Below are 72,089 nucleotides of genomic sequence, written 5' to 3' on the forward strand. Positions count from 1 at the left end.
GGGGGCTTCGGGGTGCAGAGGCACAGCAGGCTTTCACCCACAAGTCTCGCGCCACTCCCAGAAACGTTTTTTTTTTCTTTTCTTTTCTGTTGGTGAGCCCTTTTAAGCTACACGCATGTGCAGTGGGCCCGCCACTGACTCCAAGTTACTCCCGGGCAAGTGGGGCTCTGCCTGGTATTTGTGGGGGGGGGGGGATGATGACCTACTTCTTGTAGGTGGGAACTTTCATTGCACCATTGATGCCTTTGTCAACTGCATGGGACCTGAGCCTCACCTGCCCTTAGCCCACAAGCTGCAGTCTGCCCTGGAGACTGCAGGCCTCATTGACATCTGGTGAGCCCTGCATCCTGACATGTGCTAGTACACCTGGGCCAGGATGGGTACTGGTGGTCTCACCATGGCCCGCTTTGACCACCTTTATGTCACCAGGCACCATCTGCCACTCCTGCACAATGGATGCATCGTTCCCTTGGGCCTGTCAGATCATGGCCTGGCCTGCTGTGAACTGAGCCTGCCAGGGAGAACCTGCATGTGGGAACCCAATTGGTGCTTCAATGTCATCCTGCTGCATTACTCCTACTTCTGGGACTGCTTTCCCCACTTTTGGTGGGGCTGGGAGGCCGCAAGACTGAGCTACTCCTCCTGGAAATTATGCAGGGATGTGGGAAAAGTACAAATCCAGGCTTTTTTGCCAGCAGTACACTCAAGTACACTCAGCTGGCCACAAATGAACTGCACCACCATATCTGAAAGCTGGAGGAAGATGTGGAAGAGCTGGAGGCCACCCTGCTGGCTGCTGGCAGTAATGCAGTGCTGCGCGAGAACCTCCGGTTCCACAGGGAATGCTTTCTGACTTGGCAGAGGGTGTAGCCCATGGAGTGAGGATCTGCACCCGCTGCCAAAAGCTGGCAGAGAGAGACGCCCCAACCTGATTCTTCGTCAACCTGGAGTGATGGTGGGCAGTGAGCAAAGTCTTAGATAACCTCAAGACCCCTGAGGGCTGGGTAATCATGGACCCAGGCGAAGTACATGAGCATGCCGTCACCTTCTATTTGCAGCTGAGTCATCCTGCCCCAATGCCACGCGGGAACTCCACAAGGGCCTGCCACATCTCTGTGTCCTGGAGGCCAGTGAGCTTGAGTGGGAATTATCTCTAGAGGAGCTGGCAGCTGCTGCAGCTGGCCTTGCCTCCAGCAAAGCCCCAGGCTTCACCAGGTTACCTGCTGAGTTCTACAAGACCATCTGGCCTCTCCTCAGCCCCTCCCTTCTGTGCATTTTCCAGGAAAGACTTGCTGACAAGGTCCTGCTGATCAGCTGTCACCAAGCAGTGCTCACTCTGATGCCCAAGAAGGGAGACCTTGGCTGCATTAAGAACTGGCTGCTAGTCTCCCTACTGTGCATGGACTGCAAGATTCTGGCCAAAGTGCTGGTGATCCACCTCTGCACTGTCATGGTCTCCATCACTGGGCCTGAGCAGAGCTACTGCCTGTCGGGCAGGACCATCCAAGACAACCTGTTCCTGCTGCACAACCTACTCACAGCCAGAGAACTCTTTGGCCTAGACATCAGCCTCATCTCTCTGGATCAGGAGAAGGCCTTCAGCTGGGTGGGCCATGCCTACCTGTTCCAGGCCCTGGAGGCCTTTGGCTTTGGGCCCCTCTTCACCAGGGCCCTCGGGGTCTTGTATCAAGACATCTTCAGCCTGCTCAAGGTGAACGGTGTGCTCTGCACCCCATTCCCCATGCGCAGAGGCATCCATAAGGGCTGCCCCCTGTCAGGCATGCTCTATGCCCTGTTCATTGTGCTGCTGCTGCAGATGCTGAAGCACTGCCTGAGTGGTACGCCCTTGCCATCAGCCATGGACCCATGCATTGGCCCTCTGCTCTGGCTGTTGGTGTATGCGGATGACCTGACCATCTTCCTTAACACCCAAGATGTGTGGGCCCTGACAAACTGCCAGCAAGTGTGTGAACGCTTCTCCTTGGCCCATATCAACTGGGCCAAGAGCGATACCCTGCTGCTTGGCACATGGATTAGCACAACCCTCCTGGATTTGCCGGGGGCCTCACCTGGTGCTGAGAGGGACTCAAGGTCCTGGGTGTGTTCCTAGGGCCACTGACCTTCATGGTGTGCAACTGGGATGGTCTTGAGGAAGGGGTAGAGGCCTGCCTACAATGTTGGCCCTGGCGCCTACCCAGCATCTCCTATCATGGATGTGACCTCATCATGAACAAGCTGGTGGCAGTGACCTTGTGGCACAAGTGGGCCATACTTGACCCACCACAGTACCTACTCAAGAGGCTCCAGTGCCTCCTGGTAGATTTTTTTCTGGGATGGGTGCCACTGGCTCCCATGAGCTGTGCTTTACCTACCTGTTGATGGTGGGGGGCCAGAGCTTGGTCGATCTCACGAGCAAGGTGGCTGCCTTCCACCCGCAAGCCCTTCAGTGACTCTTCTATGGTGAGGGGTGCCTATCCTGGCAACAACTGGTGTGCCAGTTCCTACAGAGGGTGGTGGTGCTCATCTTCACTTGGGAGCTCTTCCTGTTGGACCTCATGTTCCTGAATTGGGCTGTGCTTCTGGCTTTTTGCCATGGTATGGTATGAGCCTGGCAGGCCACCTTCTGCTTCCAGCCTCGGGCCCAGCACCTGCAGTTCCTGCAGCTGCTGAGGGAGCCCCTGGTGCACAACCCAGCCCTGAGGTGCCCCGTGCCTAGCCTGGCCTCTGCCAGTCTCATGGCCACCCTCATCCAGGTGCATGTCTTCTGCCTGAGCCATCTCCTTGACCCCACTCAGTCAGCCTGGCTCTTGCCCAAGGCCCTGATCACCCAGCTAGGCATGTGCTTTATCTGTGGTGTGGGTCATCTCCTGTGTGACATCCAGGGTGCCCTCCCACTGGAGGCAGCAGCCATCCTGGATGACCGTCTCCGGACATGCCAGGTCCCCTGTGCCAAGGATGCCCCAAGTGAAGCTTTTCCCATGCTGCCGGTCACCTGGGCTGTGGTTAGTGAGCTGTCTGGTGGGCCTAGCACTCTGCTGATGCTCCCTGTGCCTCCTGACAGTTGCATGGGTTGCCCCTTTGCTTTTCTATCACGTAGAAGCCTATATACCTGGGTGGTTCACATCTGCCATGGCCAGGTGCTGGCGGGCCACCCCGATATACCATGGTGACAGAGCCTGGGGCCACCAGATTCTCCAGTGGCCAACCCAGCTTGGTGGACATTGTATAAGCCGCCAACCACCAAGAAGACTAGTGACCTGCAGTGGCAGTTGCTGCATGGCATCCTAACAACTGAAGTACTGCATGCAAATTGGAGTACTGCGTGCAATTCTGGGCACCGCAATTCAAGAGGGATGTGGATAACCTGGAGAGGGTCCAGAGAAGGGCCACTCATATGGTTAAGGGCCTACAGACCAAGCCCTATGAGGAGAGACTAGAGAAACTGGATCTTTTCAGCCTCCGCAAGAGAAGGTTGAGAGGCGACCTTGTGGCTGCTTATAAGTTCATCACGGGGGCACAGAAGGGAATTGGTGAGTATTTATTCACCAAGGCACCCCCAGGGGTTACAAGAAATAATGGCCACAAGGTAGCAGAGAGCAGATTTAGATTGGACATTAGGAAGAACTTCTTCACAGTTAGAGTGGCCAAGGTCTGGAATGGGCTCCCAAGGGAGGTGGTGCTCTCCCTTACCCTGGGGGTCTTCAAGAGAAGGTTTGATAGGCATCTAACTGGGGTCATATAGACCCAGCACTCTTTCCTGCCTATGCAGGGGGTCAGACTCGATGATCTATTGAGGTCCCTTCCGACCCTAACATCTATGAATCTATGAACTGGCACGTTTGTGTCTCTCTTTGACCCAGCCAGATTGACAGCCTGCCCCTTCTGCCCCAGGGGCATTGATGAGAACCTCTTTCACTCCTTCCTCAACTGTCCTCGCCTGCTGCCGCTCCTTATCACCCTTGAACCACTGCTGCAGGCACTGGGCAGAAGCCTCTCGGATACTACCTATGTGTGCTTCTACCCGTACTGGGTGGGTGAGCTGGGCGCCATCTGCCTGGCCAACTTTCTACTGGGTCAGGCCAATATGTCCATTCTCAAGAGCCACTGCAACCAGCTTGCTGGGACTGGCTCAGATGATGCCCTGCAGCTTTTTGGCCTCCCGGTGCAGGCATGCCTCTCACTGGAGTTCTAGCACACTGTGCTTCAACAGGCAGTGCCTGCCTTTGAGGCACACTGGGCTCTTGAGAGAGCACAGTGCCATGTGGAGAATGGCTGTCTTCAGTACGTGCTTTGATGTCATGGCTGGTCTGGGCAACCGGGCAGGGTCAGTGTCGGACTACGAATCCCAGCTCATGCCACGCCATGGGCCCTCACTAAGCTGCTTTTTACTTTTTTCTTTGTGTGGGATGTTGAAGGTATTGTCACGTGTATGATTGGATACAGTAGGGTAGGAATCATTTGTTTATATAGGGCTTTTGTCTAGGTGACCATGTGGCCAGTGTCCCGATTGCATAACGGTATGTGAGGCACATCATGTAATGCACTGAAGGTGTCCATCACAGTGTGATGTTATGAATGTAATGACATGGTGCTCTTGGTTTGATGGTAATTTGTTTGTCTTTGCTTTGTATATTGGACCTGGACCCTGGAGGGACCAAATTTTTGTACCTCGAATCCCTGAATAAAGTAGTTAAAAAGTCAAAATTCATTCCTTCCTTCTTGTATACTACTTAAAGCTTGCAGTTATTATTATTTTTTATTATTGATAGATTCCAGAAAAGCAAAAGCCATGATGAAAGTTTGATAGAACTTTAAGGATGGTATCGGTTCTGGACACTGCTGTGATTTCAGTCAGTGTCAGCCTTGCTTATATTAATGAGAGCATCTGCTCAAAGTCATATGTAGACAAGAATAAACACTGACTTGTTATCCTGTCAAGTATTTGGAATCAATGAGTTGGGATGAATCACTTGAAATTGATCGCAATTCATTTGCCATCAATTTGAATCTCTCAGAGAACAAAGAGTCATGGCTGATGCCAATCATTCCTGGGCCGATGCCTTTCTGAGCTGCTGCTTTTGAGCACCTCTGGGTTGTTCGAGAAAATGATCGCTGTTCTGCTCTTCAGAAGCTACATAGTGTATAAATTCTGACATGAAAGTTCTGATAGCTCATTTTGGTCATCATTTTTGCTTACCAAAATTTACTCATGCTTCTAAAGGAGAAAATTGCTACTTAGCTGTGGGATCATAACGCTTCTTTCATTGCTTTTTATATATTTATCATAGGCTATTCTAAATTAATTTCCATGGTCTTATAGAAATCTATGTTCAGACCATCTGGTCTAAAGGACTGCCTGCTTTGGAGGTTTTTTTAAAAGCTGTGAGTATTTCCACAAATTACATTTGTTTATTACCTGTTCATTTCTCCTGTTATTTCTACCAGGAATTTTGGGTTCATTTGTACATTTTTTAGCATTCTTTAATAGATGTATGACTGTATAATTGATCCTTTTTCAGTGATTTTTGTGTAGTTCCTACAGGCATTCCTTTTACTCTTTTTCTCCTGGTATCTTCTTTCTTTTTATTGTGAAATTTAAAATATAGTAATGAGATTTGTTCAGGCTGCACATTTTGGTTATATAGGCCTAAGCTGTGTAGGTTAGGCTAATGTAAATGCATCTTTACTTAAAATGATATTTTGAAGGACCTGTTCATAATAGAATTTATCTGGCTTTCCCTTACTCCCAGTTTCACACTGATGAAGCTCCATTTATGTCACTGTAAGTCATGAATAAAGAATATGACTCACTGTCACTAGAGTAAAAAAAATGGGTAATTAATACATTTATCCGTACTGCATCCCGATCCACATATTTGCCTCCTTATGTTGAAACTTTCTAAACACTTAAAAGCTGTTATAATATTCTTTAATTTTGTGACAATGGTTTCTGATTTCTTTTTTCTATGATTGAGTTTGATTTTTTTTTTTTTTTTGGTATGTGGAAAAAGAGATGATTAGCTCCCCACAAGGGATTCCAGTGTCCTGGTGCAGAGAGGGCAATATGTCCTCTTTATGAATAACATCTAAATAATGTTTTATTTTGCTTCTGCTCTGTTATATGAATATTCACTCTTTGATTAACTACCTATTCATTTTCACTTGGTCTATTTCTTAGCTTGTATTCTCTACTCACTGTTGCTTAATGGGAGATAATACGTCACCTATGTATGTTTTGCTTGTCTTATTTATAAGGCACCAACAATAATATATAGAATCTATTTTTGAATCTCCTCAGTTATTTGTTGCAAAATTCCAGCATTCAAAATGAGCATGGTCTCCGATTCTTTTTAGTACAAACAAGGTCTTTTAAAACTTTGCTTAGGTTTCTGACTTCTTCATAATGGGTTCCTTTGTGAATGTTATTCTCTTCTTTTCAGGGTATAGGTGGCATTCTCCTCTGCATAAAATTTCCAATTTATTTTGCTGCATTTGTCAGTGCTGTAACATAATAAAGGTTGCATGGCCTTCCATTTTTGATGAACCTCAGAGTTGCTGAATATGCAAATGCAATTTGTGCTTATTTTGCATACAGTGATTGTTTATCATTTTGCAAATCCTGTTAGCGTGCAATTTTTCTAAATTTGTGTTTGGATGAAAAGTTTCATTGGTTAATATTGGACTGTGAGTGCAACCCACTGGTACATCATACTTTTAGACACTATCACACTCTAGGCTAGGAATGAAGTTTTTACTGAAATGAATTAGCTAACATGATTTTTAAAATTGCATTGGCAGGTGTCAGTCCATTCAAAGGGCTCACAAGCAGTTTTTGCACCCTGGGTGCTATGGATGGCCATGTCAGCAGCAGTGGCACTCAATTTTGTGCCCCTTCTAAGTCGGTGACCAGGGCTGAGGCTCTCCCACCCCTAGTTATGCTACTGAATTGATCCTGGGTTCTACCCTCAGGAGAAGAGTATTTTAAGAAGTATTAAGTTATGTCCACGGGAGGTACAAAGGCATTCTTAAAACATGCTGTATAACAAGTTTTCAAACACAACCTAGTTTCCTTGTCCACACAGGGTTTGAGAGAGTGACTGAGATTTAAAATGAAAGAATTAAGCAGTTCTTATTTCTGTAATCTAGGAACAGCTGACATTTTGCTTGGCATGTGTCATCCTGCAGCATGACAAATGCTTACCTGAATGAGTTTATCATAGTTGATGATTCTGACATGATCATCCTTAACCCTCTCTGTTCCTATTGCCTTAGGGTAACACCTAGGAAAACCAAGTATTTACTGAATCAAGTAAACTAAGTTTCATTCAAGCCAAATTGACAGCCTTCTAAAATATTTGGTATGCTGGCCATTGATCCTTCCCTGTCTGCTTTTAGATTTAGCAATTGTTTTTCAGTAGAAGCTGACACTTTTCTTTAAATGTTGCCACTGCTAAATAAAAATATGTGTTTTAACATGAGTTGTTTGAAATGAAGGAATAAACTTAAAAAATGTGTTTCTTAAATACTTAAAACCTTAAAATAACACTAGCAGTAAGTGGTGAAGATATGAACTGACTTGGACTAAAACTGGGTTAAAACACCTTGCAATGCCCTATGTGAGCTTTCTGGATATTAGACACAGGAGAAAGTGAGTTTACATGGCTGCTTATCATTTCCTCAAAGCAAAGGACATGAAAGGTTAAATTTGGGTGGAATTCTGTTTCCTACTGTGAATTTAGTTGGTAGTTTCCTAGCCAGGTGTTTGGGTGTTTTGGTCCTTCCAAAGATGTAACAACCAGGGGCTATTCCCTATGTGATAGTTGCACTAGGTTGGTTGCAACAGCTGTGGCAGCTAGGCCTGTAGCAGCAATGACTGTCATTCTTGTGCCCCCTTTAAGTGCCCATGATTAGTGCCCCAATCACTCTCACTCACCACTAGTTATGCCACTAGCTCATACACCCACATTGTGGATGCATGCACATGCATGTGTCAATAGCTCATGCACAGTAGGAAACCAGCTGAGAAAAGGAGTGACTTCCCATCTTTTAACCCCAATAGCTAAGCGCTTAAGGCACTAGCCCAGGAAGTAAGAGACCTGGATTATAGGTCCCTATTGTCCAGAAGGAGTTTGAAACTGCATCTCTTCAACCTCCCAGGATTATGCTGTAGCCTCCATGACACAGGTTAGATATTATGTAGTCCCTTTCCCACTATCTAGTAGGGGTGTGTGAAGCAGGCCCTATTCAATTTGGATTCAGATTTGACCTGAATCAGGGGCAGTGATTTGATTAATTGATTCGGATCACTGCCCCTAATTTGATTCGGACTAATCTGAAAATTTGATGCTGATTCGGAGAGTCAGTGATTTGGACACAGACACTGCTTTAAATGGTTTTTCTACATACCTTGAGGTACCAGCACAGCTTGTGAAAACTGCGATGCTGGGGTGCATGGAGTGTCCCACAGGAGTGAGGAGGGGGGTCTCCACATGCTTGGCGGTGAACACGAAAGTGGACCGGAAGTACTTCTGGTCCACTTCTGGGTTCACCAGGAAGCACGCTGGGGGACCCTTCCGTGCTCCCCCCTGTCTCAGTGATTGGCTGCAGGGGGAACCTGAGTGCCCCACCCAAACCCAGGAGGTTCCAGTTGCCGAGCCAGTGGGGGCCCCAGCATGGTCCCCAGTGGAGCCAGAAGTGGACTGGAACTGCTTCTGGTCCACTTCCATGTCTGCTGTGGAGCATGCTGGGGAGTCCCCTGTGCTTTTGTGGGACCCTCCATGTGCCCCAGCATCGTAGCACTAATGAGTCACCTGGTACCTATAGAGATATGTAGAAAAAATATTTTAAAGCTGTGTCTATGTCCGAATCGAATTGGAGGGTTCTGATTCGATTCAGAGAAATTATAGGGTCCTCTGATTCAATTTGGATTCAGAGATTCAGGCACTGAATTGGGCCAAATCAAATCAGTGACTGAAGCTTCACACAGCCCTACTATCTAGTCCCCCCACTTACTTTTGAAACTATGGGTAAGGCAGGCTTAGAACCTGGATATCCCATTTCCAGGGCAACTAGCCTAACTGCTCAGCTACTGGGGCTATAATAGAAGAGGCTTCCCTCCTCCCATCCACTAGCCACGGGTTTCTGGCTGGCTATGTTTTCATAAATAATCATCTGTACTATTTTCATGTATATAGCCATATCTTCACGGCCAGCACATAACCTACTGTGCATACTCAGTCTATGTGTGCACATCCACCTTTCAGGGGAAGTTGAATAAATAGCCTCCCTGTGAGAGACCCAAACATCTCTTATGCTTCTAGAAAATTGTCATTTAGATGCACAGAAGGAAAGGTCCTCAGATTTTTGGTACTTTGTTCCTCATTCATTGGCCAGTTCAACTGAATGAAGCAACTGGGCAGTTGGTATATTTACTTCTGATATTGCACACCAATGAAATACTAACCTCTGGAGCAAGGGAGCAGAAGGAGTGATAATCCCCTAACACGCAGAGATATTCCCAGGTTGAGCATCCTGTAAGAGCTTTGCCTATGGGCACAATAGATCTTTAAAACGTCTATGTCAGGCATAGCTCAGTTGCACTGTAAATCCTTATTTTCTGATCTTGCTTAGACAGCATACAAATCAAAGTTAAAATAAAAGTGGTGAAGGACAAGGAGAGAGAAACAAAAAACATGAACATTTCTCCCACTGTTAAATCACTTAAAAAATGCCTCACAGCTGCTAAAGTGCTTTAGCTCCATATCTTTACTATTACTACAAATGTCTAAAGTATCGCCTTTGTGCTCCTAAATCACTTTAGCATCCACCTCTGAGTGGCACTTCTGAAACAGAAACAAGTTTAACTGAGGTGCTATTGACTGAAAATTCCCAGTTTCAAGGCACTGTTCTTCCCCACAGGTTATCAGTAAATTCCATTGCCTTTAATGGGGGTTATTTGTATCATGCTGAGAAGGATTAGATCCAGGGAGACCTAACTGAAGCATTGTCAACTCAGGAAATTATAACAGAGGTCATCCTAATCCAGGCATTTTAAACTCTTTTGACCATTACTGAACCAACTAAAGACCTCTGAGTGAAATTCTCAGGAGAACTTAGATAAATAAGGAAGCATATAGTTCCCCTTAGGCAACCTTAAATATCTCCAGAATACTTAATCACTGAACAGTGAGTTGTCTACAGGCAGTTAATAGGAAATGCTAGGATGAGGATAATAGGTGAGTTCAAGTTTTTACATGCCTCCACAGTCTTTGATCTAAATTACCTGAAGAGGAAGGGGAGGACCTCAGCCTAACATGAGTTAAAGCTGCATCCTATTCCTATTCCTCAGAAATGTGCTGAACCACAAGACTATGGACTACTGAGTGCATAATCCATCCCTCTTGTTGGAGCTAGGCCACTGGGCAGGAAGGAAAGCAAGATTCATACAGCCTGAAGAGTGGAAGCAAGATGAAGCTTTACTCTGTAATCCAGTGGAAAGGGCACTCCACTGCCTTCTATTGCCAATACTGTTTAGGTATTTTGCATTAAATAATGACTGGATAAAATGTATAAACACCTTTGAGAACAGCAGTCAGAATCCAGGGCCCCTTCTCTCTAGCCCTCCTCAGGGGCCTATAGAATTAGGGAGACTTGGGATAAAGCAGGGCCTAAACTTTAGGGGTGCCTGTACATGAGTGCGGAGGCTGCTCTGACATGCTGTAATTACAGCATGTTGGAGCAGACTCATTTAATCGAGTCTGCTAGAGAGTGATAATTACTGTATTCCAGTAGCCTCCTGCGTCTCATGTATCAGCGCCCCTGCAGTTAAAAATGGCAGTGGGGGTGCCTGAAGTAAAGCTCATCAAACAAGCTTTAGTTCAAGCATCCCCACTACCATTTTTAAGTACAAGGATGCTGATACATGAGACACTGCAGTGCTTTAATTAGAGCATCTCTTGGAACCATTCTAATTAAAGTGTTGCCCTCCCCCCCCCCCCCGCCACCACCACACCAAGAGCACATGTAAAAGTGCCCTAGGTTGCTCATTTCTTGGGCAAGTGTCCTAACCATTAGCCAAGTGCACAAAAGGTGGGTTGCCTTTCCTGATTTAAACAGCTAAGGTTATTATGAAGGTATGCTGCAAAAGTAGCCATGTTTATGGTTTCCCAAGGATGGAATGGAATTGTATTTATAGACTTAGGGTTTGTCTGTGTCACAGTGGTGCAATAGCTGGGAACTCAGTAATCTTACCACCCAGGTGAAGTGACACCATCCCCTTGGAATGATTTTGAGGGGCAAGGTGTGTGGTGGAGCATCATTGGAGGGCTTACCACGTTAAGGGCTTCTTCAGGCTGTAGAGGAGCCTGCAAGGGGAGCGGTAGAGAGACCCCCCTCCCCCGGAAGGATTTTAAGGGGGGAGGCATGTGGCAGTGCACCTGTGAGTGCTTGCTACTTTAAGGGCCTGAGCAGGCTGTGAGGCAGCCTGCAGGTGACTGCAGAGCCAATGAGGCAGTCACATGTCAGCCAGCAGGCCACCTGGTTGGAGCTGGCTGAGGAGTCTTGGGATAAGAGCAGTTGCTATTGGGAGGCTGCTGGGATAACACCACAAATTTGAGATCTGCTGCTTCCAGGTACATCTAGAAGTTCAGAGTACGATCTATGGGGAAGAAGGAGGTTCCTAGGGACCCAGGAGGGTTCCAAGCTCTGGGAAGAAGGCATTGGGCCTAGAGAAGAGTGAAGCCAGCCTTGCAAAAGGGGCTTAGAGTTGTGGGCAGACACAAGGGGTTAAGCAAACCCCTGATTAGAACTAGTAGAGGTGAGGCCAGGGGCTCAGTTGAGCTCAGCTGAGGAAAAGACTACCTCATATAAACCATGTGGCACCCACAAGGACAGACCAGCCTGAAGAAAGAGAGCACTGGGAACCTGAAAGCCATGGGGAGACCAGCACTACAGAACAGGTAAGAAACAAGAAGGTAAGAAACAATGGGCCCCTTGGGACTTGGAGCGGGGGGGCAGCAAAGGCACCAGTCGCAGAGCTCAAGTGCCTATATACTAATGCTAGGAGCATGGGGAACAAGCAGGATGAACTAGCGCTCCTGCTTGCGCTAAACACCTATGACTTAGTGGGGCTAACAGAGACCTGGTGGGATTCATCCCACGACTGGGTGGTACATAATGAGGGCTATAGATTGTACAGAAAGGACAGGTCGGGGAAGAAAGGGGTGGGGGGTTGCACTTTATGTCAGTGAGCAATATACATCAACCCTCATCAAGACAGAATCCAAGGTTGAGGAAGTAGAAGGATTGTGGGTTAGGCTACATGGGGGGCAAGGAGAAAGGGATTTGGTGGTAGGGGTCTGCTACAGACCCCCACACCAAGGGGAAGAAATAGATGCAGGGCTCCTGAGGCAACTCTCGGAGACCATAAAAGCTAAAGAGGCGGTAGTCATGGGGGACCTAAACTACCCGGACATCTGCTGGGAGACGCAGACAGCAAGGTCCCATCGCTCATGCAGGTTTCTAACCTGTGTACAGGACCTCCACCTGACACAGGAGGTGCATGGTCCCACTAGGGGGAATGCCATACTGGATCTGGTATTGGCAACAGGGGATGACATGATAGGGGACCTTCAGATCGGTAGCCATTTGGGAGACAGTAATAACCTAATAATAGAATTCAACATAAGACGTCAAGTGGGTAAGGTAACTAGTAGGGTGAAAGTGCTAGACTTTAGGAAAGCTGATCTCAATGCACTCAGGCGATTAGTCAAGGATGCACTGCAGAGTAGGAGTTTTGAAGGGATGGGAGCCCAAGAAGGGTGGCTGTGCCTTAAGGAAACGATCCTTCGGGCACAAAGCAAGACGATCCCCGAGCGAGGCAAAAGAGGGAAAGGGGCCAGGAGGCTTCCATGGCTGACCAGAGAAATCCAGGGCAGCCTAAGGGCCAAAAGGGGAGCACATAAAAAGTGGAAACAAGGTGAGATCACTAAAGATGAATATACCTCCTCTGCTCGTGCTTGTAGGGAGGCAGTTAGACGGGCCAAAGCTACCATGGAGCTGAGGATGGCAACCCAAGTAAAAGACAACAAGAAATTGTTTTTTAGATATATTGGGAGTAAAAGGAAGGCCCAGGGAGGAATAGGACCTCTGCTAAATGGGCAGAAACAATTGGTGACAGACAGGGGGGACAAGGCTGAACTCCTCAATGAGTTCTTTGCCTCAGTGTTCCTAAGTGAGGGGCACGACAAGTCTCTCACTGGGGTTGTAGAGAGGCAGCAGCAAGGCGCCAGACTTCCATACGTAGATCCTGAGGTGGTGCAGAGTCACTTGGAAGAACTGGATGCCTTTAAGTCAGCAGGCCCGGATGAGCTCCATCCGAGGGTGCTGAAGGCACTGGCTGACATCATTGCAGAGCCACTGATGGGAATATTCGAACGCTCGTGGCGCATGGGCCAAGTCCCGGAGGACCGGAAAAGGGCTAACGTGGTCCCCATTTTCAAAAAGGGGAGGAAGGAGGACCCGGGCAACTATAGGCCAGTCAGTCTCACCTCCATCCTTGGTAAAGTCTTTGAAAAAATTATCAAGGCTCACATTTGTGAGAGCCCGGCAGGGCAAATTATGCTGAGGGGAAACCAGCACGGGTTTGTGGCGGGCAGATCGTGCCTGACCAATCTAGTCTCTTTCTATGACCAGGTTACGAAACGCCTGGACACAGGAGGAGGGGGGGGATGTTGTATACTTAGACTTTAGGAAGGCCTTCGATACGGTATCCCACCCCATACTGGTGAACAAGTTAAGAGGCTGTGATGTGGATGACTACACAGTCCGGTGGGTGGCGAATTGGCTAGAAGGTCGCACCCAGAGAGTCGCGGTGGATGGGTCGGTCTCGACCTGGAAGGGTGTGGGCAGTGGGGTCCCGCAGGGCTCGGTCCTTGGACCGATACTCTTTAATGTCTTCATCAGTGACTTGGACGAGGGAGTCAAATGTACTCTGTACAAGTTTGCAGATGACACAAAGCTATGGGGAGAAGTGGACACACCGGAGGGCAGGGAACAGCTGCAGGCAGACCTGGACAGGTTGGACAAGTGGGCAGAAAACAACAGGATGCAGTTCAACAAGGAGAAATGCAAAGTGCTGCACCTAGGGAGGAAAAATGTCCAGCACACCTACAGCCTAGGGAATGACCTGCTGGGTGGCACAGAGGTGGAAAGGGATCTTGGAGTCCTAGTAGACTCCAAGATGAACATGAGCCAGCAGTGTGACAAAGCCATCAGAAAAGCCAATGGCACTTTATTGTGCATCAGCAGATGCATGATGAATAGGTCCAAGGAAGTGATACTTCCCCTCTATAGGGCGCTGGTCAGACTGCAGTTGGAGTACTGCGTGCAATTCTGGGCGCCACACTTCAAGAAGGATGCGGATAACCTGGAGAGGGTCCAGAGAAGGGCAACTCGTATGGTCAAGGGCCTGCAGACCAAGCCCTATGAGGAGAGACTAGAGAAACTGGACCTTTTCAGCCTCCGCAAGAGAAGGTTGAGAGGCGACCTTGTGGCTTCCTTTAAGTTCATCACGGGGGCACAGAAGGGAATTGGTGAGGATTTATTCACCAAGGCGCCCCCGGGGGTTACAAGAAATAATGGCCACAAGGTAGCAGAGAGCAGATTTAGATTGGACATTAGGAAGAACTTCTTTACAGTTCGAGTGGCCAAGGTCTGGAACGGGCTCCCAAGGGAGGTGGTGCTCTCCCCTACCCTGGTTGTCTTCAAGAGGAGGTTAGATGGGTATCTAGCTGGTGTCATCTAGACCCAGCACTCTTTCCTGCTTATGCAGGGGGTCGGACTCAATGATCTATTGAGGTCCCTTCCGACCCTAACATCTATGAATCTATGAATCTCTGGGATATCAGTTTAACCCAGAAAAGAATGTCTTTATGGTAGGGTCCAGAGGGGGACCCCTGCTGTCCAGGGAGATCATCTTATGCTACACAATGCCAGAGAATCTTGACTGGTCAAAGCAAAGGGGCCAGGGCTAAAAGGCCGAAGGGCAATTAAGCCCTCCCTGACTGGCCTGGAGATGGGGCCAGAGACTGAAGGTCCCATTGTTGGGGGTGGGGGAGGGCATCACTGTCTAAGAGAGGACAGGCAGTCAGTGGGCTAGCAAGCTTTAATGACAAAGGTCGAAGCACAGCCTTCTGATGGGAGGCATTGGATGAGGGTGTAAGTGAGTTGGAGCCAGTGAAAGGGAGCCTTGAGATGGATGCTGCAACAGAGGGCCCAGGAGAGAGAGGAGCCCAGGTAGAACATCCAGGAGCCCAGTGAGGGAAGAAAGACATGCATGTAGGCTTGCACTGATCCAGAGGAATGGTGTGGTGTGGTGGAGCTGCCAGTAGCAGAGCAATCTTCAGGAAATGTCACACCAGTGGCTCCCTAGTGAATGGTGAGTATGTGGTGCTGGAAAGCCTCAGCCCCCTCTGCCTTGTGGGTGACCCTGTGGATAGGAAAGGCTAAGGGAGAACACCCTAAACAGAAAAGCAACAGGCTTAGGCAAGGTCATGGAGGCTAGGAGGGCCTGAGGCCCAAGGTCTGAAGGAGAGTGTTGCTTTGAAGGAGGCCTGAAGAAGAGTGAGGTCCAGGTATGTTGATAGATGCTTGATTGGGCTGTAGGCTGAGTGTGGCATCCAGGCACATTGACAGACACCTGAGGTCCAAGAGGCAGAAAGCCCAGAAGCCCTAGTGTGGGGGCATGAGTTGAGGCCCCAGTGGGGGGCATGTGCCCACAATAAGTCTCCAGATGCCTGAGGCCAAGTTTGGGCCAGAGGCCAAGTGCGGCCCAGCAATGGGACCAGGGTAATATTAGTGAATATTTTGGGCCAGTGGCCTAGTTCAGCCTAGCAATGGGGCCGGGGGAGTTAGGAGTAATTTGGATGCCATCTGCAAGGCATGGGACATAGTAAAGGGAAGGTTGGAGCTCTGTATACTGCCTTAGGTATCAGGGCATTAAATAGGCAGCCCCCCACCTCCCACATCCAGTATTAATATATAAAAGTGTGGTGGGCAAATAGGGGCGTACTGCCTTAGAGAAGTGGGTGGGCCAATAAGGTGATTGGCCCTAGGACAGCCCCCTGTCAAAGTCTTCATCACAGTGGCAGCGTATTCTGGCATGGATGGCCCTGAACATACCATGCCAATCTACTTCCACTCACATATGGCAATAAGGTCACTCATGGAGCCTCCAATGTGTCACTGTAAAGTCCTCATTCTAGCATGTTTGAAACCATTTTTTCTGGGAATCCCAAGAATTGTCTCTCAAAAATATTTTATATTTGAAGCATTCAGAAGAAGGGATTGGCTAGCATTAGGGCTGTATGAAACTTCAGTCCCTGATTCAATCTGGTGGAGATTCAACCCGATTCTGTGGCTGAATCTCTGAATCTGAACTGAATCAGAGGAACCTTTAATCTCTCTGAATCGAATCAGAACCCTCCAAATCGATTTGGAGAGATTCAGAACAATTCGGCAATTCAGCCATAGACACATCTTTAAATGATTTTTCTACATACCTCTAGTTAGCAGGTGGCTCATGAACACTGCAATCCTTGGGCACATGGCGTATCCCACAGAAGCACAAAGGGGTACCCAGCACACTTGGGAGCAGACCTGGAAGTGGACCAGAAGCACTTCTGGTTCACTTCCGGGTCCACAAGGGAGCATGCTGGGGGGCCCCCTTGCACTCCCCCAGCTCGGCAACTGGTGCCTCCTGAATCTGGGGGGCAACCAGAGTCCCCCCATGGCTGATTGTTGAGCTGGAGAAGCATGGCGGGGACCCCTGGAGTGCTCCCTGATGGACCCGGAAGTGGACCAGAAGTACTTCCAGGTTTACCACCGAGCACGTGGAGGGCTCCCCTGCATTTCTGTGGGACGCTCCATGTGCCCCAGCATCACAGCATTCACAAGCTGCACTGGTACCTTGAGGTATGTAGAAAAAACATTTAAAGCTGTGTCTGTGTCCAAATCAGTGGTTCTCCGAATCAGGATTGCATCTTCAGATTCGGATTTGGCCAAATTGAATCAGGACAGCGATTTGAATCAACAAATTGAATAACAATCCCTGATTCAGGCCAAATCTGAATCTAATAGGGCCTGCTTCACACACTTCTAGCCAGCATGTCCTCTGGTATATCTATGCTAGGACATACTGCTGCTATAGTGTAGATATGGCCTTCAGGCTAAATCCAATTTCTCTGCTTAAGACTCTTCTGACTCCTGGTTTTTTGTTTGTTTGCCTTTTTTTCTTTTCTTTCTTCACCTCAAGCAATAGATATATTCTACTTTTTCCTGGGTAGACTGGTTATTCTCCTCTATTTGCAATGGTGAGTTAGTGTTTTTGGAGGTGCAGTCTATTTTGCTAGGAAGAATGATATAGCTCTTTCACTCGGTTCAAGAGACAACAAATAGATACCTCCAAGGATTCTTTTCCACCCACCTTAGCTCTTCATTCTCTCAACAGAGATTTTTCACCTTTGCTAATATGTCTCCATCTGTTTACTATTCTATCCTTCTAACTTCATAAGACACAGACACCTTGAGGGGACGTACGGCCCAATCAGCAAGGTGTCAGCTTGGCCAAATGCATCTACATAATAAATAGCATTGATTTCAATATAATGATCCTTCATAGTAGTTAGGGCACTTGCAAGAACATGGGAGGCTAGGTCCTGAGCTCCTCTCAGCCATTAGGTTTATGTTTAAACCCATGTATCATATATCCCAACATAACGCTGTAGCCATAAGTCTGTGGGGCAGGCAGGGCCAAAATGACTTTTCACCTCCCCTATTGAATCTGGCCCATTGCCAGCTATAAAGAGAAAAAGAGCCATGGGGCCAGAAAAAGAGCAAGCAGGAAGGCAACTCTGCACCTAGAGGAAGGTAACATCACCAGGGCTAGCCTGGATTCTGGCCCCTGCTCCTAGTGCTGTTCCTGCATTTTACCCTATATCTTTTCAATCATAAAGACACCATTTACACTAAGGTAAATCTGGAGTAATACTATTACAGTTTAGTGACAGTTGACATGATCTGGCTTAATGGAGTTTTACCATTGCAACTGAAGCAGGGAACCCTGGCCTGCATTAAAAAGGGAGATTTGTAAAAGAATGGATTATTAATCCTTAGTATTCTCACTCCCCACTTCTGTGTAAATTAGAGACCTGCATGCAGGCTTGTAAACTGGCCCAGGGGAGAAAGTGAACTGAGATCCCAAAAGAGGGAGTGGGCTGGTGACAGAAGACTGGAGAATGTGTATATATAATAGCTTATTTTTTCCCCTACAGAAAACTAAGACACTTTGAGGCTTGTGACTAACAAGCCATGAGGGTTTATTTTCCTTTCTCTACTTCCAAGTGTATACTTACTCATGCTGAGTATTCTGGGTAATGTCATCTAACACCATTGCATAAAGAAGTAGTATAATGATGATTGCCATTACAAGACTTTCTAAATAGCACAGTATAGGTATTTTTTTCAGCTCCCTGGGAAGGCATGTCATGTGAAAAAAACAGCTTTCTGCTTCCACTGCTTATTTATATAAACAAATTCTAATTACTCTGTAATGCAAAATGCACATACAACATTGGAAACAAGAGCTCCCTCCTCCCCTGCCAGGGCAGTGTCAACCTTGTTAGACTACTGAATCAGGCTCCCTTTTGCTTGTTCCTTTTCTGGGTCAGTCAATATCCAATTCTTGCTTCAAGAAGAAGGGGCTCTCAGCCCTACGTAGCATGCATTCAGGTGGTTACATGCTACCCTGCAGTGTTGAAGATTAGTATACAAGAGGCCTCCAAAGTTTGTAGGTGTCTAGATTTTCTGTGTCCTGAAAATAATATAGATTTTCTGTGTCCTGAAAAGTCTCTTAACCAGGAAAAAGTTGGGTAGGATTAGTATACCCTGAGCAATATCAGACGTCTGCTATGGTGATTTTGGACTGACTACAAATGAGGATATTTTACAGCATCTGCGTGCTTCCATGGGAAAAATAATTGCAATAAAACATGTGTCATTAAATACCCACAGGAGCCGTACTTCTGAGCATGCATAATATGGCAGACTTAGGTGCATAGGACAAAAATGTACATGGATCAGGCCATTATACAGGGCCTTTTATTTTTAAGAGATGCTTAGAAAAGTCAAAGACATAGGAAGTAAAACACATATATACACATATTTTAAAGTGATCATGCCAAATATGCACCAAGCAAACACATGCAGCTTAGGAATCTGTGCATACATAGTTCTGACTTCCATATGCACAGCCAGTATTTTACAGTTAAACACATGGAGAGTTTAAAATATTTGGACTATATTGTACTGTTTTGATTGATCAAACGCATTAATGCTTGGCAAAATCTACTCACATATTTCACTCACATTACCACTGAATAAAGATGCACATAAAGTTAAATATGCAAGTTTCCTGAAGAAACTATATATAGCAGGTAAAATATATTAAAAGAAAATCAGATAATTCTTATTATTTGATTAGCATTGCTAGTCCCAATGCCATGACCATAGTTTATATTTTCATTCCCATTGGCATGATTTGTAGTTTTAGAGGAGATCACTGATAATGGACTGCCGAGTTATAATAGACAAGGTGGTTGGATGGACTGCTGCTAGTTATAACAGACAAGAAAGTTGGATGTGTGCCTTTAAAGTGCCCTGCACTTACAGAACACACATTGCAGAAATGACATCTGCCATAGGCAACTGGTAGGGGGTGCATGGGGGTGCCTGTGCCTCCCCGATGGGGCTGGTGTTCCCCCCTCCCCCGATGGCCGACATTGATGCTGCCGGTAAGGCTGGTGCTCCCCCTGACATGGCCACTGCCATCAGCGGCTTTTGCGGGTGCCCCCCATAGATTGAGGTGGCACCAGTCACTCATAACACCTTCAGTATTGTTAATGTGATACTTTTGTTGGGAGTGCTGTATCATGTTCTGTCAAATAAATAAGCCCTTGGATTTTTTTCTGACTAATTTTCTTCCATTGCATTGCTGTGGCAATCAATTTATATAAGTATCTCTTCTTTGATTAAGAATTTCTCAATTTATGAGGAGTTTTCTTCATTTGTCAACTCTAGTTTACTTCCACCACAGAGGAAGCCTGATATGGTTCCATTTGCTATTTTTGTTAATTATAATTGTGAAAACTGCTTAATTGTACATTTAGTCTGACAGGGAACATTACACGTGTTAAGGAAAGGAATGGTTATTTAGAATTTCTAATTTTGCTTTGTTGCAGGTTAAGATCCTACTTTGGGGTCTTACCAGGTTGAAAATAGATCATTAGACTATCTAGAATGTGACTGACATTGGGTTTGTGCATTTGTTAATTTTCTTTCATGGCTTTGCTCATTTGGGTGTATGTTGTAAAATGATAAACCACTGCTTTACTGCATGCAGGCCAAGGATGCAAAAAGCTATGATTTATGACCAATACAGCTGTGCCAAAAGCAGCCTCTAATGCAGAGATAGTTACACTGGCAAAACTGCATTTATGCCAGTACAGATTGTTTTGCTTGAAGGAGGGTAAGTGTGTGAAATAAAAAGTGTGTGGAATAAGTCACACTAAAAAGCTTTGCCAGTATAAGTAAGATATACAGACACACTGGAAGTGCTTTTCTGGCATAGTATACTGTGTTGGTAAACAAGTAATACACATACTAAGAAATAGCTTTAATAGTAACAGTATGGGTTATGAAGAACTGCACCAAGAAATCTGGATTTAAGTCTACCTAAGTGTGTTCAGTGTTTAGTTAAAGCCTAATTCTTTTAAGATGACAGATTTTATGGGGGTGGGTTTTGGTGCCCTTTTGAAGACATACTTCATTAGGTATAAAATAAATTACTTTTTAATATTTTTCCATATGGATGACAGTGTCTGTGATAAGTTGAACAGGATTTGGATATATCTATCTCCCCCTGTTTGTGGGTACCTTGTAGGGTGGTTTCTTGGTAGGTTCAAGTTCCTCTACCAGGTTAATTGTCAAGACCTACTTACATCAATTTACTCTAAACAGTATAGCACATAGCCACACAAACTCTCTCTGTCTAGTCTTTATTCTAAAATATAATTTTGTTGTACCATTTAGAGCCCATTTTTTTGGTACTGTTCTAAATTGAATGAGTTTAACAAATATGTCTCGAGCTCTATACCACAGATCTCAGATAGTGGTAGTATGACTTCAATGAGCTAATGGGAAAACTTTTACCAAACCTTTGTTCTACAAGTGTGATAGAGTGAGCTGTCACCTGATGAAAACCTAAGCAGCTGGATCCAATTAATCATTAATCCTCCTAAAGGCTGATGGGAGTAGGAAAGCTCTGAAGATTATAAAGCCAGATCCAGCTGATTTGAGTGAATTGAGATGTTCATGTAGAGAGAAGAGAGAGGCAGGGGATTCCTTGCAGAAAGAAGGGCTGTTTGGAGACGGCTGGTAGAGGTTTGGGTCTGTCTCCTTAGGAGTCTTTGGATGTGCTGGAAAGCTAAAATAACTTACGATTATATGGGCCTAAAAACTTTGGGTGTGCATGGTGATGTCCTAAATATTCTCATTAACCTTTTTAAAGAAATTCTCTATGGGTTCCTTTAATTGTGAGGTTGTGTTGGCTCATTGGGAAATAGCTTGATGACAATCGTTACTAAAATCATCCACATTTGGAGCTGGATTGCCTCAAAAAAGTCAAGATTTGAACAAAATTAAATATATTTGTTCAGTTAGGACTTCTCTAGCTTAGAAAGATGTGTCTAAAGTTAAATTAGTGAACATGAGTTAGTACTAATCTCTACATGTTAAAGGATTTGCCCAGCAGTAGCCGCCATCTTCTGAATTTTGGGGGATCTTTCAATCAAGTTTGTCCCATGAAACTGTAAAAACCCTTTGAAGGGATCAAACCAGTTATGAGATGAGACTGTACTACTTCATTAAGTTAAAACAATTGGTGATAGCTCAATTCTTTTTATGTTGTTGTAAATCAAGAATTTATCAAATGATATCAGTTGAATTACAGCAAAGTACAAAGTAGTGAGTGAGGTTTGTAATATTGTCTTTATTTTGATTCAGACCTCTCTAGAGTCTGTTATTCAGGGTGGTTCTTTGACTGGAGACAGCGTATGCATAACAGGAAAAAAAATTGGCAGGCTCCCAAGTTACCTGATGACTCTCATCATGTCACATTTTGATTACTGCAAAAGCCTGTTTGTCTTCATCTTTGACAAAACAACTTTACCACACTGATATCCATCTAAAATGCTGCTGCAAATTTCATTTTCCTAGCCTCTTTTCCTTAAACACATTGCCAGTCTCTATTCATCCATCCATTGGATCCCCCTTTTCTGCTGCTTCAAGCAGAAGCTACCTGTATTCACTTTCAAAGCCATTTGCAGCCTATGCCTACCTGAAATATCATGTGGTTTCTGCCAGTTATGACAGCCTCCATGGCTGCTGCTTGTTAATTTTCAAACAAGTCCCTTCATGCTTTTTTCTCTCATGCATCCAAGACCTTCTCTGTTAACACTATCTCATTTTCTTCCTCAAAATCTCTCCTTAAAATTTTCCTTTTCCATAATGCCTCCAAATTGTTTGAGAGCAGTTAAGATGCAAATGTGCTGTAACTATTTTGCTGTTACTTCTCATGGGGCATGTCTACATGACATGTTTACCGTGGAGCTGTCTCATTAGCTCTGCAGTAAATGTCACCATCTTCACGTGTGAGGTTGCAGTAGACTAATAAATATAGCCACAGGGTAGTCTGTCGAAACCAGGCTTGTCCAACATGCGGCCCTCCAAGCTGTTTTCTGAGGCCTGAGGTGCTGCGACGGGAAATGAAAATAAACACTGTACTTTCGTTTGGGGGGGGGGGGTTATGTGATATCGCTTCCTGTGAGGTTTTGAATATGGCTCACTGGCCCACTGGGTGATAAAAAGTTCATGATCTGGCCCCACATTCAAAGGTTGGACACCCCTGGTCTAAACAAAAGTACTATCCTGAGGTGGTGTAGTTTCATGTGCCACAACAGGGTAGATGGTGATGATGTAGATGGTATGACAGGGCTGGCTGGGGCATGAGTGTGCTTCAGCATAGGGCTAACCAGCAGGCAGCCCCCATACTGAAATACCCTCATGCCCCAGCCAGCCCCTCCATAGCATGTGAATCTTGGTCAGAACAGTCCAGGCTGGCAGGGGCCCTGGGGGTTAGCCTGCAGGCCCAGGGCTACTCCAACCGGGCTCCATGTGATGCAGAGCGGCTGACTGGGGCCACGATCAGTCCCTGCACTGAAAAAAAAATGTTTTTTTTTTCTAAAATGAATGTTGAAAAGTATCAAAAAAGTTAAATTGGTGAGATCCCAAATTAATTTCTATAGTAAAAGGTAATTTTTTTTTATGTTGTCCTTAGACGGTGGCAGAGAGCAAAATCTTTGTGAGGAACCAACTTGTCTAACTTGCATTTTTTGTATGTGACTATTGCATTCTGGCTGGTTAATCACTAATTTTTTGTTTTACACAGATACTTACTCATAGCTGGTATCAGAACCAAAAACGGGGCAAGGGGGGGTACCCTCCCCCCCCCCCCCAGCACTTTGGATGTGCTGCACATACACAGTGTGCTCTGAGCTTGCTTCTTGGTCAGTGTAGGCTCCTGCTGGAGTTCTGCGTGAGCAAAGGTCTGAACTCTTTAGCTGATCATTCCTTGGATCAAGTAGGAGCCCCTAATTTTTCACAGCTTTAGAGTCCAGGGTGTATTTGCCCTCCTGCTTACACCTTCTGATTTCAGTAGAGAAGAGGAGGAAAGAGGAGATGAGCAGTGGTGGCAGTTCTTACCTTCTGGGCTCTGGAGCCACACAAAAGCAGATGCTGCAGCCAGATCTTGCAATGAGAGTGCACATACAGCACAGCCAAAGCAGGAGTGGAACATGCCACTGCATCTCCTCTGGATCCATCTCTGCTTATAGGTTTCCTTTAGGCCACTCATACTTTGCAAGAATCATGGTTTATTCTTTCATTTTACTATTCAAGGTGTATTTTTCTGACTAAGTATCTACTTGCAATTTTTTTCTCTTGGTTTCGAATCGCTGAAGTGCTTTTCAAGGCTACAAAAAGAAATTAAATAGCAATGTCCATGTTTCTGGAGATGATTCCAATGGGCAGTTTCTGTTCTTATTTGAGCAGAGGAGAAAGGAACGTCAGGATTTCTGACCTATTGAGATTGCTTCAAACTCTGATGTCTGAGGTATTATATACTTGATGCACTGTGTGGTATAATTGCTCAGTTGTTTTGGAAAATCATATTTGGATAGGTTATGGTCTGAAACCTCTTAATTCATGCACAGTACATTTTTAAATGCAATATTTGTAAGAGCACACATTATTGAAAGAAGGAATGCTCTGCTAGGAAGCCCTATTAAAGTGTGTACTAACTAAGAGGTATGGGAAGTAATGTTTTGCAGAGGCCTTTGTGTAAACAACATTCATTTTTGTGCAGAGAACCACTAGTAGGCTTCTGATCAACTCAAGCACAGAAAATAAGACTTAAGTGGTAACTTCCATATAATTTAAGCTAGCTAGTGTGAGCTTCACTTTTTATGTACATCCAATCACATAGTCAATGAAATAACAGTTCCTTGGGAGCTGTACCTCACTCATTATTGCTTTATATAGTCTAATCAATGTAGATGTATTCCTCGGTTGCTGTCCATTCTTGCAAGCTGGGGCAGTGATGTCATTCCTGTGCGTGTTGTAAGGTAAAAGGCTTGGTTATTACAGTGGTGTCTCACTAAGTACTTCCACACAGTGATTCTTTTCTTATGCCTTGAATTAAACAAAACAAAACAAAAAAAAATCTAAGAAACTCCATCAAAATGATACTGATTGAATGCTCAGACTCAAAAAGTGCATGGATTCGTGCATTAAGACTGCATGAACAGTAGTCTTAACTCACTTCTGTTGTACTTACTACAACATAATCCTTTATTTGCATGATTATATGCCATTGCCAAATCTACTGTATGATATAGTTTCCCCAACATCTTGCATATGCCTGTTTGACACTAGTAATATTTGTTTAATTTAATATTATATTTTTGTAGTATTAAAGAATGAACTTCTGTATAGAAGAGCATACCAGCAGAAAAAGTTCAGAGCTTAGAAACAGTTGAGAATGGCAGATAAAAAACCTGACAAATTATCACTCTAGTTTTTTTGATTTACTTTAGATTTCATTATTTGTGTTAATTCAGTCTAAGTGTCTAGAGCGTGAAAATTCTCCATTAGGTATTTGCATATTCTAGGACAGCAAAAAAGATAAAAGCATACTTAATTGCAGTCATTTAACCATTATGCTTCATTTTCAGGGCCTCTACTACTGCTTTGTTAAAAATCATAGGAGCAACTTTCAACTTGCCTCATCTTTAAAGGCTTTTTTGTAGATGCCAGCTTCATGGCCAGTCCAGAAGTTGAAGGGCAAGATAGTGAGGCACTAATTAATTGTATACTGTATAACTTCTTAGAAATAGACCAAATTATTTTGCTTTTAAATTAGCATTGATCTTATCTTTATAACAGAGGTAGCCAACCTGCAGCATGAGTACCAGCACAGGCAGCTTCTGTGTGTGGCACATGGAGGTTTAGGGAAGGGCAGGCAACACAGTGTCACGTCACAGAAAGCATAGCAGCAGATCAAGCAGGGGAAGGGGATCAAACTAGTACTAGAGGATCTTGTGAGGCTTATTTTGTGGCATGCCTGCCAAAAAGGTTGGCCTCCATTTATTTATAATATGTTAGCAATATCCAGGATATGTAATGTTCTATATGTTCAAGCACATTATGAACACAATTCAATTATCGTATATAACAAGTTTCAGATAAAATAACAACCCACAAATACTGAGCTAATCTAAAAATAGGCCAAAATGTCTTTCAAGTGCAAAGTATCCTGGATACATTTTTCAGATTTTTTTTTCTTAATCTGCCTATACAGCTGTTGGGAGTGAGAGTGAAAATGTCAAATACTTTGGGTAAGGCTGTTCTCATAAGCTGCAATATTATACCCATAGAAGTGAACGAAAACTTTCAAAATTATCAGAGGGTTTGATATTTCTACTGTAGTATTTTTATTCTGAACAGAAACAGGAAACAAACAAGAAAAACCTCCTCAAAAGTCTGGTTAGTGGAATCTCCAGGTCAGAGGCTCAATCTTTTAGATATTGAATATCAGATAGGAGGCTTATTATAATAATATTGATTTTCAGTAAGTACCAGGCACAAACTGTTGTAAAACTGGGCATGTCTACATGTGCTATTAATGCACAAGAATAAGTTTTATTGCTCCAGATTTAATTGCTCCCAGGCACTCTGTCTGAACATGTGCGGAGGAGCAATTAACTCCAGAGCAATAAGCTCCACAGTTTATTCATGCTCAGTATGTTGAGCCGGGTTGGAGCAGCCCCAGCTGTCAGGGGGCCTGGAAGGTTAGCCTGCCAGCCTAGGGATGCTCCCTCCAGCTCAGCATGCTGCAGAGATGCTGGCTGGGGCACAAGGCTGTTTCAGTGCAAAACTAACCAGCAGGCAGACCCTGCATTGAAACACCCTAATGCCTCAGCCACCTGTAGCAGTGTTTACACGAGTGCTGCTGCAGACTAAAAAACTCTGTAGCAGGATAGTACTTGTATTTACAAGTACACCTCTAATTAGTCAACTGCACAGTAATTGTCTTGTGTAGACACATCCATTGAGCATGTCTACACATGCCCCTATGGCACCATTGTCCCTGCACTAAATGACAGCTCAGTAACAGCTGTTACTGCACTGTGCTGATGGCTAATAGCTATTTTTAGCTGCTACATCACCATAGTGATGCACTATAGCGAGGACATGCATCATTATGGAGGCATAGCTGTGGTATAACAGTTTCTGCCTACTAATGCTATGTCACCATAGTTCATTGCTACAGTGATATAGCATCTCATGTAGACACAGCCACTGGGCATGTCTACACATGCAATTAGACATGGCTAGATTTACTGTGCATTCAGCCATTTCTCAGTAAGCTATTTTTGGCAGGTGTCTACCTGTGCAGGGACTTGGTCCTAAATTTAATGCCAAGTCCCTCCATCCCTACCATGTGCCCCTGTGGCCACTGTGGGGAGCTTCAGGGTCTGGCCCTAGTGGCTAGCACTTGGCAGCCATCTTTAGGGGCCAAAACCTGCTGCCAGCACCTGTGTATCTTGTATACAAAGCCCCGCCCTTGATCCCTGCCCAGCCCCTTCCCTGCCCAGGATCTGTGGCCCAGCACAGGGGCACCACATAGCAACTTCTTCCTTGCCCCACCCTGCCTCCCCACACCATGGCTGCTCCAGCCCCTGCCCCTGCCAGCGACATCCAGCACCCCGCTGCTCCAGTCCTGCCAGTGATGGCCAATGCTGAATTCTCCTGCTATCCATGCTGCTGCCCCTGATGGTCCCAGTAGCCCACTGCCCCCCCCCCCCCCGAAACCCAGGAGAATGTGGCATTGGTCATGATTAGCCATTTTAGATATGTGCCCTTACTGTGCAGTAAACTAGGCTAAGGCACATTAACATGTCTCTTGTAGATGTGCCCACTGTGTCCTAATTTTGCACCCTCTAAAGCAATTTCTCAACTGGCCAGTTGCAACCCACAGGAGATCACAAAAGTCATATGGGGTTTTATAAGCCATTAAAAATGTGATTAGTCTAAAGCAAAGAATCCTTCTACAGTTTATACACTTCCCATTCAAGGTCAAATATTCCTCTGTCAACCTGTCCAAATGCACTCTCAAATTACACAGGCTTATTTTTATCTAATACATTTTTTTTCTTTTAATATATAGCAAATTAAAGCTCATTACATTTTGTTATATACAACTTATAAAGAATTCTCAATGCTGAGTGACTGGAAAAGCAGTTTTCTAAAATTTTTGATGCTTCCTTGAATTATAAAGGCATTAGAGCTGTACAAAATGAAACTCTGAATCTGACATTGCAGTCACTGCAGTTAACTGAGAAACACATTGGCTGGTATTGAACATTTCCTCTATTCTTTAATTACTATTAAGGCCCCAAATTGTTATTTTTTAGAACCTTAAGGGGTTTTTTTTAATACATATTTTACACTTATATCAAAGCTTTACAGATGCCTTTTAAATTCCTCAATAGATCTTTTTTCTGTCTCCGTTTCTAATAACAGAGATCTTTCAGACCAGATACAACTATTTAGGGCACTGGTTCATTATATATTTAATGCTTACTACTTTATGTGCTTAAATCGAAATGAATAAGACTTAGACATTTTTGGCGCTTTAAAGTCAGGCCTAGATTACCTAGATCTTATAGTCATAAGGGCTATGATAGTGGCTATGCTAAAGATAGAAAGATGAATTTCTTTCTAGAAAGTGCTGTGATGGTGATATTTTGTAATTATCCCAGCTTGTCCTCTGTTTCTTTGTCACTATTTATCTTATCCAAATTTCATAGTGACTAGAATTTCTGGGGCTGCAATGAATAATGAGAGGTGTGAACTAATTCCAGGAACTGGGTCCACAAGGGAGAATAGAATCATGTGCTTTGGAAATTTAAAATCCCTTGAGGCACTATGGCTTGAGTGAATGCAGATCAGTTTTGAATGACCCCAAAACTTTTATGACAGAAATTCCACAGCAACGTATCTTTCCCAGCAGGAAACTTCCGATCTGATGGTCTTTCTTGATAAATGTATTTTGGTCATTTTTTAAACCAACCCTAATTTTAACTATATATATATATTTATCATGTATTCTTATAATGCAGAGCTCCTTGAACTAAACCAAAAAAAAAAGCTTCAGCTTTATGTACCAGTTTAGCTATATCTATCAGTGTCAATGCATAGGGGGTGCACAGGGGTTCATGCACCTGAGAGCACTGGTGCACCTCCTGTCAGACCATGCTCTCTGTTTAGGTGATGGGCAGGGGGGCAGGCAGGAGCGCTGGTGCCCCTGCTGCAAGCACTGGCTGGGGAACGGGGCTGCCAGCAAAGGTGACCGTGCCACTTCTGGAAATGGCTACGGGACTTCCAGAAGTGGTGCAGCCGCTCTTTGGTGAGTGAGATTGGCCACGGGGGTCCTCCCCCCAGTCAGCACGATTGGCCATGGGGGACCCCTCCTCCCCCCGGTCAGCACGATTGGCCATGGGGGACCCCTCTTCCCCCCGGTCAGCACGATTGGCCATGGGGGACCCCTTCCTCCCAATGGCTGACTGGTGTCAGGGGGTACATGTGCCCCCCTGACTCAAGACACACCAGTCACCCATGCTTTCTATCATACCATCCTCTAGCATTTATGATTCTATCACTAGAATATATTTTTTCCATTTACACCAGGAAGAATAATCTATTTCTGTTTCTGCTGCTATTTAAGTAAAAGTTAAGCACATGCTTAGGTTTAAGTACATTCTAAGACCTGATGAATAAATGACATTAAAGATTATGCTTGAAGTTACATGAATGCTTAAGTAATTCACATGTTCAGGCCTGGTATCAATAAACACAAATAACTAAACTTTTACCCCTCTGGTCATTTGGGATTTACTAAATTATTCACAGTATTCACCATGATATCAAAACAAATTACAAAATGTACAATGTGAAGGTAGATTATATATATGGAGACACTTGCAAGTGTGCACCAAAGGAGGTAGTTGAATATAAAAATTCTTTGGCACGTAAAATTTAAAATATTAGTTATAACTGGTGTTTTTTTTCCTGGAGTTAACCACTCGTGCATTTAACAAAATGTTCCCAAATTCATTCATTTTACCCAGTCTGAACTTCACTAGGAATGTATTACTTGTTTGATATTTAAAATGTCTAGCTATGCATGAGGCTCTAATTTATTCACGACTTTTGCCCCCTTTTCTTCTATATATTGGTGTATAAGTGGCTTTACAATTAAGCCATTAGGTCAAAACTGAGCTATTCTGAAATTAGCAGCCCATTTGTGGGTTTTTTGCTATTGAAAGAGAGGAAAATAAATAAAATATATTGTCATGCTCCCAAATCTTTAACTATTAATGTCAGTTTAACTATTAATGGTGACTTTTTTTTTAAGTTACTTGAAGTCATTGTAAGCAATGGCTGCTGTCTACACAAGCTTGCTGTAAGAAAGTATATAATATATATTCAAAAGAGATGCTGCACTCATGGGAAGAGTTTAGAAAAATGTGGGGTTTTTTTTCCCTCATCCCTTTTCCTTGGTTTTAGTTACCTAAAGGAAGAAAAAGTCTATCTCTTTCTCTATGCTGGTATACTCAGAGTTCAACAAGGATGTTAAGAACCAGGGGGCTACATCAAAAATTGGGTTAAGCATGACAATATTAGAACTGCAGAAGGCACAGTAGATTTGGTAGATATGCACCTTATAGACTACCAAAATCAGATTAGATCTATATCTATATATCTATATCTATGTATATCTATAGATATATATAGCATAAGCTTTTGTGAGCCAAACTTCCAGGTGAATGATTCCTGAAATGGAATTAATGGCTGTGAGTGTGAACCCTGAACTTACTACACAATGCAGTGGGAGAGTCCTATACCTCAGAATGAGATTTACAGCAGCTAGAAAACTGAGCATGCAAACAAGCTTACTTTAAGCTGCCCAAACCTAACCCAGGAGTTTGACATGTAGGCATTCATCTCTGCCAGAAGTGTGGGAAGGGCTGGTGGGTCCAGGGGGGACTTGTGGGTCCTTGGGGGCAGGGTTGAAAGGTCTGGGAGAGGGTTTGCCTAGCCCTGGAAGTGGTGGTGGGGGGATAGGCAGGGAGCTAAAAATATCCCAGTCTAGGTTGATGAAGGGATATGAACAGCACAGCCCTAGGGCTGGAGTGAGTGGCTGGGCTTTCCCAGCCCTTGGGCTGTGATGTGACCATGTGCAGGCATTCACTAGGTCAGGTTAACTCTTCATATATTGGGTTTGCCCTTTATTGAGCTAAATTTCATTCACCTCTTGAGGTGAACTAACTTAGATCATATGCACCAGTTTTGGATAATTTAATCCTAGGAAATGCCTGCACGATGGGGCATTTAGATTGTCCTAACATTGGTTAAATCAATCTAAATATAACACTTGTATGTAGTCTGTATGAGAGTTCCTAAAGTGATCAATATTGGGTACTAAAAATATTTATTCTCCAAGGCAGAGGTTGAGATTCACAGGCATAACCCTTCCCATCTTTCCTTTACACTTAGCTACCCATATTATCACTTTTGAAAGGAGCCACTCTTTTCTTTTATTTTAAAATTGGGAGAGGAGGGTGTGTTCTGCAGCCATCCACCTTTTATATAAGGACTTAGTTACAAAGTCAGAGTCCTTTGATTCAATCTGTTCTTCAACATAGAAAGGTTCAAATCTACTTTTCCTGTTTTCCAGAAGTGTGTTTGAAAACCTAGCTCTAATGTAGGCAGGTGTGTTGGTGTTGAATTTTTGTTGGATTCTTTGCTGCACAGTGTTCGTTTCAAAGATTCCTTATGCCCAAAGACAAACTTTTGCATGACTGCAGATCCTAATGGTTGAAGCATTCACCTGGAAGGGGGAGCAGCATGTGCAGGTTCAAGCTCCAGGGATTATTATTGTACTTGGTCTAATGATCAATGCATAAAAGGTATTGACAGCAGGTACAGGAATCAAAGATGCTCTCTGAAAAGTGAGTTCCCTAATCACTCAGCAACAGAGCCAAGCTTATGCTTGCACCTTCTTTACCTTAGTGAATCTTTAACTTGTTACTGTTTACTGATCCAGCTTCAACAGAAAGGGTGAAGAACAACCCCTTCCCCCCCCCCCCCCCCCGACACCCCCTTACTTAAAGTCTGGTGATTAGGGAACTGTTTTGGGAGCTGAAGCTATAGGTTTGAACCCTCTCAGTCTGAGGGTCTATAACACAACTTAAGCAAATGCTTTAATAACTAAGCTATTATAATAAAGGTGGGCAGTGTTGGCAACACCACTGGAACCTGTTACGTGATGATTTCAGCACTGTTGGTCTATGATAGGCCTGGTTTGAGCATGCTTTTTGGTCAAAAGATTTATATTCAGGATAATCCTCAAGCTAGACCTGACTGGATTGCATATGAGAAGGTCTAGGCTATGCCATCCTCTAACATTTTGCAGGTTCTGTGTATGTGCAAGAAGCCTGAGCTCCTCTAGGTACATAAGCAGTTAAGCAAGAGTTTGTGGCTCATGTTCCTTGTGTTTTAGGCAGCAACATTCCACATAAGTCCTACTTTAAATGCTGATATCCTTTTATAGGTCTGGTTCATAGTTCTTATTCATAATAGAGTGGTTCAGCAACATGAGTAAACTTCAGTGATTCTTCCAAAACCTCATTTCTTATCTCCCAGAAACCACCTGATGCCATTTTTCTGCCTAAGTTTATTAATTGTTCTGTTTGGAAAGAAGTCTTAGAAATAAGACATCTTGAAGCAAACACCATGTGCTATAGACATTATTTATTTATTTATTTATTTATTTTTGGCAATAGGTATTTCCTAATTTTCTTTAACATTTTACTGAAATATGGTCCAGCACAGAAGAATTTGCACTTTTTTCCTGTGCTCCAGTCATATGATTTGGGACAGAATGACAAAAGTCAGATACTCTTGTTGCATTTCAGGGTCCAGATCTATACATTCCTGTGGGACAACTGCATTTATGTCTTTAAATCAGCTGGGTAAGGTCAATCTGTTTCAGAATGTTAGTCTCACCTGAGGCATAATCAGGTTATTATCCTGGCCCTAATTACTGGTGGGGTTTAATGTAGCCATGCTTCCAAAAGCTAACTGAAATAAGCTTCCATTTGCAGGTCCCTCAGTTTCTGACCTTTCCAGAAAAAATCTTACAATTTTCTGCAAATTATTGTATTAGGACAAATTACAAAAAAAAAAAAAGTTTTGCTCAGATTCCCCAGTTAGTTTTTCTGTTCAGTGTTAGTTGGAATGGTAATTCACTTGTTGGCCGGATAATATAGTAGTGGCTTCTAGAACTTGTAAAGGGCTTTCAAGCAAATAGTGTTCAAAGTTCCTCATGGCAATATATGAACCATAGCTTTAAAAAAAGTTTAAAATGGTTACTGTAACTTTATAGATGTATGTAGCCCATCGTGGAACAAACCTTCCCATAAAAAAATTATTTAAAAAATAATTAAAGCCCCCTGACAATAAGAACTTATGCAAGTGTGCATTTTTTGCCATGCAAGTAGACCCTTTGGAGTTAGTGGGACAAAATTTGTGAAATACTGAGCAGGCAAAGTTAAGTATTTGCATGGTCTTCTGTAGAATAAGGGGCTTTATGGGACAGTAGAAGAGGATAGCCCTTAGGGAAAGCAAAGCAAAAGAGGTAAGAAAACTGTTGAAGAGAACAAGATTGTGTAGGAGGCCTGGGCATGCAACCTTGTACTTACAACATGTTTGTACATATTTGCTTAGTTTGTGTAAGATTATAAAAAAGTGTGCTGATTAAATTAAAAATAGGTAAAGGCAGTGGATTGTTACAAGGGGCTTTCAGGACAATAGGAAGGGCATGCCTAATGCAGGCTAGCCCTGCTACTGGACTGGGAAGCAGCACAGGTTTCTAGTGTGGTCCTGCACTGGTGGTATTTAGCTCTAAGAAGCATGGCTTTTTAACCCAGGTCTTCCTCTAGGCTAATAAAGCTATATTTACTTCCAGTGTGCCTGGAAGCTGACTGATATCTTTGCACAGCATTGTCTTCTACTCTGTTAGACATGAGGATACAGCATATGAGGTCAGTCAGATAAGTTTCTTTCCCCAGCAGCTCTGCCCATCCCGCTCCTCCCAGCAATTCTTTCCACCAGGGTTTGCCAAATTAGAGGATCCTGTTGAACAAGGACAAATCAGAACAGTAATCAACTTCTGGTTTTTGCACTGGTAAACCTTAATTTAAGCTGTTTCTTTACAAATTGGCAAGCAGTTTTGCTTAGGGAAGAGACCTTGTATGCTAAGTTTAAGCCCCAAGTGAATTTTGTACATGCTAATTATAGCCCTGTGAAAAATGAGATAACAGAAATGCTGACATGGTCTTAACAGTATGGAGAACTAAAATTCCCAAGTTATACAACATTAGAGCATTTTTCAAAACTATGCCCATGTGAGCACTATTGGCTTTGAAACACAACAAGTCCTTAGAGTCTCAGCAATGTGACCAGTGCATTGAGTCCTATTACAAACACTATTTAGTTGTAGCACAATGGTCCCTTACAGTCTTTTGCCATGGTCAGGTTTTCATAATGCTAGATATTGTGCTTGTACATAGTGAGAGTCAGCCCCTGCCCTGAAAAGACTTCAGTCCAAAGATTTTCAGAAAGGAAGTGGTGTTACCATTAGGAAATTATGCCAGATGGATTATGGGCTTTACCCAAGGTTATGCAGGTAGTATGTGGCAAAACTGGGAAGTGAGCTTGGGCCTCTGTAGTTTTTGGATAATAACTTAACCATATGATATTTCTTTCCTTCTTCCATTCTTAATTTTAATAACAAGCGTTGGTTCTTCCAACAATTTAAAAAATACTTCTTCAGATTATGATCCAGATTCTGCAAATAAATAATATTCAAAATGCTTCTATTTTTTGTGGAAGAAATGCAATCTAAGTAGTTTAAAGAAAATAGCAAATTAACACTAAGATATTAGTACTGCTAATGAAACTTCACTGTTGAGTGATGAAGTACAGGACAGAACAGGGCTTTCTGTTAAAAGATATGTTGTTTTATTTTATTTTAGCTGAATTTATAACAACATCTAATGTCTGCTAAATGTAGAAATAAGGTCAACTCACTTCAAGAGATTGACAAACATGGTTAAGGAAGTATCTCAAGGAAGTGGAGCCTCAGCTTGTACAGGTAAGACATGGCTGCAAGAACCTGTTAGTAGGAACCTGTTCTTAGCAAATTAATACATTCTCTTTGTCTACCTCTGGAAGACCTGTTTTGCTTAAGAGAAGACCAGTGACCACTTGAAATTATATCTTATATCAGGTTGGCGTGAGCATGACCTCAATATCTTACTGATATGAAAGGTAGGAGTCATTGCAACTGAGGTAGCTGCTTAATAGTAAGTGTAATGCCACCCATAAGGTTTCATAGAATGTTTTGCTACAAAGATAGGAAATAAACTGTCTAAGTATTCTGTGGCTCCAGAAGTGGGGTTGCATATCCCCAAGTTTCATATGGAGTGCATTGAATCTTTTGTCTCACAGAGGAAAATGTTTCTTTAAATATATCCAACACTTCTGCTAAAAAGGCTTTATCCTTGTAATTTGTGTGGGGTTTTTCTTTTTTTTTTTTTCACTCAACGATATTTACTCCTGAGTAGTTGAAGACATAAATGTGGCACATTTTACTTCCCCCCACATTACTCAAGGATAGTGAAATAAGTGTGTGCTGCATTAACAAGCTAAGTAAATCTAAATATTTATGAGAGGTTTTCATTTTTTAAATATCATCTGCCTTTGTATTATGTATATTTCAGTGAGATAGGAAGAAACGTGTTTGCAGTCAGATAGGAAAGAGTCAAAATGTGCTTTTTTTCCTGTAATGGTCCCTTTAAATACAGCACATGGGAGGTTCTCAAGGTCTCCAAGATCACTTACACAACTATGTTTCTAACACCTGCCACACCTGCCAACCCTCCCTCAGCACAAAAGAAGCAGCATTGCTATTTCCTCAAAAACCTAATCTTTGCTAGATAGCTAGCACAGAAATACATTTAGGCATTTTATTTTCTTATGTTTCTAAAGGTTGAAATCTGAGGCTGCTAGATCAGCAATATTTTTGAAAACCTAAGATTATCCCTCGAAAATCATAAATAAAACTGTTATGCCAAGGAATAGTACATTTCTTTTAATAGCTGTGTAACACATACAAATTGATATTGCTTTGGTCAGGGAAATCATTTACAAAATATTAGATGGTCCAAACATTAATTCCAATGCTGCAATTATTTCTGTGTTTAACTTGATGCATGTGAAACGAGTAGTCCCACTGATGTGAACATACAGGTAATCATATTTAAATGTTTACAAAGGGAAGGCTTATTAACTCATGTCTTTTGAGGATGTTCCTGCATCTCTCCTATTTCTACATAAGGAGATAAGTGTTTGAATTTGATTACGTACTGCAATTCTTGTGCCCTTAAATTTTGTGGAAGCTAAAAAATAGGTGGGAAGTGAAAGTGAAATGAAAGAATAAACATTCTCTTTATGAAAAGCAATCATTACAGAAAATCAAAATGAAATGATAAATGGAGTCCATTTGAAACACAGCAGTTTTATCCTGAGACAAAGATAAAAAGTTAATTATAAATAACAGTTACTTCTAAATAATAGTTGCTTCTCTCCACACTACATAAACAGTCTGAAAATTATTTAATTATAAACAGACTAAGCATCCCATTGCCTTCTGCAGCTTTACTTAAGTCTAAACAAATATACAAAATAGAAATGCATACAGGAAGTGCATTTTAATTAAAAGTGTGATCATAGCAATTGCTTAAAGAAAAGCAAAATGCTTGTATAACTAATTTTCCTTAGTACTCAGGTAGATATATTTGGGGGGTAAATACTCCATGTTATGCTGTCAGCATCAGCTACAAAGTTAATATTTTTTAGCAGAAACATTGAAATGCAAAAGGAGGACAAGACATTCCTGTTGATTTACCTAAAGTAATTCTTATTTCTCAACTGTTTAGCAAATCTTGAGGTAAGGGACATGTTTGGACTTACACTGAAGTCAGTGGAATGATTGCTGTATTCTTGGGTTGAATAGAGTGAGGTCAATATACACAGATCTAGAAGAGAGGCTAAAGAGAACATAAAAAAGTTCAATGGACTATTTAAATTCACAGGATTGTGAATCAAAGAAACCAAATACTAGGGCTGGGATTCTCATTCCTTTTTTTTTGTTTTTTGGTCAAAATAATCACAAATGTGTACCTATATCAACTGAATCAATTCTAAGCAATAACGTGCTCATCTCAGGCAAGGATTCATTTGACTCCTACTGCCAATGTCACAGTTACCATGCAAATACAGGAAATAATCACTTTTGCCATTCCATAGATATTACTGCTGAAATATTAAACCTATATTTTCTAATCTTTTCTGGAATGACCACTTACATTTATTCATTCTGTTTTTTCAGCCTTAAGAAAAGGGTAGTAGTGTTTTATCAAGACATTATAAAGCTGCATTTACGTGTTCAAATGCAATTCCAAAGACTATTACAATCCATGTAGTAATAACAAAGTTAAAAAAAAAACAAACACCCTATAATGAGCCATTTAAAGGAGGATATGAGTAATATTTAAACGCCCCTGCTTGCAACCTTGACATGCAGCCAACACAGAACACTACATTTATAAAAGCATTGTACGGAGGAATGTACGCTGAAATCAATGTGAAAAGTAGAGGGTCACATATTCTTAGGAGATTATTCTTGTTGATTTCCTTCATTCTCAGTGAGAGAAGGTTCAAGTAAAATAAGCCAACTCTCTTATCAAGGCCCTTGTGCCTGGCACAGGCACCTGGAGGGTCATGGCTCTGGTGGGCACTGAACATCACAGTGAGGGGCACAGCCTCTGCCAGGCCATCTGTATCTCCAGTGTTCCTTGCGTGCACGTGCAGATCTTGCACTCACCTAGCATGGGAAGAAAGCCCCACATGCTGGAGCTGGCTGTCTTCCCCACCAGTGCTGTGCAGTGTGGGAGGGAATCCTCAGGTGCTTTCCCCTGGGCAACAGGGAAGGCAGCTGGCTCCAGTGCATGGGGCTTCCCTCCCATGCCTGGGGAGTGTGCGGAGCTCCAGTGATACAGATGGCCCAGCAGAGGATGCACCCCTCACTGCCATGTGCAGTGCTGGCCAGAGACACGCCTCACTGGGAGCCCTGAGTGCCCTGAGCACCCCTGCCTGCTGCTGCATCATGGGGGGAGTTCAGAGGGTCCCCACGTCCCCTCACCCCACAAACCCCACGCACCCATACCCTGTCCCCACAACCACCACATATACACAACCCCCCAACATACCCTATGTTCCCCCACACACACAGCCACACCACACCACCTCACAAATCCCTCACACACCTTACCATACACACACACACACCATCTGGAGGTACTTAAGGTTGATCCTTTTAAATTGGTGGTACGCAATCTGTCAGAGTTTGGGAACCATTGCCATACAGCAAAAGAATAACATGTTATAGAGCAAACAGGACAGCTTCTACTCTGTTTAAATGCTTTTGCTTTTGAAGTCTTGGTGTAACCTTTTAGATGTCAACAATGTTCCCAAAAGGATCAGGTCCACATTTTAGCAATGAGCGTGTATTTGTATTAATAACACATGTTATGCTGGAACATGAAGGGAGTTGCTATAGAAACACTCCCTTAGTACTTTAATCATTCACTGTTGGCTCTAAAGATACACAAATAGTTCCTAAATAACTGTTACTAATTCATATGACATTTTAACATTACAGATAGGTACAGACATTAAAAAAGCCAGAGGCAGAATTAATCTTTTCTGTAAGTGGTGTAGTTTAGATTGGTGGTAAACATTCACCCTTTGGTGTGCGTGGGGAGTGTGGAAGTGGGGTGCAAATCTTAGACTGGGTTCTGCCATTTTTAAACCAGTATATGTGTGCTGCAGTTCTGTTCTGTTATAGGTATGGACCAATTTTGTGTGCCAAACTTCTGTTTTCTTATGGGTATAGGCTGGTTTCTGATCACTTGTACCAGTAAAAGTATAATGTCTGTACCTGGCCTATAACACTTTCAATATGAACATCTACACTTAAATGTCAGCACTTCTTGATTTATTTCTTTTCATTTTTCAATTTCAGTACAAACCTTTTTAAGAGATGCATAGTTGAAACTACACTTGTTTTCATTTTGTTCTGTGAGTATTAGAGTTATGCAGATACCACAATGATAGGCACAATACAACAAAATAATTCAAGCTGACTGAGGAAACAGTCTAGATATCAGTTAACAGAACAGGTTTGGAGCTTCTGCCTTTGACCTGCAGTCATCTTGATCAGAATCATTCTGCACCAGGAAAAAAAAAAAAGTTTTGACTAAACCATTTAATGAAATTATATTGATTTCAGTTAAGTTTCCTCAGAATTTGTCTTAAAAAAACAATTTATTTTGGAAAAATTTGAAATTTCATGTTGACTTATTTTTCATATTATTTGTACCTAGTTTCATGCCTTATTTTATTATTTTTTACTAAAGAAAGGAAGCTGTCACTCTATGGATTGACTGAGCTTGTTCTTATTCCTTAGTAGAGAATACTGTTAGTGAAGTAATGAAACAATTTGATTCTTTCAATTAATATAAAGAAGTACTGAGTCTTGTCCTTAACCATGAAAAATATATACAATTAAAATAAAGTATACCTACATTCTTACTGGATGTCCTAATCATAGATTCTCTAGGGGAGCACTGGCTTGGGACCCCCAGCTCTTTGTGTAGGCTCTTTCAGGAAACCAAATGTGATTTTTGAAAGGGGAAGCCCCTGGCTTCTTGGACTCCAGGACCCAACGTTCTGGCTCATATCCTGGAGAAGACCTAGTCTTCAAGAGGACAAAGTGCACCCATTGTCGCATGTAGCAAAGTGGGAAGTTCTTAAAACAAAAAGAAAACTTTATTGGTCAACAGCAGTACCACAGGCAGAGTCCTTGGGCTCCAAGATTCAGACAAAATCCTCAGCAGTATCTCTAAGGTCACACCTGTGCTGTTCTCTCTCAAGACTCTCTCTTCCTGCTTTTCACTGTCTCCTCCTTGTCTTTAGGTCTCTCCTTTTACAAGATTTTCTCTTTACACTGTCCTTTTCTGCCTCCCTGGCAGCAGAAGTAACAGGAAGTTTCTTCAGGTGCTAGGCTGGGGTCCATTTGATATGCCAGAATATGCTAATTTACTCTTTGATGCTTGAGGGCCCATTGTCCAGTAACAGAACACTTAGAATAATTGAAAACTAGGAATGGAAGGGACCTGAGCAGATCATCTAGTTAAAGAATATCAAACATATGGCCTGTGGGTTGAATCCCATCCATGGAGCCTCTCAACCGGGCCCAGTAGGCTACTGGTAGGCTAGATAATAATCTAACCTCAAGAGGAGGTTAGATGAGTATCTAGCTGGGGTCATCTAGACCCAGCACTCTTTCCTGCTTATGCAGGGGGTCGGACTCGATGATCTATTGAGGTCCCTTCCGACCCTAACATCTATGAATCTATGAATCTATAATTTGGGGTTATAACTAGGAGGGCACAGGGCTGTTCACAGAATCCAGGTCCCAGAACCCTATTGGACATGGTTATCATACCTGGGGGGGGGAGTAAGGGTTGTGCTGATGGAACCCCTCCCATCCTGCAGCTACTGGGCCTGCTGCCTCAGCCATGGCAAGTGGCCACTTGCCCAATCACCTCTACTGCTAGCCCTGCTGCTTTTTCTTCTGCCACTGGTCCTGTAGATATGGTGTAGGAGGGGTCCCACAGTTTATATCTGACTCAGGACATGGGGTGAATTGTAATGTCTGACCTACTCCAAATTCTGATAAGGGCAAGATTATTCTTGTCTAAATCATTCTCAGCAAGTATTGTCTAACTAATTCTTTAAATGTTGTGAAAAACAGTCATATAACTAATGGGCACAATGCCCAAATTATGAAAAACACCACAATTTGTCATGAGTAAAGCAGGGGGAACAAGGGTTGCATGTATGCTATAGAAGGGGACTGTCAGCATGTCTGTCCTTGGGACTGGCTTTTCCCACAATTCCCACCTGCCACGACTTTGATATTTAATAATTTCTGGGGAGGAAGAGATTTTAAGAGCCGGTACCCGCAGAAAGAAACATGCTGGCTCGATCTAGGGTTAACGAGCCTGTTTATTGCTTACAGAAGTTTCACTCTGTCCCTGAATGCCCTACCCGAGGGCCAATTACCAGGAGACACCCAGCAATTACTTAGGTTGGATACGGAGTGTAGGCTAGCAGTTAAATGACCTTCTGCCATCACTTATCTTGTTAGCAGTCAATTAACTCCAGAACCGGGGATTCCCCCTTAGCTGCGGTTTGAGTTCACAAACGGAGCATCTTTTCTCCAGAGCTCTCCACTAGCTCCGTTTTTATCTCTCTTTTCTGTCTCTCTTTCTCTGCCAATCTTGATCCCCTCCGGACCGCTGTCTGTTGCCTCTTCCCTCCTGTGTCCCCGTGACTCACCAGTAGAACGGATCCTTCAGGTAGGCAGCGATCTGTCAAGCCATAGCAATCCTGGGTTCTGGTCTGCAGAGAGGATAGCGATCTCTGCCCCTGTTGGGGCTTCTCAGTTTCTCCTGATCAACCTCTTTGGTTTGTCTTCCCTTTTAGTCCATGCTCACAGGCAACTCTGGGCCATCTTCTCTACCTCTTATTCTTCCTTCTGGGTGCCTGTTGGTTCCCTGGGGTCAGTTATTTCTGGTTTCCCCGCTGTGCTGCTCCTCCTCAGCCGTTACTTCTTCTAAGTAACAGAGTCACAGCCAGGACTTTGTTACAGGGACCATGAAGAACATTCAAGGAGTTTTCTTGGGAACTGTCTCATATTCCTTCACTGTAAGCTTGATGAGAGGAAAAAGGTTGCAGGGAAAAGGTAACCCTTCAGATCAAGGAACAGCAAGCAGGCCAGCTACAGAGGAGTTTTCTAGAGAAGGTCTGCTTGGAAAGACAGGCAGGAAGTGAGACCCAGAGACATGGCTGGAGGATGCTACAATCCAGAGCCACTTCCACTTCCAGCACTTTCTCTGCTTCCACTTGTGAGGTGTCTGTCCAGGCAGGACCACACATGGTTGAGGCTTCTACCCACGTCCTGGTTTGGTGCCATGCAGAATGCAGCTTCCATTCAGTGTCAGGCAAGTGGGGGAGTGCCTGTGATATGAGCACTGCCTTCTGGTGGTGTCTCTCAGGAAGAAGGCAAGAGAGCTACAGGAGGAGGTTGTAAGGCTCCAAAGTATCCTCTGCCATGAGGACTTAATTGATTCCATGCTGGAGGAAACCTCTAGGACTGTGGAGTAAGGACTGCCAGAGGTGGTGCTAGAAAAGGAAGAGGGCACAGACTCCCAGAGAGGTGAAAGCTGGAAGTTTGTTTCTTCTGGTAGTAAGAAGAAATTGTCATCCCCACACACAGTGGTTTGCCTGGAGGACAGATATGGAGTGCTAGCAATAGAGGAGGAGTAGTACATCTCATTGGTGGCCAGGAATCTCTAAGGTGGGGAGGATTGGGATCACTGCCATGAAAAGGAAGCAATGGGCTGTGATGATTGGAAACACCCTTCTGTGGGGGACAGAGGGATCCATCTGTCAGCCTGACCTGTTGTCCCAGGAGGTCGGCTGCTTGCTTGGAGCCTGGATCCAAGGTATCACAGCAGGATTACTGAGACTCAGCCGACCCTCTGACTACTACTCCATCCTGCTGATCCATGTGGGCACCAATGACACTTCCAGGGGTGACCCTGATCAGATCAAGAGTGACTACAGGGCTCTGGAAGCAAGGGTGAAGGGGATGGGGGCACAGGTCATGTTCTACTCAATCCTCCCAGTCACATCCTGCAGATCAATTAATGGCTGTGCAGGTGGTGTCACCAGCAGGGTTTCAGCTTCTTTTACCATGCAATGTTGTTCCAAGAAGAATGTTTGCTAGGAAGAGATAGGATCCACCTTTTGATCCAAGAAGTTTTGGGGGAGTACTGGGGACAACTTCCTGGTAGAAGTGTTGGAGAGATGAACTAGGGGCTATGCCCTTCTTGATCTGCTGCTCATAAACAGGGAAGAATTGGTGCGGAATGTAGAAGTTGATGGCAAGTTTTGAAACAGTGACCATGAGATGGTTGAGTTCAGGATCCTGACAAAAGGAAGAAAGGAGAGCAGCAGAGTAAGGACTTCAGAAAAAATAATTTTGGCTGCCTCAGGAAGTGGGAAGAATCCCCTGGGAAGCCATTCTGAGGGGGAAAGGAGTCTAGGAGAATTGGTTGTATTTTAAAGAAGCCTTAGTGAGTGTGTAGAAACAAACTATCCCAATGTGCAGAAAGAAGAGCAAATGTGGCAAGTGACCAGTTGGCTTAGCAGAGAACTCTTCAGTGAGCTCAAAGAGAAAAAGGAAGCTGACAATAAGTGGAAGCTTGGACAAACAACTTTGGAGGAGTACAAGAATTTTGCTCAGGCATGCAGTGAGTGATAAGGTCAGGAAGGCCAAAGCTCAATTGAAGTTGCAGCTAGGAAGGGATGTGGGGGGTAAAAAGCAGGGTTTCTACAAGTATGTTAGCAACAAGAGGAAGGTCAGGGAAAGTGTGGGTTCCTTACTGAATGATGGAGGCAACCTAGTGACAGAGGATGAGGTACTCAATGCCTTTTTTTATCTCAGTCTTCACAGGCAAGGTCAGCTCCCAGACTACTGCACTGGCCAGCACAGTTTGGTAAGAAGGTGATCAGGTCTCAGTGGTGAAAGAACAGGTTAGGAACTATTTAGAAAATAAATCTGGATGTATACAAGTCCATGGAGCTGGATGCAGTGCATCAGTGTGTTGAGGGAGTTGGCTTCTGTGATTGCAGAGCCACTGGCCATTATCTTTGAAAATTTGTGGTGATTAGGGGAGGTCCCATATGATTGAAAAAGGGCAAATATAGTACAAATCTTTAAGAAAGGGAAAAAGGAGGATCCAGGAAACTACAGACCAGTCAGCCTCACCTTAGCCCCAGAAAAATCATGAAGCAGGTCCTCAAAGAATCCATTTCCAAGCACTTGGAGGAGAAGAAGGTGATAAGGAACAGTCAGCATGGATTCACCAAGGGCAAGTCATGCCTGAACAACATAATTGCCTTCTATGATGAGATAACTAGCTCTGTGAATGTAGGCAAAGCAGTGAACATGATACACCTTGACTTTAGTAACATTTTGATACCATCTCCCACAGCATTCTTTCAAGGAAGCTCAGGAAATCTGGGTTGGATGAATGGATTATAAGGTGGATAGAAAGCTAGCTGGATTGTTGGGCTCAAAGGCTAGTAATCAATGGTTCACTGTGTAGTTGGCTTTCAGTATCAAGTGTAGTGCCCCAGGGATTGATCCTGGGGCCAGTTTTGTTTAAGATTTTCATTAACCTTATGGAAAATGGGATGGATTGTGCCCTCAGCATGTTCATGGATGACAAAAAGATATGGGGAGTAGTAGATATGCTGGAGGGTAGGGCTAGGATTCAAAGAGACCTAGACAAATTTGTAGGATCGGGTCAAAAGAAATCTCATGAGGTTCAACAAGGACAAGTGCAAAGTCCTGCACTTAAGACAGAACAAGCCCATGCACCAGTACAGCCTGGCAACTGGCTAGCTAAGCAACAGCTCTGTAGAAAAGGACCTGGGGGTTCCAGTGGACAATAAGATGGAAATTAGTCAACAGTGTTCCCTTGTTGCCAGGAAGGCTATCAACATACTAGGCTGTATTGGTAGGAATGTTGCCAGAAGATCAAGGGAAGTAATTACTCTTCTCTATTCAGCATTAGTGAGGCCACAACTGCAGTACTGTGTCTAGTTTTGGGCCCCCACTATAGAAAGGATGTGGGCAAGTTGAAGAAAGTCCAGCAGAGGGCAACAAAAATGGTTCAGGGGCTTAGGCATATGAGTTATGAGACGAGGCTGAGGGAACTGGAGAAGAGAAGACTGAGAGGAAATTTGATAGAAGCCTTTAACTACCTGGAGGTTGGTTCCAGAGAGGATGGAACTAGACTTTTCTCAATGGTAGCAGATGGTAGAAGATGGAGCAATGGTGTCAAGTTGCAGCAAGGGAGGTTTAGGTTGGATATTAGGAAAAAAACTTTCTCACTAGGAGGGTAATAAAGTGCTGGTACAGACTACCCAGGGAGGTGGTGGAATCCATAGAGGTTTTTAAGGCCTGGCTTGACAAAGCCCTGACTGGAATGATTTAGTTGTGGATGGTCCCGCTTTGAGTAGGGCGTTGGACTCAATGACCTCCTGAGGTCCTTTCCAATGCTAATTTTCTAGGATTGTATCATCCTATGACCCCCACAGCTCTGATTTCAAACATAATGAACTACTTCTTTTTTTATGTACAAGCTATTATGGGAAACTGATACATGCTGCAACATTATTATAACATGAACACATTGAACCCAGAAATGTTACTATAAAACCAATCTGCCACAATGTTATATGTTCATACTATAAATATTCTGGACTTTTAATGACAAACGATGAAGTAACTTTAAAATAATAAAATATATTTAAAATAATTTAAATTTAGAAATTTCCATATTAAAATTCAGTTTTCCTAAACAATTGTTTAAATTTGACTTGTGAAAAATTCCAAAATGCTTTAATTTTTTTTTTGAAATTTTGAACAAAATGACTTCAAGCAGTTCTGTGCACATTCCAAATTTCAGTAGTTAATACCAGTGCAGTTTTATCAAAATTCAACCCTAGCTGTTTAGAGCAAGCTTAAAGAACATGGGAGTTAAAACTGCCAACCTATGTTGAAGGCCAGATTAGGCTGGCAGTCCTAGTGTTTTTAGCAGTTGTGGAACATTTCTTTCCCATGACATTGAAGATACATTGTTTCTGCTATCTAGATTCAGGATGCAGCTTCAATTCCAATGCACAGTGTCTTCTCCACCTTCTTCTTTCTTCCCTCACATTCTTTCCACTTCCTCCATTTTTGAGATATGATCATGAGAAATTAAGGGCCTTGTTACATATTGATTTTCGGTGACTTGGGGAGCTCTTATTCCCCTGGATTGTCCACACATTAAGACATGTAAACTAGTTTTAAGCACCCTTTAGGCTTTTTAAAGATATGCTGTTTCAGGGCAGGTTTATCTTTGATATGTATTACTTAGCTTGTGTATCACAAATGCATGGCCACTTCCCAGAAATAAGCTTTCCAAGTTGCAGTACTCCAACATCCCAGGATGCAGTGTCCCCTCTTCATCTCTCCCCCTGAACTCTACTGCCCAGTGGACGGTACTGGCACCAAGCTATCTCCCCCTCCTATGCCCAAGGGTGTGACCTGATTGGGCAGCTTGTAGGGACACAGATCAATCTAGATGGGAAGGCTAGGGTGGGTGGAGAAGGGAGTAAGGTAGATGGTGAGAACAGGATCGCCGTGAGCTGGGGCTTCCCCTTGGGGCATGGGCAGTGTCCCTGTGATGGTGGGCTACTCAATCCCAGTCTCAATCCTAATTCCAAATCCCAATCCCAATGTATTAAAACATGAGAATTTGATTACTCTTTACTACTTTTTAAATTCTTTTTTTTTTTTTTTTTTTTTTACATTTTAATTTTATCCTTTAGCGGCTTCAGTAGCTGACTTCCTTCATTTCACCATCCAGTCCTAGTTAGCATTCCCATCCATTGCCTCTCTGCCTCCCATTTCACCACCCAGTTCCCATCATTAAGTTCTCACTTGGCTGGTGCTTTCTGCCTGTGAGAAATTAATGCTTTCATTAGATTAGCCACTGCATTAATGGTACATGTACTTTGACTTTCCTCTCATACTTCTGAGGAGAAGGAATATTTTTACAAATTCCTTAACATTTTCTTTCCTTATATGATGGGATTCTTTGAATATATGGTGAAAATTGCTTTCACTCCATTTTTTTAAATGTCAAAAGTATTGTTCTCCTGCTTTGTTTGCCAATGCATTGATATGGAACATGACAATGTTTAAGCTGGAGCAGTACTTTTGTCTAACCTTCTAGGGCTCGCAGAACAGAGTCTTACATTCAAAACAGGTCCTCTACCCACCTATAACTTACCTCAGAATTAGTAACACAAGTTAATTCTGATGGACACTGGTATCTTAACAGCACCTCCTTCTGTAATTTTCTTCTTTATTTCTTTGTATTAAATAGCCCCCTAAAAAGAACACTGACAGGGGAAAAATTAAATAATATTCTTTATAACACTGGAATTTCTCTCTGTCTAATTTGGAAATGTAGTAAAAAGCAGTGATATTTGCTGTATCAGTGGAAATACATGGTCTTGAAAGTGCATGGATACTATTATTTAAATTGCCCAAGCTGTTTAAATTATAAAGATCACATGACTGGTAAACTACAACATACCTTCCACTTTTGTTATAACTTGTTGAGGTGGTCTGGCAGTCTCTGGGTGCATCTACATGTGCAATTAATGTGAAACAACAAACTCTGGAGAAGTTTGAGCCAGAGTAAACTACTCCAATACAAGCACCTGGGACAGCAGCAATTTGAAATGGGGTGGAGCAGGCTCAGGCTGGAAGGGTCTTGGGGGGTCAGTCCCAGGCATTGGGTGGCAGCATAGGGCAGAAGAGGGGCTGGCTGGGGCACAAGGGTGCTGAAAGTGCAGAGCCATGTGTCCAGATGGCAGGCATGCATCTAGCCCATGGGTGACTGGGCTGACTGGGTGCAATTTAAATCCACAGTCAGTATCTACATGTGCATTTAAACTCAGTAAGTTACCCCAGTGTAAGATTGTACTATCCCCAACAGTACTATTTTATGCTGGTGTAAATTAATTTATTGCAGCTTAATACCATCGCATGTGTAGATGGTGATGATTTACTCTGAAGCTAATTAGTCTATTCAGCAGTAAAATGCATGTGTAGATGCAGCCTCTGTTGGGTCACCTGTTACAGTAAAATCATATAGGATACGGACCTTAAAGATGTAGTTAGCCATGTTAGTCTGAAGTCAGGTAGAAGGCATAGTAGATTTGCACCTTATAAGCTAACACAGCCACATTTAGGTCAGTCATGGAGTGTCCTGGGATTTTAGTGTTCATCCACAGGTCTATAGGTCTTTTTAAAGTTGATAGGAGATCGGTGTTCATTCATTCTATCACATGGGGATTACAGTGTCTGTCCAATGTAGATAGTAGAGGGGCACGGTGAACAGGTGAAAGCATACATGACATTTGTAGTTGCAAGTGAATCTTGGATGTTATAATCTCTATATTTGGGCCAGTAATGTTGTGGTCTAATATTCATGTTGGGGTATGGAAGGTATCTGGGTCCGTTGCTGGGGTTAGCACCTCAGTGAGACTGGGAATTAGGAATCTTGTTGCTTGTGAGACTCCATTTGAGATTGAGGGTTTCCCTGTAAGCCAGGATAGGCCCTCATGACTATGTTGAGACCGTCATCCTTTCCCAGGTGTGGCTAGAGGTCATTAATGATACATCTAAAGTGTTCAAGCTAGTTCTGGAAGTGACAACAAGAGGGACCCTGTCATCCCTGTCCTAGGTTTGGTATTGTAGGAGGTTAGAGTGAAGTCTAAGTCGGGTTTGGTGATTTGGTTGGCTACTGTTTTAGGATAGTATTGTAATTGTAAGAACCTGTCCACATCCTTAAGGTACATCCTGGTCAGTGGCTATAATATGAATTGTTCTTATAAAGTCTTTATATAAACTGTAAATATATGGTTATAACATTAAGTTTGGCTGTAGATGATGGAACTAATGGTGTGCTTGGGATGAAAGATGGTGGTAAAGGCAGATTTGATGGTTAGGTGGTTTCCAATACACTGGTGGCAATATGTAATCAATATATCTTTTAGTGAGCAATTATTTGGGCTGGAGGGCCCCCTTAAGGAGTTTTGGTGATCTGTTGTGGGCTGGGAGGAGGGGCTGACCTTACCTGGAGGTGGGGTGCTGGCTGGACAGTGGGGTGATGACCCAGACCAGTGTAGCTGCAGGGAGGGCAATTGCTTCTATCTTGCCCCAGGCCTGTCCACCCTGCACCTACCACTGGGGGGGTGCCACATGTAGCAGGCTTGTGGGGTCTCCATGGAGACCAGCCCAGAACCCCTGTGGGCACGGCACAGTTAGCTCAGCTGTTGGGATGGGGCCAAGGATAGCTGGAGAGCAGCATCCAAGAACAGGATGGATGAGCAGGGCTTGGCTCACAGGGAGGTGACGTTGTGGGACTGGCGCCCATGGCAGAGCCATGATCCTTTCCCCACATGTCCCTGTGATGGGTGCCAGTTCCACAGGCAGGGACATGCGGGTAGCAGATGGTGGCTTTGCCCTAGGTGCCAGCCTTGAAATGTTCCTTTTCTAGCCCCTGGCCACCTGTCTCAGTCCTGGATGCTCCCTGCCTGTCTGCAGCCCCATCCTATCTGCATGGCCAACTGTGCCCTGCCCTTAGGGGTCCTAGGCTGGTTTCCATGGAGACCATACCCGCAAACCCACCTGCTCCATCCAGTGCCCCCTGGCAGTAGATACAGGGCAAATAGGCCAAGGCGGCTGGGCAGTAGGGCTGGGTTCAGTGGCAGCAGCCAGTCTAAGTGAACTACCACTGCAGGGGCTTCTAGGAAGCCAAGCACCAAGCCATGCTCTATCCACCTCCACCATGCCATACACCCAGGGATGGCAGGAGTGGCCATATGCACTATGGCTGGGGCTCTCGCTTGTGCCTGTGCCTGGTGGGACCAAGGGACCTGCCACAGGCCAGATGGAATCCCTTTGTGGGCTGAATCTGGCCTGTATTTTGCCCACCTGCCTTAGGTAGATCAGAAGGATGAGAAATCAGCTGAGAGGAAACAGGCTTTAAATATAAATAAATATGCTGGCATATTCGGGATCATATGTGTGCCCATAGCAGTGCCATTTGTTTGTAGGTATATGGAATCCCCAATCCTGAAATACTTGTGTGTGAAGACAAAATGGGAGAGTGTATTGGAAACAGAAGAAGTTTTCTTATTGGCAATGAACTTTATGGCTCGTGATCAGTCTTCATGGGAGATGTTGGTACACAAAAACGTGACACCCAGGTAAGCTAATATGGTGTTATCTGGGACAGTTCTAACTTCAGGAAGTCAAGGTTCGTGCATGATTTGACTAGAGATGAAAGGAATTGCTAGAACTAAAATCTCTACACTATTTTGTTTAAAAACAAAATCAGGAGTTTGAAGTGAGCTAAAAGGATCTATGATTAGGGGAGATGAGGAGGATCTGGGGAAAAGGATGTGAGAAATCAGGATGCTAAGTGTGGAAAAGGTATTGGGAGTTTTGGAGGAGGAGTTGATAGACATTTTAATAAAAGGATTGGATCAAAGAAAAAATAATTTCACTGGGTAGAGATGAAAGAGGGGAACTTGAGGAGTATGTGGGAGGAAAATACTACAGAGGCTTGCCTGAGCTTTGGATAAGTACACAGTGGGCACATCTACATGAGATCTTACGTCATTGTAGCTAGTCGCTATGGCAATATAGCGCTAGCGGGCACTGACCGTGACACTACTACAATGAGCTACTGCACAGTAGGCTTGGAAACAACCCTTGCACTGCCAGGACTGTGCTGTACTGGTGGGTACTGTGTGGTCATTTAGTACCCACCAGTACTAAAGCAGTACTAAAGCTAAAGTAAGTACTAAATGACTACAGTACCAAGTGCACAGTGGGACGCACATGTAGATGCACCCACTTTCCCCAAGCCTTTTCCTAGCTAAACTTCCTTCACCAAAACTTTTTCCCTGTGATAATTGTTATCCTATTATACTTTAATCCATTTTTTTAAATTAATAGTGAATAGTTGAATAGTGATACTGTCACCATTTAACATTGCTATTGGATTCTGCAAACTGAAGGTTTTTCTTGTTTTAGAGAATCTGTCACAGCTATGTGTTCCTTTTTCTTTTTTTTTTTTTTTTTTTTTTGCTTTCAGATGCACTACTGATTCACAGCATTTAGACAACTGCTCAAGAAATAAGCAATATTTACTGTGCCATAGGAAATGATAATATTTAAATAATTATGTTAGCTAAATTCTAGTGAGGAGAAACTAGAGAATTGTCTTTAATTGGGACTATGCATTTTAGAATAGTTTGAAACTAATGATTTTCTAGATGCCTGTGGGGAATCATATTTTTAATCAGATTCAGCTTGCCAATAATAAAGTGTAACCTTTCAGTGACAGAGTTTTGACTGCTTTCTTTTTGTGCATGTACTTTTCTTTGTATGCACCGTCTCTCTGCAAGCAGCATTGCCCAGCTCAGAAAAGCACTTCTTAATATTTCAATTGAAATCATCAAAAGTTTGCTCTTATCTTCCTCCTCTTCTACTTAGTACAAATAACTAAACTAATAAAAGAGCAAGGACTCCCTTAAACATATCACCCACAAAAAATCCCTGAACAGAATGACGGTGGCAAAGTTATTGCAAAGTATTATTTCCATGTCATTATTTTCTGTTAATAGGTATTTTGCTTTCAGCATGTATCTGGAATGTAGTACAAAGCCATAAACAATATATAATTGAACTTAGTTCTAACTCATACCAACAGAAAGTGGAAAAAATAACCCTTAATGTATACAAAGCTGTGTTTTTATGGTAAACAGATATATTTGCTCCTTAGTTTACAAACCAAGAGTCTACTCTAGAACCTGATGGAATGGAACATTTCCATTAGTTTCCATTCATTCAAACCTTATTTGTTTATTTATTTTGTCTGGGCCTTGGTTAAGTCAACTATCATCCAAGAATGTAACTTCCTACAGACTAGAGTGCTACAAAGGATCTCTAGTATTTGGACAGAATACCGTGATAGGTTTTCTTGTAGCAGCAAATATTCAATAATTGTTCTTTGTTGCAAGAACATTTGTGACATCTCTACCATTCTTACAATATGCTAAGTCATGCATGATCCCAACTTGACAACTTCTTCTCACTTTATATTCTTCTAGTCTTGTAAACATTATTCTTCTGTTGGCATCAGTGTAAACTCAGTACACGAGAAGAGTCATGAATCCTGGACTTCAGATTGGCCAGCCTCCTCTACAAGTAGAACTTGGCTTATCTACATTTAAATACAGGAAACCATCGCTATTCATGGGTTTGACATTCGTGGTTTCAAATATTCATGAATACCGAACCCCCATCTTAAATACACTTAAAGGAGCTCCTCAGAAGCTCTGCACTTGCTGCCACTGGGCTCCTGCTGCTGCCACCAGGCTCCCACCGCTGGAACCAGACTCACGCCACCGCCACCACAGTCAAACCATCACCAGTGCAACCATGCCCTGCCCCTCCGCCCCCCCCCCCTCCCCCAGCCACTGGGGGCAGATGGCGTTCATGAACACAGTGCCTTATTCACGGATTTTGTCTTTTGCGGGGGATACGAGAACATAGCCCCCAAGGTCTCCTGTACAGAAGTACAAGAAAACTCACCCATTAGATGCGAAAAGAAGGCTGGGGTGCAGTATTGTTGTTGCTACTCCTTTTCCATTGCATTTGTCCTAGAACAAATGCAGGTTGGGCTTGTGTTTGTCCTGGAACAGAAATGTCCCAGGATTGATGTATATGCACATTACCCTTCTAATTGGGATGTAGTGAGCATCTAAATACACTGCCACTTTCCTTATTGATTTAATAATATAGTCCTTGGGCAACCATTCAGATTTGTGATGTTCTGGGGTAAAGTGTTAGCACTCCCTATCCCTTGAACCATTTTAGGATTTATCCCAAGACAATGGGCATGACTGTGCTTTCTCCTGGGAATAAATGGTTTATCCTGGGACAAATGCCATAGGTATTTGTAGCCTAATTTGTCACAATCCAAAGTAATACCCCAATCAAAAAGTCCCTGGGGTTTCATAAACATTCCAATATCTGTTCTACTTTCTCTCCCTAATACACCCAATAGCAGCATGACAAACTTGGATCTAGTAATGCCATTGGTTCTTGGTGACAGCATCTCTGTTCCTTTAATTTCTTGAATTGAACCACGGAAAGAGAGTTAATATTTTATACTGCCTCCCAGCATTTCCCAAAACTCATCCTTTTATCTCCTCTGTAAAAAAATAAAAATCTTTAAAACAGTAGAAGGACTAATTTCCCCAGTTTTATGGCCTGTGGTGATGTTTCCAGGCAGCTCTAGATGGCAGTGCGGATATGGAACTAGTACATTCAGTAGGGACAGATTTTACTCAATTAGCTGCTATCAGGCATTCTGAGCCCTAACCTTTCCTCTACTTCCTCTCTTTCCCTTTCTACCACCTGCAGTACTATAAACAGTAAAGACTTGCATGATGGAAGCCATCTGTACAGTAACTCATCTCATCAAAGTGCTGAAGAGCTGTTCTGTTCAAGTGTTATCAATGTCTTCCAACTTACTGTGTATTTTTCCTATTGCTAAAAACAATCCCCAGCATTCTCTTTGGCAGATTAGTGAGGAATTTAAGTAGCAGATGTTCAGATGACTTTTTTTATTATTTTTGTATTTTTTAATTTTATTTTATTTTTTGCATGCTGAATTTCCACAAGGGTATCATGATGAAGATGGGTTTCTAGGTCTTTGTGCTAAGCGCTGCAATTCAATCATATCTGCTGTACAGGCAGTAACTATGATCTAAGAAAATGACTTGAATATATGACCTGTAGAACTAGTTACACTATTTTTATTATGCTTGTTTCCCCTAGGAGAATCCAAAATCAGCTGAGACTGATTCCCAAACTCATGCTTTTTCCACAAAATATAGAAAGAATATTTGTAACTAACACCCAAATCATGTTATGTAGGTTACTGCAAAGCAAACTCCATTTACTCAAATGCTTGCTTTAAGTGCTAGAACTAAAAGCCTTCCTGATCCATATTATTAATTCACTATAGAGATGCCTATATTAGCATAACAATACATTTTGAAATTATTTGTCAGAATAAGGTGACATGCACACTGGTCTTGTAGTGAGTGTGTGCCTATTTTATAGAGTATTTGGGCTTATTTCTGATATACATTGATAATTATTGTAATACTGGTTGAGAGATAACTCAACTAAGTGTTTACTAGTATGTTACATCATTTAAATTCTTTCTAATGGAAGTTAATCATAGAATCATAGAGAAATAAGGCTGGCAGGGACCTCCAGAGATCTTGTAGTACAACTCCCTGCTTGAAGCAGAATCATCCTTATCCAAACCACCCCATACAATCCATAATCTAAACTCTGCATAAGACTACCATCAAGACCTAACACCCTAACTTGCCACAGGTAAATCAGGGAAACCATAGCAGCCAACGTCCCCTTCCATGAAATGTAAACATATGCTCAAGAGATTCTGGGTAGAAGGCTATGCCTCGCCCTACAGAAGATGACAAAAACCTCCATGGCGAGAGGCACAACCAGCAAAGTCCAGAAGCAGAAGAAATACCCATAGTAGGACATAGGCCAGTGGCTGTCCAACTTCTTCTTGAACACCTCCAGTAATGGAGAGTCCACAACTTCCCTAGGCATTTTTTTCTGCCTCATCACTGTTCTAACAGTGAAGAAAGTTTTTTTTCTGGGTATCCAGTCTAAACTTGATTTGCTGCAACTTCAAGAAAATCTGGTAGACCATTTGTATGTGGGGTTTTACTGAACAAATAAAATTATGGTCAACATCATTATTACATTAGATTGATTGAAGCCAAAGCTTTATAAGAAATGTAGTATATTTATATAAGAAGGGCTGCCAAGTTTGGATTTCTGGAGTTTGTTCTGATATCTAACAATGATCTGTTATGTGATATTTGATTAAATATATAAACTCAGTGTTTCTGTGTATCAGTCTTTAAAATAGCTGTAATAATAGTCACCTGTTTCACAGGCCATTGGGGCTTCATCTTGTTAACGTTCCTGAATATGCTTTTCAGATCTTCACATGATGAGAAGAATTCCACAATATCATTTTAATTATTGATTTTTATTGTGCTGGTTTATCATTGATTTATTAGTTTCCTTACTAAGTACCACCATGCTGTAGCTACGTCACATATTGAGTTATGCCAGGCTATGGAGTCATTACTGAGATACAATATCACAGTCTTGCATATGTCATGTGAAGCATGAAAACTATACATTACTTGGAAACAGTTTGTGTCTAACACCAGTTGTATAATTAAATTACCAGACTAGTTTCTCAGAGAAAATTATACCAGTACATGTAATGAGGAAATTGTATATGTGTTTTGATAACCACATGTAATGGTGGCAATATGGGCATTTATACACTAGCTCCAAGAGTGTGGGGGAAGGGAGGGAGGACGCTTTAATTAGAGTGGCTCAGAGAGCCACTCTAATTAAACTGTTTGGAACATCAAGTGTATCTTCATCCCTGCGCTAAAAAATGGAGGTGGAAACACTTTAACCAAGGCTTGTTGAATGAGCTTTAGTTAAAGCACCCCTGTCACCATTTTCCAGTGTGGGCACACTGATACACATGACTCTGGAGTCTGCTGGAGTGCAGTAATTACCACACTCTTGGAGACTCAATTAATCTAGTCTGCTCCAATACACTGTTATTACAGCATGTTGGAGCAGCCTTCCTGCCCATGTATAGGCACCCTCTATGACAGAATTGTAAATACCATACTGACTATCTCTTCTAGAAAAAATCATAGATACCAAGTTTTAGAATGTAATGAAGATGCATTCTTATAGTATGTCAAATTATAAAGTTAACTCATAAATAATGCAAAGCCACTACTACATAAAATGATAATTGAAATATATAATTACACTGTATAATTCAGGCCAAAGGGAGGTCTATAAAGAAGTAACAGCTATTCAATTCTGCCATGCTCTGAACTAATAAGTCAGTAAGTATCACTCTTGCTTTCACTACTGCTAACCAGCAAGTTAATTCTAGTATTTTGTAATTGCACCTAGCTGGCTTTGAACGCCTCCTTGTGTGCCAACTTGGCCTGAACTGAAAGAGGCATATGCTCTTTAGCTTCGTGGATTTTCTGAGGTGGGCTTTGGTAATCCATCTGGCCTTCCCCAAACTCACCTGCCATGTCTTTGAATGTTACGTCAGTGTGGGGCTTAGCCTCGGAGGTCCCCTCAGGGATGACCACTCTGCTTGCGGGATGTTCATGGGGCTCCACCTCCCCTACACCCCAGCCTTACACCAACCTCTGGCAGGATGCCAGATCTTGACACGGCCACCTCTCCAGTGTGGATGTTCTTCATGCCCTATTTCACCCCACTTTTCTCCTTGGGGAAAGGATAATTAGCTGGTTCGGGCTCTAAGCCTGAGACCCCCTTGATCTGGCCAGCTCTATTCCTGGGGTCAGTATGGGTGCCCCTGTCTAGCAGGGGTGAGGAAAACAAACAAAGAAAAGAAACAAAAATAAAAAGAACCCAAAAGGGTCTTCCCATCCGGTGTCCTACCAATCGGCTTTTCCAGCCCTCCTGCCCATGTTTGGCAGTGCTCCCCCGACGCTGGTCCCACAGAGCCCCTCCTTCCTTTCTACCCCTAGCCCAGTTCCCTGACCTGGTACCTGGGAGCAGTCGATTGGGACACTTCTGCTTTCCCAGGGTTGGCCTCAACCTCTTTCTCTGGGTCACCATTCTGATTAACCCCCTGTTTGGCATCTCCCCCACCGAACCTCCAAAATGATACTAAGGGGAAGTCACCACCAGTGTTCCTCCCCTTCTGGGACTTGGTCTCAGCACCCCCGGTGCAAGGGAGCCTTGCTTCTTCAGCAGCCACCCATCATCTAGGCATTCCTAGTTCGTGCCAGCTTCATCCGTTGCTGGCACGGAGAGCCTCCACCTCCTCCCTGGCTCCCCCCGCCTTACTGCCGGCGGCTGCTTTTATCTCTGCTGGCTGGTGCGTCTTCGTGACGTCATCCACCGGCTTTAATTGCATAAAGGCGCAGCTTGTAAACCATGTGGGCTCTTTTCTTTGATCTTCTGGTATCACTCCTCCTACAGATAAGTGGTTGTTTTGTATTTCTTTCTTTATTTTCATGTTTCTTCCCCCACGGGAGGTGTGGGGGTGCGCTTCCCGGTCCCTCTTCTCACTATCCCAGGGACACAACCCCCACTTTAAGCTGCCTTGGGGCATTTTACTTCTTTGTGTTATGTTTCTACCTTTGGCCAACAACAGACTAAAGAGACAACCATCGACAATGTCATACTTGGAGTCATCTCTGCACCTGGATAGAAAATTTGCCATTATGTTACTTTTCCCTGGATGGTGTAATATACGAAAGTTGAAGGTTTGGAGTGCTAGGGCCCACCTTGTAATGTGGCTGTTATCTATTTTAGTTGAGCTCAGCCACTTCAAGAGGGCATGATCTGTTATTAATGTGATTTCTCTCCCCATCAGATAATACCCGAAGTGCTCTACAGCCCAGCTGATCGCCAGGCATTCCCATTCTATGGTGGCATACCTTACTTCTGTGGGCAGTAGCTTTCTACTGGCGTATGTGATTGGCCTCTCTATTCTGGCATCTTCTTGGGTTAACACAGCCCCCACTGCTGTTTCAGAGGCGTCGGTCTGTAATATAAAAGGTTTATGGAAGTCAGGGGCATGTATCACTACCTCTTCACATAAGGCCTTTTTTAATAGCTCAAAGTTGCATCTCATTTCATCTGTCTGCCTTATCCCTCCCACTTGTGGTCCCTTTAATGCTTCTGAGAGGGGTGCTGCTAGTTCGGCAAATAGTGGAACAAACCACTGATAATAATTGGTTAAACCCAAAAAGGATCGTAGTTGCTTGGTGGTTTGTGGCTCCTGAAAATTTTGGATGGTTTCCACCTTATCATCTAAAGGCCGTATTGTGCCCTGTCCGACCAGAAACCCTAGGTATTTAGTTTGTTTCTGGGCTAGTGTGCATTTCTTCGGGTTTGCTGTCAGACCCATCTTCCTTAATTCTGCGAGTACTGCCCTAGGGGCCTTTCTGTGCTGGGCCCATATTTGGATAAATATCATGATGTCGTCAATGTAAGCCACAGTATATTCAGTGTGTGGGGCCAATATCTGATCCATCAAATGCTGGAATGTTGTGAGCACCCCATGGAGTCCAAACAGTGCATGGACAAAATTGTATAGTCCCCAAGGTGTCCCGAACTCAGTTTTATGTCAATCCCTTTGTGCTACTGGGATTTGCCAGCATCCCTTTGACAGATCTAAAGTCCAAATATACTGGGCATTGCCAATGCGTTCCACCAGTTCTGTGACATAGGGCATGGGAAACGCATCAAAGATCACCATGGTATTCAACCACCGGTAATAGATGCATAATTGCAAGGAGCCATCGGGTTTCAGCACCAGGACCAGGGGACTACACCATGGGCTGCAGGATGGGCATATGATTCCCTGTTCAATCATTTTGCTGATTTCATCCCGTATTTTGCCGGCAAGATGATGGGGCACTGGCCGCCACCTTTCTGTACTATAGCCCCCGGGGGTGTTTGTATTGAATGATGGGGTCCGCGGGCCCATCCTGGTTCATCCTTGAACTCGTCTCGGGACTCTTCTACTAGAGCTTTCACCTCGTATTTCTGTCTCTTGGACAGCTCTCCCCCTATCCGGATCTGTCTTTCCGGTTCCTCCACGGCCTTCCCCCGTGTCGTGCCCTGTGGTCCCAGGTCTTCTATCTCGGCTTCCAAGAAGGCAGCCCAACCCTTGGGGCTGTGCCATTCCCATAGGAGATTAATGTGATATATTTGTTTTTCTTGGAGGTGCCCTGGGCAGTGTACCTTGTAGTCTACTGGACCTACCTGTGGATTAATTTGAAGGGGCCCTGCCATTGAATCAACAGCTTACTGGAAGATGTAGGTAATAATACCAGTACTCTCTGCCCTGGATTAAATTCCCACTCCTTGGCGAGGGCATCGTACCACTCCTTTTGGCAGAGCCGCGCTTCCTGAAGGTTACCCTTAGTGAAATCATGAGCCAGTTGTATTCACTTTTGAAACTCTTGGTGGTATGATGTTGGGTCTTTTGCTCCCCCGTTGCTGAGTTCCTAATCCTCCCTCAATGCCTGTAATAGACTGCAAGGATAGTGACCTAGCACTAGCTCAAAGGGAGAGTATTTTAATGAGTCCTGCGGGGTGTCCCTCAGGACAAACAGAACCAAAGGGAGGAGTAGGTCTCATTTCTGAGGGTCTCCCTTTATGCAATGATGTAGCAGTCTCTTGATCATCCCATTTAGCCATCCTATCAGCCCGTTTGTCTGTGGATGGTACACTGAGGTATGCAGATGTTTAATTTGCAGGGTACGGCAAACCATCCACAACACCCCTGACATAAAGTTTCGTCCTTGGTCAGTAAGGATCTCTTGGAGAATCCCCATCCTAGCCATCCACTTGACAGGTTCTTCATGATCTGTGGGGCAGTCACCATTCATAAAGGTATAGCTTCCAGGTACCAGGTAGAGTAATTGATTAATATCAATATGTATTGGTGGCGAACACTAGTGTGGGGAAGAGGCCCAATCACATCCAGGGCTATCCTCACAAAGGGCTCATCGACAATAAGTAGGGGCTGAAGAGGTGCCCTCTCAGGGTGATCCTCCCTCGCTTTCTGACACTCGGGGCAAGTGGTGTAGTGGCACGCTATGTCTTCCCCCAATCCTGGCCAAAGAAACCATTGTGCTATGCATGCTGTAGTTTTGTCTTGACCCATATGGCCCCTGTTGGGGTTGGAATGAGCGAGGCACCAGATTGTATGGTAGAAGCGGGTGGGTACCACAAGTTGCATTTTTTCAGTCTCCCCTCCCCTTCCCAGGTGAACACAGTACAGGAGCTGGTGCCTTACCTCAAACTGAGGAGCATCTTCTGATCCCATTGCTGATGTGGTGGAGAGGTTCAGGGCCCATGTCCTCAGTTCTTGAAGGCCAGTGTCCTCTTCCCGCACCTCTTGAAACCGGTGATTGCTGGTCACATCATGGAGGTCGAGTATCTCTGTGTCATGCATTGACTCCTCACTGTCTTCAGGTTCTCCAACCATCTTTCCCAGGTGTGTAGACTTCTCCCTGCTGTCTCAGTGTCTTGAACCCTCTACAGTACATCGTATATAGGGGTCCAGTCATGTCCTAATAGCATGTCACAAGCCAGGTGGGGACTATCCCCACCAGCAGCTCTCCTTGGTGTTCCATGACCCTGAGGCATATCCACTGGCAGTTGACATGCTTAGTTTCCCTATGGAGACATGACACCTTCACTGGGTTTGCCTCCCAGTCTCACCGTGGGGTGATTAAATTCACCCTTACCAATGATTGGGCACACCCCAAATCCAAGATGGCTTGAACAAGGTGATTCCCAATCCAAGATTTACTACCGGGCACCTCCAGACTGCACTCCTTCTCCTGGTGATGTAACTGCAGTCCATGGGCTCCATCTGGTCCAATTCCTTCCGTCCCTCCACTGGCCCCCTTGATGTACTATCAGGACACAATCGCTGTGCTGGTTCACTCCAACAGTCCTTGGAGAAGTGGCCAACCTTTCCACAATGGAAACAGATCATATCTCTGGTCGCCCCCCTGAACATGGTCCGCTTTTTTTCTGCATCCCTCAGGCTAAGTGTTGGGTGTGGGGGGTGGGGGGGGGGCATGCCTTTCCTGATCATAACTGGCTTCGGAGGCTGAGAATGCCTCCACTACTCTGAGTGCTTCCTTGCAATTATGGGGCAAATGCTGGTGCACCAAGCACTGCATGCACTCTTCTAAATCACTGATAAACTGCTCCAGCAGTATCTGATCTGCTAGTGTCTTGGTCATAGGACGCGGGGCTTAGTCTCTCATTGAAGAGATCCTGCAACAACTGTAACAAGAGTTGGGGTCGCTTTTCCTCTGGTCCCTTCTCGGCCCAAAAGAGCCACCTGTAATGTTCTGGATTAATTTCCAACCGGTACAGGATGGTGGTCTTAACCTGGTTGTAGTCACGGGTCTTGTCCTGGGGAAGGGCCTGATATGTGGCCTGGGCCTTGCCAACCATGAGGGCCCCAAGCTGGCTGACCCAATACCCCTTATCTAGGCCTGTCATAATGGCATGCCACTCAAAGGCCTCAATGTAAGCCTCATCCTCCTGTGTCATCTTCAGCATCTTAAATGCTGTCAAGCCATGCTGCAGCCAGTCCTGCTTCCATTCTATCATCTGCTGCTGGGCATTGAGGATCTCAATTAGGGCCTGAAAATTCTGCACATCTGGAGGGGCCATGGCTGCTGGCTGCATGGCAGGAGGTCCTCTAGGGGCCAGATCTTCCCCACGCTTCCCAGCCAGTGCACCACTTTGCACTGTCCTGGCTTCTAACACCCGCTCGTGTACCGCCTTGGCTGAACTGAAAGGGGCATATGATCTTTAGCTTCATGGATTCTCTGAGGTGGGCTTTGGTTGTCCCTCTCGCCTTCCCCGAACTCACCTGCCATGTCTTTGAATGTTACGTCAGTGAGGGTCCCCTCAGGGATGACCACTCTGCTTATGGGATGTTCATTGGGCTCCACCTCCCCTACACCCCAGCCTTACACCAACCTCTGGCGGGATGCCAGATCTTGATACGGCCTCCTATCCAGTGTGGATGTTCCTCATGCCCTATTGCACCCCACTTTTCTCCTTGGGGGAATGATAATTAGCTGGTTTGGGCTCTAAGCCTGAGACCCCCTTGATCTGGCCAGCTCTATTCCTGGGGTCAGTATGGGTGCCCCTGTCTAGCAGGGGTGAGGAAAACAAACAAAGGAAAGAAACAAAAAAAAAAAACCCTCAAACTTAAAAGGACCTTCCCACCCGGTGTCCTACCAATTGGCTTTTCCAGCCCTCCTGCCCATGTTTGACAGTTCTCCCCTGATGCTGGTCCCATGGGGTCCCTCCTTCCTTTCCACCCCTAGCCCAGTTCCCTGACCTGGTACCTGGGAGCAGTCGAGTGGGAACACTTTTGCTTTCCTAGGGTTGGCCTCAGTCTTTTTCTCTGGGTCACCATTCCAGTTATGCTGCCATTTGGTGTCTCTACCACTGAACCTCCAAAATGGTACTAGGGGGAAGTCACCCCCAGTGTTCCTCCCCTTCTGGGACTTGGTCTCGGCACCCCTGGTACAAGGGAGTCTTGCTGCTTCAGCAGCCACCCGTCATCTGGGCATTCCTAGTTCATGCCAGCTTCATCCACTGCCGGCATGGAGAGCCTCCGCTTCCTCCCTGTCTCTCCCCATCTTACTGCCGGCGGCCGCTTTTATTTCTGCCGGCTGGTGCATCTTTGTGATGCCACCCGCCAGCTTTAATTGCAGAAAGGCATGGCTTGTAAACCATGCTGGCTCTTTTCTTTGATCCTCTGATGTCACTCCTCCTGCAGATAAGTGCTCGTTTTGTATTTCTTTCTTTATTTTCATGTTTCTTCCTGCACTGTACCCCATGGGTGGGGCTTTCCGGTCCCTCTTCTCGCTATCCCTGGGACAGTAATAAATTAAAAGATTTGATTATCAAGATAATCTTCTAAAGCTGATCAGAAAGGAGTTTTTTTTTATCTCAATATAAGTTCAGTTAACTTAGATTCTCTTCAATATGTTGTGATTTTGATGTGTTTTTATGGAATTTTTTTTTTTGAGAGCCAGAGTGGCCTCCATGGTTACTGAGAGAGAGAGAAAATCAGAGAACCAAAACAAAACCTGACCTTTTGGATTTGAAAATGAATGTTTCAACACAGTTCTGTTTGTGAAAACATTTGAAAGCATTCAGGTATTTTCCAATGAAAAATGAAAACAAATTTTGAGACCTTGCCAGTGATCTTGAAACAGTTGTTGTTGTCCAGGCAGCTGTGAATATTACAAAATTTTCAAATATAAATAATTTTATAGAATCAATCTAAGTTTTAAAAGGGAGATTAGACTCAAATATATCCTTGGTTTCACTCAATCAATTTAATCCAGGGTAAACTTGGCTCATATTTTTACTTTTTTTCTCTATTATTTGGAGTTAATATAACAGCAGGAAGGCTTTTTTTTTTCAATCAGGCATTACCAATCTGTGAATTTGTTATTGTGTTTTTACTGTAAGAGAAGCTTCCTTTGCTACTTGGATCCTGGTCATATACATGGGTTTCAGAGTAAAACCAAGTATTTTAAACACACAGCAACTGAAATACTATTACAATAAACTTACTTATGAGTTTTGTACCATCAATATTTTACCACTTATTTTCTCTGTATGGATGTGTATGTATGCTGCCTGCTGTCCCCGGGGGACGGGGGCGGGGGGGGCAGGAGCATTGATTAGGGAGCAGGGCTGGAAGCTCCCCACTGCCAGGGCAGGGGAACATTGTCCCCACCCAGACATGCAGGTTAGGGGCTGAGGAACTTTTTCCCTGACCAGCTCTGTGGGCACAAAGCTGATGGGGAAACAGGCTCAGGAGCTTGTTCCCTCACAGCTCCCAGTGCTGGCTCCATGACCACAGGGCCACTGCTGGGAGATAAGGCTCTCCTATCCTGAGCCCACTAAGGGTCTTGGGTTAGGAGACCATTATCTCTCAGCCCACATCCCATGACCATGGAATTCAGGCTGGAAGACAAAAGCCTGTATCACACTTATAGGACTGGCAGTGCTACACTGTCTAGCACCACAGATGAAAGAGACCTGGGGGTCATGATTGATCACAAGATGAACATGAGCCTCCAATGTGATACCGCAGCTGGTAAAGTGAACAAAACTCTGGCTTGCATCCATCGATGCTTCTCAAGTAAGACCCAGGATGTCATCCTCCCATTGTACTCGGCCTTGGTGAGGCCACAGCTGGAGTACTGCATTCAATTTTGGGCTCCACAATTCAAAAAGGACATGAAGAAGCTTGAGAGAATCCAGAGGAGAGCCACACGCATGATCAGAGGGCAAGAGAACAGGCCCTACAAGGAAAGACTGAGAACTATAGAACTCTTCAGCCTGGAGAAGTGACAGCTCAGGGGTAACTTGGTGGTAGACTATAAATACTTATGGGGTGTGCATCAGGACCTGGGGGAACCTGTTCACAAGAGCACCCCAAGGGATGACAAGGTCCAACAGTCACAAACTCCTGCAAGACTGTTTTAGGCTGCTGTGGCAAATTGGGGCTCCCCACCTAGCCACAGTGCTAGGTTCCCCACTTACCATTGGCCATGCCACCCACCTGACTCGCCTGCTATGCCTTGTTATTCATCAATTAATAATTAATTAAGGCAGGAGGCTGCCCGTTTTATGCCTTGATGCCAGGGGGGCACTATCTGTGGCTTTGTATCTCCCCTATACTGCAGCCCATGCCCCGCAGATAGCATCCAGATGTTACAGTGGTCCCGGCATACAGCCAGACCAAGCTTAGGCTGCACTGTCAGGCCTCAGTCACAAACACATCCATGCCACCCTCCTCTCACTAGGGTCTCTCTCACTCCACTCTCTCTCACAGGTTCTCTTTCATACATCAACAACTCATCCTGCCTTGCTCCCTCTTGGAGTGAGCCCCTTAGGCCATAGGCTTAGCTAGTCCATCCCTTGGGTGGCAGACATACTGTCTTTTGGGCCGCTCTTGCAACCCTCACCAAAGTAGTGGCCAGACAATTATCTGACTGGGTCTAAGCTTGCTCTAGCCCTTTCTGGGGGCAACTCTATATACATAAACATACTGAGCACTCACCCCTCTGGTTTTCCCTCTGCCCCTTTCTGGTGCCACCCCCCCATCAGGGTGTACTTATCCCTTCACTCAGGGCTATTCATCTCTCCCCCCCTCACTTGGGGCTACTCATCTCTGCTTCCTTCACTCGGGGCTCCACTCCACCCCCTCACTTGGGGCTCCACTCTGCCCCCTCACCTGGGGCCACAGAGCTTCACTCCCCAGTGGGCTCAGGTGGCCATAGCCATGCCTGGCCTCACTCTCCCTCCTCAGGGTCTCTTGGGGTCTTGCACCCCACACAGGACTCAAATGGCTGCAGCTGTGCCTGGCCCCCAACTACCTCCAGGTTCACCTGACCCACCAAAGGTGGGAGCTGGGGCTAAGGCACCCTGACCCACCTTTCACTGGGGTGGTAACTGGCCTGGTATTTTCTGGGGGCTTCTGTACCACTGAGAGCCCCACCAGGCCACCCATGGCCACCCATCAGGCCACCCATGCCTGGCAGGGTGCAGTTTTTGATCATTCCCAGGACCAGGAGCCTCCTAGCCATCCCTTGTAGCTCCTCCCTTACCTCCAGGATGTTATGGAGCCTTGCAGCCAGACAATGTTATTGGCTGCCCTGCCAGCAGGAAACTGATCTGTTTATATGGGCGGCCAGAGATCTAAAATGGCCACTGCAATCAAGCACCTGCTGGCTGCTTGGCTCCAGTCTTAAAGTGGCAGGCATCAACAGTGCCCTGGCATACACTTTCCCCCTTAAAATGGTACCTGGGGAAGGTTTCCCTAGCTGTTCCCCCAAAGTAGGCTTCCCTCAGAGCCTGTGAGAGCTTTCAAGTGGCGAGCACCCCCAAAGGTGCTCTGCCACACACCTCCCCCCTTAGAATGAGATCTGGGGGGCTTCACTTGGGTCCCCAGATCTACTGCAGCCCATGCCACATGGTGAGCATCTCAAAGGTTCTCTGCCATAGCTGAACATAAGGAAAAACTTTACTGTCTGAGCCCCCAAGGCCTGGAAGAGACTCCCCCCAGAGGTGATGCAAGCACCTACTCTGGACTCTTCTAAGAAACATTTGGATGCTTACCTTGCTTATCTTGCTGGACCCTAGCTGACTCCCTGTCCCTTGGGCAGGGGGCTGCACCCAATAATCTTGTGAGGTCCCTTCCAGCCCTAATATCTATGAAATCTATGAAATAAGGCTCTCCCAGGCTGAGTCCTATGACTGCAGGTCTTGGGCTTGGAAATAAGGGTGTCCCAGCCTCCCGTTCTCCACTCACAATCTTGGCGCAGGGGTTAGGAGATAAGGACCTCCCAGCCTCCGCTCCCTGATTGCGATCTTGGACCAGGGGGCTTTGAGCTCTCTGCTGCTTTGGCAGGGGGCAATAGTCTCAGCCTCGGCTCCTGTGGCGGTGCCCACCTCAACAGCAGGCAGCTCCTCGGGGCAGGGAGCTATCTCCTGCACCCTGGTGGATCACTGACTGGGAACAGATTTTGCTCCTGGTCAGGTACCTACATGAGTGGTATGGCACCATTACTAATCCTGAGTAAATTTGCTACTTGCATTTACAGGTAATAAATTTACTCAAGAGTAAGGAGGTTTACTGCAAAGTATGCATGTGGACGTGTAGACTCACATGATTACTTTGCAGTAAACTATGCTAATGCAAAGTTAAGCATCTTGTGTAGACATGTCCTGCATGTATTATACATTTTTATATATTGCTTTTATATATGGAATTAAATCACCATCAATTTGTATTTTTACTCAATCAAAGCACTTTCATTCACCACTTAAAGTAATCATTCCCATTAAAGCACATGATACCACAAAAAAAAAAAAAAAAATGGAATGATGTGGATAAAAATTAGCCATTTTATTATCTCCTTACTTTTCACCCTGAGATCTGGGTGGCAAAATGCAGCACTGAATAACTTAATGATGGCAATTTCATGATCTTCTTTGGCAGCTTATTTAAATTCCTTAACCTCTTTCTAATAGTTAAAGATTAAGGTCAAGTTGAAGTCTCCTGGTGAGCACTTAGACCTATTACTTCTTGCTCTGTCCTTGATGGCTAATGAGAAATGTATTTGTCTTTTTTTTAATATTCCTTTATGTACTTGCAGACAGTTAGCATGCCTCCCCTGTGGTCATTATGTTTGGGTATTGAACATCTGTTCAAAAGTTTCTTGATGCTGCAGATAGCACCAATAGCTATTGGGAGTTATAATACACTGCACCTACTAACTAACCTGCTAAAAGGCCAATCCATTAGTAAACCCATGAGTCAAGAGAACTTACAAAAAGAGAGAATCGTCACATCAAGAAAATAAATATATTATCTGTACTGGCTATATATTTTCTTGGGGTGAAGGCTTCTCTCTCTACACACACACACACACACACACACACACACACACTACAGTTGGTCCTGGGTATGACCATAAACTGCATCTAATGGGTGGGACAACATGGTTGAGTTACTTGTGGAGGGGTAACTTCTATAAAATACCACAATGTTGCAACCTCCACAGTAAGGCAAGTATAGGGTGCCTTGAAAGCTTAGCCCCCATTGCCTTATGGGTATCCTTGATTGGAGTAAGGCTAGGGGACATCACCCTGTCAGAAATATGCCCTTACTGAGATGTTAGGCAGTCAGCAGTAGCTCTTATTTGTTGCTCACTGGCAGAAGCTACAGCCATTAAGGCACTGAATGTCTGTACATGGTCTGTCCTTTGAACTCTGTCTCAGTGGTCTAAAGTGGGGATGGTAGTTCTAGGGTAACTTCCACTCCTCCATACTTTTGCCTAGGTGCATATGTTGCAGGCCTCAGTGTGATGGTCACAGACCTCTGTAAGGGGGATAAGGAACCTGAGAGAGTAATTGAGATGTCTAAGCAGCTCTATTCAAAGGTAGCCTGCTAGCCTCTCTTAAGGAAGGCCCCCAAAAAGGTGGGCCAAAAAAGTCTTGCCCCAATCCAATTTATCTGGGCCCAAATTAAACAGTATAGCATAGCATGGTATAGCATACCATAGCATAGTATGGGACACAAATCCAAACTGGTACATTATTCATATTTATATACATATATATATATATATACTTATACTATATATTTCTATATTATATAGACATGTGTATATATATCTGTATGTATACATATACATACATATACTATATATATATATATATATATATATATATATATATATATATAATGTGTGTGTGTGTTTGTATAGAATAGTATAAGTATGGGATATATAGTATACTAGACTAGACTAGACTAGACTTGATCTGAGCCTTCAAAAGCCCGAGAAGCGACACCAACACATGCACACGCATGCACAGACATATATACACACACATATATAATGCATCCTTTTTATTTCCATTAAGTAAGCCTTTATAATACTGTGCCATTGGATGGGAAGGCTAAGATGATTTGATAAGAAAGATAGAATTATGTGATATTTATATTAGAAGAGAATTTTCTTGATCTGTTTATCCTTATGTTTTCTTAAAGTCTCAATGAGTACTTAAAGTTTTTGTTTACTCACAGACATTGTATTCAAAGCTGCTATGATAGTCTGACATTTCTATATTGCCTGCCATTCTTGAGAAAGAAGTGTTAGAAATCTGAAAGGTGTTGACAAGCAAGGCTTTAGTTAATGAAGCACAATATTAGTAATACAGTTCTTGTCCCTCTATTTTGATCTCCGATTTATCTAGAAGTAATTTTCAGGTAGGAATCACTTCTTTTTTAAAGTCTAGGGGGAAAAAGAAAGATGAAGTTCAGGGCAGGATTATATATATAAAAAAATTACTTCAAACTAAGAGTACGTCCCTATCTACAGATCATTTTCTCTTTTATTTAATAATTTATGTGAGCTACCCCAGCATGTTTAAATCCTCCATAGATAAGAAATAATTAAGTTAACACCACTCAAAATGATAAGTAATATCGCAATCAGGGAGAATTTTTAAGTGAGGAATAGGAAAATGAAATTAAAAAGAAACACCACATAGGTTTCCTGAAGTTGAAGTCAAAAGTGTGTTCACGCAAATGGTAGTAACACTACAGTTTACTGAGTTTTGTATCATCTGCTAAAAAAAGTACTGTAGATGCCAGAAATCTAAAGACTTTTTAAAAGAACCCACATGCTGTACTTCTGGCTTCTCATTTTTCTCTCCAATCCCCAATAATATAATCTAGAAATTTGATTGTGATTAATCAATTCCTATTAGGATCGTACATAAAAATAGCATTTGAGCATCTAAATGAATATTTGTTATCATCAGCAAAAAGATTTTTGTAACTGAAGTTATTACTGGCATCTCTTTTACCGTCTTATGCAACCAAAAATGTCATTGCCATGTGTCATGATAAAGATGTGACTTTGAATGCTGAATATTGCTTTATGATATTTATATACCAATAGAGCAGTATGGTGGTGTCTCACTCTATCAAAAAGCCGCTGGTAGATTAGCAGCCAGAACGCTGAGAGCCTTCCAATTTGAAGGCATGGGGTGGGCCAACTGGCACAGTATTTATGAAAGGGACATTCATGCTGTGCACATTGCTAAGCTGCCTACTGTGAATCAGAGAAAGAGAGACAAGCAAAGCTTTATTGAAGCAGAGCCTGGAAAAAAGAGCATCAAAGAGATAGGGACAATGAAGGGCTGCTGTCTGCAAAGGAAAGCCTGGAGCCCTTTAGCAAGGCTGGCAGGTGGATACCTACTGCTGCAGATAGCAGCAGCAGGACAAGTCATCAGGATGCTATATGTAGTTGGCAAGATTGTTAGAATCCAGTTGGGGTAGATTAGGAGCCCTGAAGAGAAAGGATTAGCAACTCTGAACAGAGCTTAGACAGCAGGCAGGTAGACTGAATATATGTTCCACTAGTATCTATTTCTATACAGCCATTTTCCTGCCTATCTGCAAACATATTTCTAATACCCCCAGCACACTAATAATGCCATTCTCTGATGACTGAGATCAGAGAATCCTGGAGATATATAGACTTTTCTTTAATATTTGCATAACATTACATTTCAATAGAAACATTATGTTAATGTATAGACCTTGATCTCCCAGTAATCAGCCTCTTTCTCTTCTGCTAATTGTTTGTCTGCTATCCTTGGGAATTTCTCTCCCCCCGCCCTTTTTTTTTACTATGCTGTGTTGGCGCTCACTGCTCAAACATGATGATAAAAAATGTCTTGTATCTGAAAGCTTGTCAAATGCTATCCTAACTATATAGTCTAATAAAATATATTTCCCTAAGAAATCCTTGTCTTTTGCATAAATCCTGGAATATCATGGCTGTAACATGACCCTACCAATGCATTTCTGTCATTGTTGGAAGCAAAGCATAATACTGAAAAAAAGTAGGTGAATGTTAATGGGATTAAAAGGAGAATTCATATCCACGGGGGAAAAAAAAGTAATTTTACTGACCAGACGCACTATACATAGGGTAAGATATATTCCCTGCCCAGTAGCCAAAGCCGGGAATGGCTTCTGAATATTGCCTTATCCTCCCTTCCTATCAAATGTACCTAATTATGTTTATGTACCAACCCATCTGTGTAAGTTAACTAGCTTCTTTTTGTTGTCATTGTTGTTCATTTTAGTGACTGAATAGGGGGGAAAAAGCCCAAATCTGGTTAAACAACGCCGAAAAAAATCATTTTTGTTTAACCTGAAATGTTTCATTTACTGCCAGGTGAAATTTTTATTATATATATTTTTTCAAAAGGATTAAAAAATCCTCTTTAAAAAAGTTAATTAATTTTAAGGACATTTAAAACTAGAAATGGCAAAAAAAAATAAAATTAAAAAGCCCTGTAGTGACATGTTGGGATGTTTTCTTAAATCTCTCTTTTTTTGGAGAAGGTTGTCGGGGGGGGGGGAGAAGTTGGGAAGCAAACTATTTTTCAAATATGCCCTAAATTTATGAATAGTTTCAGTCATCCTCATTGTGGGCAAATTTATTTATTGAAAAAAAATCACCCAACTTTTGTCTGCCAATGAAAAATTCCATGGCAAATTGCCAGGACTAGGAGCTGTGTAAAATGAAAAAAAACATCCTTGACAAATTAAATTAAAGCAATACAGGCAGCCATCATGAATGTGGTGTCCGTTTTCATATTTTATTCAATAAAACTTATGTTTTACATTTTCTTGTTGCTTTTGCAGAAATGTCAGTGTGCCATCGAATTGCTGTTGCATAGAAATCAGGGAACACTGACATAGCTTCCAATTCCAATGTGCTGCAGGGTACACACAGACTCGTTTTAATATAGTCTGCCTTGTGTCCTGGTGCACTAATGCACAATTTAGTGCAGAGCAGCTATGCTGTCATCGGAAGGTTACAGAACTGGTAGCCTTTCAGCATAGGTCAAAAGCATAGGGTTGCTATTCTATATAAAGCTTGCAAAGATCATTCATGTGAAAGAAATATATTGATTTTTAAATCTATCCCTTTCCAGTTCATACAAGGGAGCTCACCAATAAGTCTTTAGTCACCTCTCTGCAGGGTTCCTGCATCTTCCCTACATTTTCTGCACTATATAGAGACCAATCAAAATCTAACCCACCGTGAAACCAAATAATTCAGTCTTCGCTCAGAAACATGTTGTAGCCTCATAGAAATACTCAGTTAGTGCTGAGGAAACACTATATAAGTGTCTAAGTTTACTTAGGCAGACAAGGTTCTTTGGATAAATCTGGTATCTTGTATTAGACCAAGAACCTCGTCTACCTGTGTCCTTAGACCAACACAGCTACAACCTATACCTCTGAGTTTACTTAGCTTTCTTTTGTGAATGGGGGAAGGGGAAAGGGCATTTTGCCTGTTGTTCCATGGACGAACTTAGCATCAAACTTTTTTTTTTTTTTTTGGGGGGGTGTGGGGAGAGCCTGGGGTCAAACATATAAAGGCACTTCATTTTTCAACAAGGCTCTTCTCCCCTTCATATTCAGCTTCCTTGGAGATTAGACCCAAGGGACCTGTTAAAACTATTTTCTTCATTTGCATGTCTGACTGGTGGTGTGTGTTCAAATCTCCCTCTAGCCCCAGTTACATTTTTGCGGGATACTGGCAGGTTCAAGAGAAGCCCTAGTCAGCCCAGGTTTTCTGATTGCTTTCCACCCCTGGATCACGTTCTCCCGTATGTGTATAGCGGCAGGGGAAAAGGGAGGAGGATTCTCACTGCAGAGGCAACTGACCCCTGTTGCTTTAGAAGGACTAGATATCTAAATACAGGCTCCCCTTAGCTTGTGAATTACAGGGGCATGACATAGTTTTAACAGGTTAATCACTTACTAATGATGATATATCAAATCCTTAGTTTTATTTAGCCCCAACTGAGATAGAGGCACATCACAGTTAATTATCTGGCTTGCATGCACAAAGTAGCAAGGTGATATCAATAATGTTTCAGAAGATTTTATTTTGGGAAGCATATGGACTGCATTGTGCTTTGCTGGACTTTTGACCTATCTGTTATTACCAGGGAGTCCCTCGAAAGTAGATACATGTTCTAAGGAATATTCACTTCACTGACTGCCCTTGCAGTAACTATTTCTGCTCTAAACAATGTACAAATAATTACATAAATATATAAACCTACTCACAGT

At 43.6% G+C, this 72,089-nt stretch overlaps 1 long non-coding RNA gene across 1 annotated transcript; it reads left to right on the top strand.

Moving 5' to 3' along the window:
- Positions 1-34,840: 34,840 nt before the first annotated feature.
- On the top strand, positions 34,841-50,998 carry LOC109285426 (uncharacterized). Its single transcript, XR_002093162.2, has 3 exons — positions 34,841-34,951; positions 49,741-49,893; positions 50,787-50,998. It is a non-coding gene; the product is annotated as an uncharacterized LOC109285426 (long non-coding RNA).
- The last annotated feature ends 21,091 nt before the right edge of the window (positions 50,999-72,089 follow it).

This window comes from Alligator mississippiensis, chromosome 1, assembly GCF_030867095.1.
Source record: "Alligator mississippiensis isolate rAllMis1 chromosome 1, rAllMis1, whole genome shotgun sequence".
Taxonomy (NCBI): Eukaryota; Metazoa; Chordata; order Crocodylia; family Alligatoridae; genus Alligator; species Alligator mississippiensis.